At 49.7% G+C, this 60,061-nt stretch overlaps 4 protein-coding genes across 8 annotated transcripts; 3 read left to right on the forward strand and 1 right to left on the reverse strand.

The window, feature by feature from the left end:
- The first annotated feature begins 1,218 nt into the window (after positions 1-1,218).
- On the forward strand, positions 1,219-3,191 carry MIA (MIA SH3 domain containing). The gene is made up of 4 exons (XM_020979273.2): positions 1,219-1,664; positions 1,962-2,095; positions 2,415-2,525; positions 3,035-3,191. The coding sequence occupies exons 1-4, from the start codon at positions 1,535-1,537 to the stop codon at positions 3,056-3,058; spliced, it is 399 nt and encodes a 132-aa protein (XP_020834932.1). The 5' UTR covers positions 1,219-1,534; the 3' UTR covers positions 3,059-3,191.
- A 992-nt stretch (positions 3,192-4,183) lies between these two features.
- On the forward strand, positions 4,184-7,257 carry RAB4B (RAB4B, member RAS oncogene family). Of its 2 annotated transcripts, XM_020979265.2 has the most exons (7): positions 4,187-4,320; positions 4,485-4,565; positions 4,694-4,808; positions 4,912-4,974; positions 5,062-5,216; positions 6,272-6,367; positions 6,574-7,257. In XM_020979265.2, exons 1-7 carry the CDS (start codon positions 4,305-4,307, stop codon positions 6,687-6,689), a joined length of 642 nt encoding a protein of 213 aa, XP_020834924.1. In that variant the 5' UTR covers positions 4,187-4,304; the 3' UTR covers positions 6,690-7,257. The 2 variants fall into 2 exon arrangements, with proteins under 2 accessions (XP_020834927.1, XP_020834924.1); XM_020979268.2 differs by lacking the exon at positions 4,912-4,974 and having other exon boundaries at positions 4,184-4,320.
- A 1,830-nt stretch (positions 7,258-9,087) lies between these two features.
- On the forward strand, positions 9,088-20,247 carry EGLN2 (egl-9 family hypoxia inducible factor 2). Of its 4 annotated transcripts, none has more exons than XM_020979279.2 (6): positions 9,088-9,165; positions 11,069-12,079; positions 17,950-18,108; positions 18,659-18,859; positions 19,298-19,365; positions 19,639-20,247. In XM_020979279.2, the coding sequence occupies exons 2-5, from the start codon at positions 11,294-11,296 to the stop codon at positions 19,322-19,324; spliced, it is 1,173 nt and encodes a 390-aa protein (XP_020834938.1). In that variant the 5' UTR covers positions 9,088-9,165; positions 11,069-11,293; the 3' UTR covers positions 19,325-19,365; positions 19,639-20,247. The 4 variants fall into 4 exon arrangements, with proteins under 4 accessions (XP_020834938.1, XP_020834934.1, XP_020834946.1 ...); XM_020979275.2 differs by having other exon boundaries at positions 18,659-18,795; XM_020979287.2 differs by having other exon boundaries at positions 17,989-18,108; positions 18,659-18,795.
- A 67-nt stretch (positions 20,248-20,314) lies between these two features.
- LOC110202949 (cytochrome P450 2F2-like) lies at positions 20,315-29,438 on the reverse strand. The gene is given in 8 exon segments (XM_020979322.2): positions 20,315-20,574; positions 20,838-20,979; positions 24,928-25,040; positions 25,043-25,114; positions 25,435-25,576; positions 25,693-25,869; positions 27,157-27,317; positions 29,255-29,438. Coding segments are annotated over 8 exon segments (1,173 nt in total). The 3' UTR covers positions 20,315-20,392.
- Between the last annotated feature and the right edge of the window lie 30,623 nt (positions 29,439-60,061).

The raw sequence follows: 60,061 nt of genomic DNA on the forward strand, positions 1-60,061 counted from the left end.
GCAATCTGTTGAACCTTACAGCGATGGAAAGACTTTAACAGACATGAAGAAATCTCCATGCCAGTCATGCCAGACTTAGTGAACAAAGCCACGGAGATGGAAGAGGCTGGGATGAGAACCAGGGGATGCAAGTTTCTCCTAGAACCTAAGCTGTGAAGGGCCATGGTGGGATAGGTGGACAGTGGGGATCCACTGAATGTTTTTTGGGCTTCTAGTGTTGCTGAAAAGATCACAGGTATTGTGGGGCAGAAAGGATGGCTTTGTAGCAGCAGAAATGAGGGAGATTGACTGACTTCCTGTGAGACAAGCTTCATTGGAATATGAGCTCCTTAAAGGCTGAGGCTGTTTTCACTCCTCCCTCTCGCCAGCCTTTTTTTCCCCTTACAGTCCCTGGCACTTAGCGCTTAATAATTGTTAACTGCTTGGCATTGCAGTGCAGTGCAGAAAGTAGGAGTACCGAGACACGATGGAATAGGTAGATTTCAGCTCAGTGGGTCCAAAAGTGGAATCAGCTGCCCCTGAGGGGTAGAGGTAGTAAGTTCCCTGTCATTGGAGGTTATCAATTAGATGACCACTGGTCAAGGATGTTATAGGACAGCTGCCTGCTCTGGTGCAGACTGGAGGAAGGCCCTAATGAAGTCCATTTTTAATTAGAGTTCGTGACTCGACCTTGTCTTTCTCCTTCTGACTGTGTCTCTTTTCACCTCTACAAAATGGTAGACCAGGCAGCTAGGTACTTTGTGGTTTGGGAAAAACAGAACTGTATTCGGAATGCTGGAGTCAGCTGTGCTGTTTCCTCTTTAGTGGCCTTGGGGGTCCTTCGCCTTTCCAGGCTCAGCTCTGTAAAATGTGGCTTATGGGCCAGGTGCCTTCCAAGGGGCTTTCCACTTCTCTATACTTACAGCCTCTGTCCTTTAGCTATTCTTTCTGAAATGATGGGGTTGGTCTACCCGGAGCCCCTCACTACCATCTCCCCCAGGGTTGGGATGTCTGTCATTCTGTCTGCATGCACTGGGATGCTCTTTGGAGCCCTGCAGGGAGGGAGGTTGCCGGGGGATGGGGCAGGCTCAGAGGCGGCTTCTTCTCCACTCACTCTCCTCAAGAGCCTCCTTGTTTCCCTTGCCCACAGGAAATTCTCTGCAGGATTCCAGGCTCTGCCTTCCTCTCCTGTGACTTCTCTGGTTGTGGGGCCAGGAGGCAGAGCGGGAGGGCAAGATTTGAGGTTGGGATTTGAGGCTGGCTAGGTCCTGGGGCGTCTTTTGAGAATGGCAGTTTTTTTAAAGCATTTCCAGGAGGGTAGGAGATTCTAGATTGGCTCCCCAAGAAAGAGGTTTGCAGCAGTTCCTTTGACCCTGTGAGACCTGAACCGTCCTGGGTTGGTGAGAGGTTGGCAGCTTACAAGGTGAAAAGGACTCAGGGAGGGGATGGCAACTACAGAATTGACAGGCAGACCCCCAGGTGAAGTGAGAAGGGAGGTCTCATAGGCTCAGTCTATTTCTTAGACCTCACCCAGAACCAAACTCCCGCACACACCATGATCTGGACCCCCGCATCTCTGCTTCTTGCTACCATTATTCTCAGTAGCTTTCCCAAACTAGGCTTTGGGGGGCGACCAATGGCTAAACTGGCATCCAGGAAGCTGTGCGCGGATGAAGAATGCAGCTGTGAGGTTTTGGGGCATGGGCTGTGGTGGGCATTGGATGCTAGAGGGGAAAGGGTGGGTCCCTTTTGGCCAGGAAAAGAGGGACCGAGCTAGTACTTTATGCCAGGAAGGGCCTGAAGGGTGCCTTATGTTATCCTGGAAAGGGGAACCAGTGTGGTAACTGTGTTACCTCGGGGTCTTACAGGATGGTGCCAGGATTGGGTTTGGGCAGTACTTGGCTTTCCTGTGAATGCTCAGGAATGGAGGTACATTCAGGAAACAGCGCCCTAAGTATCCCCATTAATCCTTTCTGCCCCAGACCCCATCTCTCAGGCCATTGCCCTGCAAGATTATTCAGCCCCAGACTGCCGCTTTCTATCTGTGCAACAGGGCCAGGTCGTCTTTGTCTACTCTAAGCTGATGGGCCGAGGTCGCCTCTTCTGGGGAGGCAGTGTGAGTCTTGGCTGGGGCCCTGAATTGGGAAGGGATGCCAGGAATGCTGTTTTCTGGGGGTTGGGGGTGGGGAGAAAAGGGATGTGGTGGAAAGGGATCCTGAAGCCCCTATTAAAAAAAAAAGGCATCTTGGTGGCAGTCAGTAGAGCTGTGGATCTGAGTCTGGAAGGCCTGAGTTCAAGCCCAGCCTCAGATACTAGCTGTGTGGCTCTGGGCAAATCACCTCTGCTTGTGGGCTTATTTCCCAGGGCTGTTGGGATGTTCTGGGGTAGTTCTGGCTTGCCAGTCGCTTACCACCTCCCCAACACTCACACACCAGGTTCAGGGGGAGTACTACGGGTCCCAGCCTGCCCATTTGGGCTACTTCCCAAGCAGCATTCTTCGAGAGGACCATGTCCTGAAGCCAGGAAAGGTGGAGGTGAAAACGGATGTGAGTGCCCAGCAGCCCGTGTCACTGCCCTTTCCCCCCTTTCTGCCCCCTGGTTGGTCAAAATCTGCCTTCTGAGCCCTGACCCACCACCTAATAGTCAATGGTCTGAGGCAAGCAAGCCCCGCTTTCTTCTTCGAGCCTCAGTTTCCCCATCTATTGACTGAGAACCTCAGACTGAACAGATGACCTCTCTGAGATGCTCTGTATCCTCATCTGCAAATTTGGGAAGGGTTGAATTAAATAATCCTAAAACCTTTATTCAGGCTCACATTTTTATAGTTAATGTCTTCTGAGACCTGCCTGCCCTGCGATTCTCTGGTCCTAAGATTTTTGTAGAAATATTTCGGTTTCCCTGGCACAGGACTGGCATTTTGGGGACCTTCCTCCTTCTCCCCCAAACTGCTACTTTCTCCGTCTCACCGCATCTCCTCTAGCCCCCCTCCCCCCTGTCCCCGGGGTTCTCACTAGCAGGTTGTGCCCTCTCTGCCCATCCACGTTTCTCTTTACAGAAATGGGACTTTTACTGCCAGTGAGTCCAGGCTGCCGCTGCCCCTGCTGGAGAAGCAGATGCTAGCTAGCACTGAGCCCCAGGACGTCTGCTTCCCACCCTCTCCATTGTGCCCCTTGCCTAGCTTTGTGCCAATAACACCCGTGTGCAGCAGAGAACCCGTGGCGGTGATTTTGTGTGTGCGCGTAAGCATGTGTAGGTGCAGGGTTGCGGGACACCCTGAGCCAGCCTTTGTGACCGTCACTAGTTGCCAGGTAGACTTTCTCTTTCAGAGGGCTCCGGGGACCCGGCTATTCTTGACTTTTTCCGGCGGGGCATCGGAAAGAAACCAATCAGAAGGTGGGGGTGTGGCTAGGCCAATCGGGAGGGAGGAGCCAGGAAGGAAGAGATTTAGGGCTGGGAGAACTGACTCAATGGATGCCAAAGTGGGCGGGGCCCCAATGAGAACAGGCCAATCCGGTTTCGAGACAGGGTCACCATCACTCAATAGGAAGCCTCTTGGGGATCACCGAGCCAATCAGAAAAGTCCCTAGGTGAGAGGCCGCTTCTCTTGGTTGCACTCAGGGTTCAGTGATGATTCTGGATCAGTCGTCACGGGGGTGGGGCGATCGTGTTGCCCTTTTCTGTGCTCTTGTCGCCGCTCCTGGTCTCCTGCTTTTTCTGGGCTAGTCCCGGCCTTGTCCTCGCCCCCTTCGTATGCCTCTTGGCTAATCGCAGGTTCCGGCTTCCGAGTCCTTTCCTCTTCGCCGATCCCTGGCCGTCCTCTCGACCCCTTCAATTCATCCCTGGTCCATCCCGGGCCGTGGCAGGCCCCTCCTCCTGCGCTCGAAATCCCGTCCCTTTAGCGGTCCCGCCTCCTGCTCCAGAGCCCGCCTCCTTCTCCCTCCTGACCAATCGTGGGCCGAGATTCCCCCTTTTCCCCATCCAAGGCCCGCCCTACTCCGGTCGCCCACCCTCTCTTGCTGGCTCTGCCAATCCACGGCGTCCCCCCTTCCCCCTTCCTTGGCCAGGACTAATCAAGCGCCAAGATTAGGGCCCTGCCCACTTTCTCCGGCCCCTTTCCACGGGTCGTCCCCCACCCTCCCCGCCCCGCGCCGGCCTCGGAGCCAATCACTTGCCCGGGCCGCGGCTCCGCCCCCTCCAGGAGGGGGCGTGTCCTCTGAGGCCGCAGCGGGGCCGGGGCCGCGGCGCGGAGCCGGAAGGAGGAGGCGCGGGGACCGGAGCCGGAGCCGGAGCCGGATCCGCAGCCGCAGCGGCCACCGCGGCCAGACATGGCCGAGACGTACGGTGAGGAGGGGTCGGGCCCGGGCCCGGGGCGGGGCGGGGCGGGACCCCGGGCTCCCCCTACCCCCAGCGCTGCTGTGTGACGCCGGGCTGGGCGCTGCCCTCTCTGGGCCCCGCGCGTCCCGCCATCTCCATCTCCATCTCCATCTCTCCCTCTGTCTCTGCAGATTTCCTTTTCAAGTTCCTGGTCATCGGCAGCGCCGGCACCGGCAAGTCATGCCTCCTCCACCAGTTTATCGAGAACAAATGTAAGGACCCTCCACCCGCGTCCGTGGGGGCGGGGCCCGGCTCCGTGGTTGGGCTGGGGAAGTGGTGTCCTGGGGTGGGGGCGGGGCTCCGGTCCCCTCTCGGGCCCTGACGCCCCCTCCCCTCCCAGTCAAGCAGGATTCCAATCACACCATCGGCGTGGAGTTCGGCTCCAGGGTGGTCAACGTGGGGGGGAAGACGGTGAAACTGCAGATCTGGGACACGGCCGGCCAGGAGCGCTTCAGGTATGGGGGTCCGGGGGCTGCGGGGAAGAGCGGGGCAGGGGTCTGAGCTGGAGACCGCACCTTCGGGTGACCGGGCTGGGGACCCACCCGCCACTTTTTGCAGGTCAGTGACGAGAAGTTACTATCGGGGAGCGGCCGGAGCGCTGCTGGTCTATGATATTACCAGGTGGGTGACTGGGGGGCCTGGCTGGGGGCCGAGCGGGGAGGGGGGACAGCCACTGAGTCTGCTGCTGCCTCTCCTCCTGCTACCCAGTCGGGAAACCTACAATTCCCTGACCAACTGGCTCACGGATGCACGGACACTGGCCAGCCCCAACATCGTGGTCATCCTGTGTGGGAACAAGAAGGACTTGGACTCAGAGCGGGAGGTCACCTTCCTGGAGGCCTCCCGATTTGCCCAGGAGAATGGTGAGCTCCCAGTCAGACCTGGGTGGGTGGGGGCAGGAAGCAGCCACCGGGACATGGAGATGTCATGAGCTCCCAGAGAACTCCATGGCTGGGTGACATGCTGTGTGTCAAGGTTATCCCAAGAGCTCTGTCCACTTAGGACAGGCTGTGTTCTAAGGATGCCTCGAGGGTTCTACTTGTGACACTGTGTTCCAGCATACCCCAGGGCTTCCATGGACTTGTGGTACTCTCTGTTCTGGAATATCCCAAAGACTGTCCTCTTATGATAACTCTGTGTTCTAAGGATGTCCAAGGGCTCTGTGCACTTGTGACACTGTGTTCTAAGGATGCCCCAAGGGTTCTACTTGTAACATTGTGTTCTAGCATACCTCAAAGCTTCCATGGACTTGTGATGCTCTGTGTTCTAGGATATCCCAAAGACTGTCCACTTATGATAACTCTGTTCTAAGGATGCCCCAAGGGCTCTGTCCACTAGTGACATGTGTTCTAAGGATACCTCAAGGGTTCTGTCCATTTATGCTACTCTGTGTTCTAAGGATGCCCTGAGGGTTCTGCTTGTGACACTATGTTGTAGAATACCCCAAGGCTTCCACGGACTTGTGATGCTCTGTGTTCTGGGATATCCTAAAGACTGTCCACTTATAACTTTGTTATCATAACTAAGGATGCCCTAAGGGTTCCATCCACTTATGACACTCTTGTGTTCTAGGATATCCAAGGGTTCTGTCCACTTATGGTACTGTTGTGTTCTAGGATATCCCCAGAGCTCTGTCCACTTGTGATACCCCATTTATGCTGCTCCAAGGATTCTATCCACTTCTGACATTGTGTTCTGGGCCACCCTGAGGGCTCCATCTACCTTATGATACACTGTTCTAGGGTTCAACATTTGGTATTGAGAGGTTGCTCAATGGGGTCTATTCCTGGTCTAAATGCCCTGTGGACTCTGTCCCTCTCTAATACTCAATATATCAGAGTTTGAGGGAAGGGAGAGTAGATGACATCTCTCCCACTCTGACCCTCTGGAGATCAACTGGCTCCCCTGCTTCCTGCAGAGCTGATGTTCCTGGAGACCAGTGCCCTAACAGGCGAGAATGTAGAAGAAGCCTTTCTCAAGTGTGCCCGAACCATCCTGAATAAGATTGACTCGGGTGAGGTCCCATGGGCAGCCAGAGGGGGGTGCCGGGGGAGGGGGTGCACGGCTGAGGAGGCACACAGGGCCCTCATTATCTCGGTCCATGTGCCTGTCTCTGTGCATCTCTGTGTTGCTGTCAGAGTCAGCCTCCCAGTGGACCTTTCTCTCTGGGTCTGTCACATCCCATGCCTGTTTCCCTCTCCCTTGTCCCTTTTTCCCTAGGTGAACTGGACCCAGAGAGGATGGGTTCGGGCATCCAGTATGGCGACGCCTCCTTACGCCAGCTTCGCCAGCCCCGGGGTACTCAGGCCCAGAGCAGACAGCAGTGTGGCTGCTGACTTTCCTCCCTCCCTTGTGGCTTTGAGGGTTGGACATTCGCCTCCACTCCGGGACGCCAGAGAGAAGCTGTGGAATGGGGACCTGGGGACCAGCCGTATCCAACACCTTTTTCCCATTCTATTCCCTTTCTTTGCCTGGTTTGGCCCACAGCCCTCCCCCTCCCATCCTGCCCGAGTTTCTCTGAGAGGGGCATTAAGCACAGAGTGGGCTCCTTCTGTACTCCGGGGGGGGGGACTGGGAGGGACCCTTGTCTGAGCCATTGGGGGCGGAGCTAGGGGGAATGCTCCCCCCACCCCCATCTACAACCCTGAGCCTTGGGGTGGCTATACCTGGCTTGTCACCAACCTTATGACCTTTTTCATTATCCAAACTCTGGGACCAGGGGCTTGAGCCCCTGCCAGTCTCTACCCTCCCAGAACTCCCAGGGCCCTGCTGACCCTTGTAAATGGTATTTATTAGACTGGGGGGGCATTAAGGTGGGGAGGGGACCATCATTGAGTCTGTTTCCACATATACACGCACACACACTATATATATTGATATATAAAATGATGTTTTTTTTTCCAACTCTGTCTCAGTTTTCTTAGGGGGTCAGGGAAATTCTGGGAAAGGGGGTGGGAACTCTAGAATGATAACTTAGGGATTTAGGGGGTGGGCAGGCTCCAATGGCTGGCATGGGGACTACCCATAAGTGAATACACAGGGCCAAAGGTCCTGGCTGGGGTGGGGTGGCCTGGCCTGGGTGAGGTCTGAGGACTGTGGAGTGGGGGCCAAGGTCAGGGGTGAGGCTTGGAAGGGAGGAGCCTGGGCAAGGTCCCAGGCCTTGGATGGGGACTGGGAAAGGGAGGGGGTTGGATGGATGGGTGGGGTTGAGATTAGATTGGGGACTTGTGGGGGACAGGGGAGAGGTCACAGGAACCCAGAGGGTGGAAAGAAGGTTGAGCATGCAGGGTTGGAGGTCCAGAACGGAGACTGGGATAAAGGGCATATATGGGGGGGCAGAGCTCCCCACTACCTCCCTCATACACATGACAAATACCTTGCCTTGTCCTAGAAAGGGCCCATCAGCTCAGGACAGAATTCCCTGTCTGGGCCAAGGGGATGGGGAAGAGAGGGGCAAGTGGTAATCCTTATTCCCCTCCCTGGGGTTCCCCAAGGCCCGGGGTTCCCAGAACACATCTCAGCCCCAACTGTCCAAGCATCCAGGCCTGGGCAGTTCCTGGAAGGCTCCCAGCCCCCTTCCACCTGTTCTGGGGGTGGGGGTGGGGAAGGAGTGTGGAATGTATGCCTCCCTCCTGCCCCCTAGGCTGCCTGGGTCACGTACCCCACGTCCCAGTCCCTGTCCCTGTGGGATAGCCTTGCCAGGGAGGGGGGTGAGTGGAGGGCACAGGAGGGGGTATTTATAGAGTGTCCTGCAAATCCCCCTTCCAGGGATAGCAGGCTGGCATCCTGTCCCCCCTCCCTCCGAGATTGCCTCGGATTTCTCTGTAGATGCAAATCTTACAAGGGCAGAGCTGTTTGCACATGAGCTCTCTGAGGGCAGGAAGCCCGATTTTGCCTTTCTTGTGTCTGCAGTCTTAGCGCACCGGCTAAATAAATGCTTGGTGACTTCTTGACCGAGGTGACTATTCCCTCGGACCCTGGGGTCTTCCTCCCCCACCCCCACTTCTCCTGGGAAGTGTCCTCTGTGGGAAGGAGAATCAGAGCTGGGGGCCGGGAGCGGTTTAGGGAGGAACCTGGGATCCTGGGGTCTAAAAATGGGGAGAGGGGCCAGAAGGATCGAGGGAGGGAGGGAGTGAACAAGGGGGACACTGAAGGAGGGGTTCCCTGGAAGGGGGGGTCACTGGGTGAGCGCTGGACGGGGAGGGTCCAATGTGGCCACATCACTACTTTGGGCTAATCCCTTCTCTCAACCTCAGTCTCTTCATCTGTAAAATTAGGGGCTTTTGGGTGACCTGACTTCTGAGCTCCTTCCAGCTCGAAATCTGGGACCCTGTGAAGGGGACACTGGAAGAGACATGGGGGAAAAGGGGGAGGGGTGAGGGCTACTGTGGGGAGGGGTCACTGGGGGGCAGTGGGTGGAGGGGACACTAGGGAGTCACTGGGGGCAGAGGCAGCAAGAGGAAGAGGGAGACGTGGGGAGAGTTCTTGGGGGCCAGGGGTGGAGGGTGACCGAGAAACAGGGTGGAGAGGAGTCCCTGGGGGTGGAGCCTGGGGTGGGGGAGGGGTCTCCAGCTCCCTCCCCTCCCGGGCCAGGCCCTGCCTTGCCCTGCCCTCCCCCCCCCTCCCCTGCGCTCCTGCGCACGCGCACCCACTCCTCCCTCTCCTCCCCTCCCCCGCAGGCTGCTCACGGTCACGTGCAGGGGCGGGGCCCCGGGGCGGGGTCTGGGGGCGGCCGGGGGCGGGGGATGGCGCGCGGCGCTGCGCGGGGCGGCTGGCACAGGCGGCGGCGCCGGGGCCGGAGGAAAAACCCCCGTGAGTGGGGGGGGAAGGGGGGCGCTCGGGGCGGGGGCCAGCCGTGCGGAGGCGGGGGGCCGGGGGGGCCCCCGCGGGACCGGGCGGGGCAGCTGTTGGGGGAGGTGAGGGGCGCGCGCCGCTCCCCCCAGCTCCCCACCCCCAACCGCTGCTGTGTCGGCTCAGCCCGGCGGGGAGGGGGTGGGGACGGGGTTCTGGGAGCTGGGGGGAGGGGGGCGCTCACCTGGCCCGTCTCCCCAGCCCAACTCTCTCTCTGGACTGCCCTGGGTCCTCCCGCCACCCCCCACCCCTCCCCGTCCCTCTCCCCGCTCAGGGTCCCCCTTCCTCTCCCCTTCTCCCAGTTCTGGTTCCCCCTTCTCTTCTCCCCTTGACCCCCAAGGCGCCCTCCCCTCGTCCCCTCCCACCTCTGGGTCCTCCCTCTCCTCCCCCATCCACACCCCAGACCCCTTCCTCTTCCCCTCTCCCACCTCTGGGTCCTCCCTCCCCTCCCCCATCCACACCCAGACCCCTTCCTCTCCCCCTCTCCCACCTCTGGGTCCTCCCTCCCCTTCCCCATCCACACCCCAGACCCCTTCCTCTCCCCCTCTCCCACCTCTGCGTTCTCACTCCCCTTCCCCATCCGCACTCCGGGACCCTTCTCCCTCCCTACCCTTTCTGGGTTTCTCTTCTCTTTCCTCTACCCCCCAGGCTTCTCCTCCTCCTCCTCCCTGCCCACTTCTGGGTCCCCCTTCTCTTCCTTTATCTTCACCTCAGACCCCTTCTTCACCTCTCCTATTTCTGGCTCCTCCTCTCTCCATCCCCCAGACTCCCTCTTCTCCCCTCTCCATCCCCCAGTCTCCCTTCTCCCTTCCTCTTTATCCCCCTCAGGCTCCTTCTCCTCCACCGGCCCCCAGTCTTTCTCTCCTCTTCCCCTCTCTTTCCTGGACCTCCTCTCCTCTCTTCCCTTACCTCCCACAGCCCCTTTCTGCGCCTTGACCTCACAGACTCCCTGCAATCCCTCATACCCCCCTTCCCCAGTACTGGACTCTGCAAGCTTTGCCCTACCACCTCCTCCTAACTTCCCATTCTTGGATCCCCTCTCCCCTCCCCAGCCTCTTCCTCCTGGAACCCCTTCCTCCTCTCACCCGTATGCTGCACGCACTTTGTCTCCTCTTGCCCCCCAGGCTGCTTGCCCTCTCTCCTTGCCAATCCAAGAGCCCCATGTCTCTGCCCCTTGGCAGGCCTGAGTCCTCCTCTTTTCCCTTCTGCCCCTCAGGCCCCAGTTCCTTCCATCCCTCTTCTGGGGGGCTCTCTTGGTTCCCCGGTTTTCTTTCCCAGATTCCTCAGCCCCACTTCCATCCCTGGAGCCCTCCTCCCCTGTGCCTGCTGGCCCTCCTCCTCCTCCTTCTCCTCCTCCTTCCCCTGTCAGCCTCTCGGTGGGTCCTGCCCCCTCCCTTTCCACCTCTGCGTCCCCATTCTTGTGTGGCCCAGGCCTCAGTTTCTCTCCCCGTTCCTGGGCCTGGGTCCTGTTCTGCTTACTCTCTTCCTCAGGACCCTCTCCCTCTTCCCCCTTCTCTTGTGAGGATCCGCCATCACCTCCCTCCTTTACTGCCCTCCTCCAGCATTCCCTCAGCTCCCTTTCCTCTCGCTGCCAGTGGTCTTCCTTCTCTCACCCTCTCCTTCCCCTCCCCCCTGGGCCTCCCAGTGCCCCTCCCTTGCTCCCCATCCAGGGTCCCGCTTCCTCTTCCCCCCTCTGTCCCCTCACGGTCCCGGGGTCCCCTTCTCCCATCAGCCCCCACGTTCCTCTTTGGGCCTTGAGTTCCCCCCTGCCCCCTCTGCCTCACTGTCCCCGCTTTTCCCTCCCCCCAGCTGCTTCCTTCTGCCGGGCTGCTTGGATCTCACACCTCCCTGTCTCTCTCTCTAGCCCCTGTTGGTCATCTCCTTGGCCCACTGCTGCCTCACAAAGGCCCAAGGACAACGCGGGATCATGTCCCAGCTTCCCGGGCTATGAGAAGAGCTGTCTGCCCAGTCCCATTCAGTCCTGTGCCAGGTTCTGCCACTGTTGTCCCCAGCTGCAGTGAGAGGAGGAGGAGGCTGGCACCATGGGCTCGGGCAGTGTCCTCCGTGCCTGGGGGATGAAAACGCTGCCATGGACAGCCCATGCCAATCCGACCTCCTGAGCAGGAGTCTCCCTCAGCTGCCCACTGTGGACACCCCTGGGCACAGCCTTGCCAGGATGGGCTTGGAGAGCTATGTGTCCTGTCCTTCACAGCCCTCCTTCCACCTGTCTGGTCCTTGCGAGGCTTTGGCTGGCCCCAGCAGCAGTGGGGGTGGCCCTCTGCCCCCAGGAGCCGGCATTCCCTCAGCTGCAGCCAGCCCCATGCCCGAGGGGCGCAGTGGGCAGGGAGGTGGGGAGTTGCGACCCTTACAGAGTGAGGGGGCTGCTGTGCTGATCACCAAGGAGTGCCCACTGCTGGCCGCCCGGGGGGCCCAGCCTGAAGCCCCCAAGCGGAAGCAGGCCGAGAGCGGTGGCGACACCCCGCCCGGCAAGCGGCGCTGGGCAGAGGAGGGCAGTGAGACGCCGGTGCAGAGGGAGGCCGTGGTCTCTGCTGCTGAGCGGCTGGCTGTGGACTACATCGTACCCTGCATGCGATGCTATGGCATCTGTGTGAAAGACGGCTTCCTTGGGGCGGCCTTGGGCAGCCGAGTGCTGGCAGAGGTAGAGGCCTTGAACCGAGATGGGCGCTTTCGGGATGGACAGCTTGTGAGCCAGCGGGCCATCCCCTCACGTAGCATCCGAGGAGACCAGATTGCCTGGGTGGAGGGGCGTGAGCCCGGCTGCGAGAGCATCGGGGCCCTGATGGCCCATGTGGACGAGGTGATCCTACACTGTGCTGGGCGCCTGGGCAGCTACATCATCAACGGCCGGACCAAGGTGAGGCCCAGGCCCTGGGGAGCTGACTGGGCCTCAGTTTCCCCGAGTGGTCCAGGGCTCTCATCTGCTTTCCGGGGCAGCCTCAGAGGTCTTGGTGGGCACAAGGCAGGTTCTGCCCTGCCTGAGCCAGCCGGGCTTTTGGGACCCTTGTTTCTTTCTATCTTTGCACCTCAGCTTCCTCTTCTGTAAAAAGTCTGAATCTTAGGATTTGGAGGGGCGTGTGTGTGCGTGTGTGTGCGTGTGAGTGTCTGGCCCTCCCTGGCTCTCTCCCCCTCTCTCTGCCTCAGTTTCCCCTCTTTGCCTTACTGCCCATCTTTCTGCCTTCTTTCCTCTCCATTTCGTTCTCCCTCTTTCCTTTTTCTTTATCTTTCTTCTCATAAGCCTGTGTTCCTCATCCTCCCTCCTGTGTCACCATCTCTCTGTGTCTCTGTCTCTGTCTCTCCTCCCTCCCTCCGGGTCTTGTCCTTGGTATCTCTCCCTGGACTCGGTTGGGATTATGTAACTGGGAGGGCCCAGCCCTGTCTCTTGGGAGGGTCTGGCCCATGGAGTCCCTGCTGGGAAGGTGGAAGGTGCTCCCCCCACCCCCACCTGGGCCAGACGCTTGAAGGCTTCTCTCTTCCTGGTCCCTCCCGTTATTTGATAGTTATTTCATAGTGCCCAGCCGGTCCCTCCCTTGGCCTTGCCCCAGCTAGTGGGTGGGTCCTGGCTGACCCCACCCTCTGCCCCCTGGAGCCAGCCCAGAGCTGTGTGGCCTCAATCATTAGCTCCCAGTGTCTGGGCCTCCTCTGTCATGTGGGGATGACATGGCTCAGGGTGGCAGTGGCCCTTATTTGGAGTCTGTGCCAGTCTTGACTCCACAGTGTCAAGTGACCTTGGGCCAGTGCCTTTCTCTCTTGGGTCTCAGTTTCCTTATTTGTCAGATAAGCAGGTTGGACTTAGGTGCTCTTGGTGCCAAGCCTGGGAAGGATAGATGTTCATGGGGGTGTGGGGGAGCTTCTTTTGGCCATCCCTAGGGGCCTCTTCTTTGCTTAGGTGTAAGAATACGCCTGTGGGAATGGGGGAAGGGAGAGGACAGGACAGGATAGGATGGGCCACTGGCCCCTCCCAGGCCCTCTCCTGTTCCCTGGAGACAGCATCTGTGGGCTTTTCCTGGCTTAAAAGGGCAATAGCTGGGGGAGGGACTGAGGTAGGGGCTGGGGGTGTCCCTCAGAGCTCTCAAGAGGCAGAGACTGACCTGGTGTGGCAAGCAAGGGCAGATGCCGACTGGTCTGCCCTGGCTTTCTTCCTGTGAGTCTCCTGCCCCTCTCCTCCCTCTCCCCCCATTTGTGCCCCTGTGCCCTCTGCTCATTGCTGGTCCTTGGGGCTCCCAGGGAGAGGGGCTGCCAGTGGGGGATGGGGCTGGGCCAGAGGGACCTAGGTTCCTTGGGTTATTCTCTTAAGAGCTCTGAGTAGGTGGGGCCTGCCATCATTGGCCCTGGCCCTAGCCTCTGACGCATTTAGGGAATCAACCCTGGGAGGCCCTTAACTCTTTCCTTTCTGGACATTTGGCTGACCTAAGGATGGGGGTGGCCTGGGGGAGGGGCCTTTTCACCTTGTGGCCAAGACCCTGTCCAGGCTGCTGGGGTCAGGAGCAGGAAGTAGAAATTTCCCCAGAGCCAGGGGCTGTGGAGCTGGCCCTAGTGCCAGGTCTGAGATGGCAAGTGCAGGGAAGTGGTGAGCTGCCTGCCCACAGGCATCTTACACTTTATTTGGGGGAGACTGTGAGAAGAGTCTTATCCATAGCAGAGGGGAGACAGCCAAGGGTTAGCCTCCTGCCAGCGAGGTGGGACTTCCAAGTCTGTTCCAGTCACCCCCTGATGTGACCCAAGAGGAAGCCGAGGCTTTGGGGCCTTTAGAAGTAGATGATGATGATGAGGATGAGAATGAGGAGGAGGAGGAGGAGGAGGAGTGTGTGTCCATGACCGTGTGTCCACGTCCTGTCCCCACAGGTCGGGCCCTGGACCTGGTGCTGTGGGGAGGGGGCAAGGAGGCTGTCTCTCCTTGAAAGTTGTGAAGGGGAGGGCCTCGTCTGAAGAGCCCCAGACCTGAGTTTGAGCTCGGACTCTGCTGTTGATAATTAGCTGTGTGATCTTTAGCAATCCCCTTTGTCTGGGCCTCAGTCTCTCCATTTGTAAAACAAGGGGCTTGGACTTGATGGTTTCAGAGCCTTTTCCAGCTCTAGCATTCATTCTGTTAAGGCAGCTTTACCTCTGAGAAAACATGTATTGAGTGCCTACTGTGTGCCAGGCACAGTGCTAATCATTGGGGATCCAGCGAAAGGTAGAAGGCAGGCCGTGCTTCCTAGGAGGCTCACAGTCTCGTGAGGGAGACCCCAGGCGGGTGGAGCCTGCTGAGGATGATTCCCTGGCCTCCCCGGGAGGGGCGGCTCAGCACACCCTGCCCCCTTGCCCCAGCTGCTCTAACTGTTGAACCGTCAGGTGTGATCAGAGTTGCTGGTGAGGGTCTGCCTTCCCCTGGTGGGAGAGAGTGCCACGGGCCCAAGGAGGCTGTACAAGGGTGGGAACTGGGGTTGTCTGGGCCTGAGGAGGGAGGATAGGGGAAGCACCTAGTTGAGAGCCCGGTGGGAAGGACGAGCTTGACTTGTCTAGGAAAGAGCCCCGAGTTTAAGTCTTGTTCTGCCACTAAGGCTGAGGGACCTCAGGCCCCGGGTTCCAATTTGTACTGGTCTCAGTAGCTCCTGTTTGTGGGGGTGGAATGAAAGCAGAGTTCCTTTCTGGAGAGGGCTGGGAGTCAGGAAGACCTGGGTTCAAATCCCACCTTTAACCCTATGCAACTAGCTTGAGGGAGGGAGTTCCGAAGGCGGCAGACTCGAAGGTTCTTCCAAAGTGGGCAGCAGCTCTGAGCTTTCGGGTGCAGGCGTCATCCCCAGATGGCATGTGGGGAAACTGAGAGGTGGTAGGATTTGTCCATGGCCTTGGAGTTAGTGAGCACCAAGGGATGGTGGCCGCTGGCAGGTCTGCCTCTGACACTCAGCAGCTCACCTTGGGCTCGCCTTCCCTTGCCTCTTTCCTGCGCTGGGTTAGATGGCCTCCAAAGAGCTCCCTTCTAGGCTGTGACCCTGTCCCTGTCAGGGTGAGGAGGCATCATGGGCTGGACCCTTTTAGGGCAGAGAGAAGGTGTCCTCAGCGAGAGGGGAGATTCCGTGCCAGGGAGCTGAAGAGGCAGTGAACCTGGGAGCTGGGCAGCACCAAGGAGAGAGGTCAGAGCAGGGCTGGGGTGGGGGAGTGTTCTCTGGAGGGCCCAGGAGTCGCTGTGCTGAGTGACGCCGTGCAGTGGGGACAGCTGGGCCCTCTGGTGTAGTCACCCCCTGCCCCAGGGTCCTCAGTGACTTTGGCACATAGTGTAGCTGGGTGCCTAGGGCCATGAGGTGGGCACAGTCCAGATGCTGAGCCTGGCTGGAGCTGATGCCAGGGGCTGAAAGAGGGCTTTTCCCTAGTTCTTTTATTCTCTTCTGGATTCACCTTCAGCTTAATCTTCACTGTCTTATCTGTGCCCCCTCCCAAACACCCCCATTTGACCTTCAGGGAAATTAAAGTGGCCCAGTGGTTAGAGGCCTGGACCTGGAATCAGGAAGACCTGAGTTCAAATCTCACCCTAGACACTACTCCCCCCCCTTTTTGTTTTGGGCAGTTGGGGTTAAGTGACTTGCACAGGGTCACACAATGTGGCCACCTAGCTGCCCCTCTGAGACACTAGTTGTAGCACCCCTGGCAAGTCACTTAACCTTTCTCAGCCTGTTTTCCTCTCTGTAAAGTGGGAGTAATACCTACTTCCCAAGGTGGTTGTAGGAATCAGATGAGGTAATGGTTGTCAAGTTCTTTGCAGACTTCAAGCATTCTATAAATGCTGCTTATTGTTAAGGAATCCAGGAGGCAGGTAGAGTAGGAGTGGGGATGGACAGACGGGCATCTCAGAACTTGGCCTTTGATGGGGAACTGCTGTGCAACAGGGAAATGGAGATTTGGCAGACACACGGTGAACCGGGCCGTCAAGCAACAAGCATTTATTAATTACCTACTGTGTATCAGGCACTATCCTAGGCATTGGGGGTACAAATGCAAAGTGTGAAGTGAGGATCGAAGTCAGAAAAGTGTCCATAGTGGTGGGAAGAGATGACGTTCTCAATCAGACCCTCTTAGAGCAGGCATTCATGGGCCAGGAGAGGACAGCTCTAGCGTGCTGCTGGCCAGGGGGTGTTCAAGGCTTGCCTGAGCCCCATGAGTGGGTTGGTGGGAAACAGACCTGCAGCAGAGACGGTGGGGAGGTCGGTGGAGGGGGCTGGTGTTCGCAGGAGGCCTCTGAGGGGAGGGCCTTCTGTCCTGCCTTTGGCCATGCCAGTGCCTACGCCAGAATCGCCTCACGTGGAACTGCTGGGAAGCATTTGTGGAGTCGAGTGGGGGCCCTTGTTCAGCTGACAGACATCCCCCTCCGAGTCTGGGCAGCACTGTCACAGTGGTACGACAGTACAGCCGGGCCACCCCGGGGCTGAGTCCACACCTCGCCGCTGCCTTGGCGCCTGCTCGGGCACTGTTTGGTCAAGTCAGGAAGTTGTTCAGGGTGGTTGCCCTCTGTTATTGTGGTCAGCTGGGAGCTGTAGTTTGTCTTAGACCAAGTTTTCCTGGGTTAAAAATAGCCACAGTTATATAGAGCTCTACAAATATATCTCATTTGACCCTCCCAACAATCCTGTTAGCTTAATTTATTGTTAGGTTCCATTTACAGATGAAGAAACAGAGGCAGGCAGAAATCAAGTGACTTGCTTAGGATCACACAGTTCGTCAGGATTTGAGCTTAGGTCAGGCCAGGGCTCTCCACTGGGCCACCCTGCTTCCTAGGCTTCTTCAAAAAATGACCTGTTTTTACATCATTTTCAGAATACAATCTTTCTTTCTCCAGTGTGACAGTTAAGAAGTAGGGACGGCTTGGCACAGCTAACCCTCAACAACGCCATGAGCTGTGTTTCCTACCCATGATCCCTCTCTCTGGAAAGGGCTTGGGCTCATTCATCTCCAGGGCCAGGTGTGCTCTTTCCATTTCCTTCCACCAGAGGTAGAGTCCAGGAGAAAACTGCCGTGGGGGCCGGGGCTAGGGCCAGGGCCAGGCCAGGCCACCTTCTGGGCCGCTCTCTCAGCCTGACATGGAGGGAAAGGACAGGCCTGCTTTTGTGGAGGGAGCAGCCTCATCTGGGACATCACAGGCCCGACACCCATTCTGATCCCTACCCGTTTTTGTGGAGTCACTTCACCTGAGTCTTCAGGCTACTCTGAATTCTTCTGTTCATCATTTCTTCATCTTAATTTAAGAATCACATTTTCTGAAAGGAAACTATATAGTGAATAGATCCCTGGACCTGGCAGTAGGAAAACCTGAGTTCATATCCTGTCTCATAGCTGTGTGACCCGGGGGAAGGTCCCTTAACCTCAGTCTGCCTCAGTTTCCTCATCTGTAAAATGGAGTCATACCAGCACCTTTCTCCCAGAGTTGTGTGGATCCAGGGATGTTTGTGAAGCACCTGGCCAGCCTTAAAGTGCTGTATAAACAGCAGTAGCCTAGAACATTGCATTGCTTTCATACTCCCTGGGAAGCAGGCCCCGGCCTCATCCTCCCAGTTCTTTGCCTCCAGCAGGGCTAAAGATGTATGTTATGTTTGGGGCCTCCCCCTCCACCCTTGACCTCGCGGGGCTTGGATGGCTCAAAGGTGTGCCCTGTTTTCCTAGGGCTCATCAGGCCCCAGGCTCTGGCCGGCACGGCCGGGCCCCAGTTTTCTTTTTCCAGCCGCGTGTTTAACTTGTCTGATTTTCTTGGGGGAGGAGCCTCCTGACGGCCCCGCCCCTCTGTGCCTCCCGCAGGCCATGGTGGCTTGTTACCCTGGCAACGGGCTGGGCTATGTGCGGCATGTGGACAACCCCCACGGGGATGGGCGCTGCATCACCTGTATCTATTACCTGAACCAGAACTGGGACATCAAGGTAGGGCCCCCGAGGGGGAAGCGGGGTGCATGCGTGTGGGCGTGCCCTTGGAGGGGTGTGCCTGCACCTAGCTGTGCTTTAGTTCTTCACCCCTCCGTGTGAGGATGGTGTCGTCCTCCCCGTCTCTTCCCCTTCTGTATGGTCTCTTCCATGCCTCCCTTCCCCAGTGCGTGGAATGGTGCTGTCCACCGGCTCTCCTCCCTCCTGTACCTGGAATGGCGAGTTCTGGCCTGCCTTCCCCCCCTCCCTTGGCAGCTTCCATTCCTCCCCCACCCCGTGCACAGAATGGTGCAGTCCGCCTCGCCTGGTCTGTAATAAACATCCCCCCTTCCCCCCACTTCCTGTCTTTGGTGGCTTCCTGGACATCTCTATGGCAACGGGTTTGGGCTGTCATGCCTCCTCTTGTGCAGATGAGGGGGGCGGGGCTGTAAACGGCCCCCAACCTCGGGGTTCTGCGCCCCCTGGTGGGAAGCCTCCGGGGGTGCAGAGGCTGGAGGTGGGGCCGGTTTCGCGCTGACATTTGACTTGGCCGGCTTGTTCCCGGGCACAGACCCACGGTGGCTTGCTGCAGATCTTCCCCGAGGGTCGGCCTGTGGTGGCCAACATCGAGCCTCTGTTTGATCGGCTGCTGATCTTCTGGTCGGACCGCAGGAATCCCCACGAGGTGAAGCCGGCCTACGCCACCAGGTGCGCCCTTGACCACCCTCCTCCCTCACCTCCAGGGACCACTGAAGCAGCTGCTTGGGCCTGGGCAAGTCTAGCAACCCTCCTGGGCCCCTGCTTCTCCAGGGGGAGGGGGTTCTGACGTTTACATGTGGCCTCCAGTGCACAAAGGAAAACGTGCAGGGTTCCAAGGGAAGCTCATTATGTCTGAATCCGGCTGTGCAGATATTAAAAGCCCAGAAGTCCTGGAGTTCCCCACTGACTCGGAGCCCTGGGTTTGAATCCTGGCTCTGACACTTAGTACCTTGTGTGACCTCAGGCCAATCACTCCCTCCCTGGGCCTCACTTTACTCTTTTGCTAGATGACTTCTGAGTTCTTTTTTATCTCTAGATCTAGGCTTGGTCCATAACAGCTCAAGTGTGGGTTTGGGGGCTCATCCCTGCTGTGGGGATGGGAGCTTAGCACCCCCTTGGGTCCTGTTTAGACCCCAGGGGGTCATGAGGTGGGCATTCTTTGTGTGCCCAGGTACGCCATCACTGTCTGGTATTTTGATGCCAAGGAACGGGCTGCAGCCAAGGACAAGTATCTACTAGGTACCTGCTTCCTGGTCATCCCTGCCACTGCCTTCTGCCCTCCGGGGCTCCTCAGCTCCCACCATGGCCCCACCCTCTAATCCTTCTCCCCGCCTCCCCCCCCCCCAGCCTGCACACCAAGTCTCTCCTTCAGGTTGTGGCCATTCCACTTCCCTCCAGCCTCCTGGCCCCTCGCCCCTCCCCCCTCCCACATCCTTCCTCCCTTCCCTGGGATCAGTCATGTGACTCATTCTTAGCCTCCAGTTAATTCCGTGTCTTTCTGTGTCTCTGTAGCATCAGGCCAGAAGGGCATTCAGGTGCCTGTGTCCCAGCCAGGCCAGCCTACCTAGCGGAGAGCACTTGGAACCAGCCGGATGGTCGCGTCCCCCCCCCCCCCCCCGTGCTGCTCTGCTGGCGGCCGGGCTGGGCTGTCCTGGACACCATGGCCGTTCTCTCTGCTGCTGCTTCTGCCTTTGCCTGCCTGCCTTCCCCCTCCCCATGTGGGTGGAGGGGTTACTGCCAGCCCTCGAGGGGAGCAGGATCGCCTACTCCTGGCACAGCGGGAGCTGGGCAGGGACAGGCAGCATCCCGTGCACGTGGCCCTTTCCCCAGCTCCGCAAGGAGTAAGCCTCCCGTGGACTCGCCCCACAGTGGGGCCCCCTGGCACTGCCCCCTCTAACCAGGATACAAGATTGGAATTGTTGGGGGTGGGGAGGGTCATGGCCTCTTGCTGGCAGGGGGGATGGGTGGGACTCCTGCCCCCTTCCTCCAGCCTGGAATGTGAAGTGCCCCCCCACCTTGGCCCTGGCCTCCTCTGGACTGAGCCTTCTGTGGGGGTAGGGGTGCTCAGCGGAGCCTCGGCTGCAGACTTGCCGCCCGCCCCCAAATAAAGTTTACCTCAGAGCCGGGCACGTGTGCTGCCTTTTGTCCGCCCACCCACCCCAATGAGCAGTTCACACACACGTGCCGTGCCTTTGAGGGGGGGGTTTATTCGACAAAAGACACAGTGGGGGTGGGAGGGATCGCAGGTGTCCCCTCGGGCAGGAGCTCAGCGGGCCAGCACGCGGAGCTCATACGCCGGGGGCACGTTGCCCAGGCCTGTGCACTGAGGGGTCAGGTCTATGTCCTCAGGCTTCTCCACCGGGTAGAGTTTGAAGCGCTGGAGGATGGTGGTGAAGAAGAGGAAGATTTCCATTCGGGCCAGACTTGCCCCTAGGCACGTGCGCTTCCCTGCGGGTGGGCAGAGGCTGTCAGTGGCCCCAGGGCCTGGCCGCAGAGCTGGTGCCCAGGTTGCTTTAACTGCCAGGGTGGATCTCGGGTTGGGTGGTGCTAGTGTCCCTCCCATCTTCCTGGGAGCCCATGTAAAGCCTCCCGCTTGTAAGGCTATAATGGGTCTGAGGGGCTGTGGGTTGGTCCTGGGCTCCCTTTCCTTCTGACTGTACTCCCCAGAGTCTCTCCACCACCCCTGTAACGATGCCCTGGGTGGCCCTTACCTGGAGCAAAGGGCATGAAAGCTTGGTGTGGTCGGAAGGCCCCTTTGTCATCCAGAAAGTTGGTCGGGTCAAAGCATTGTGGGTCCTTGAACTGGATTGAGTCCCGGTGTGCGGACACCAAGAGTGGGATGACGTGGGTGCCCTAATGGGAGTGGGAGGACAGTTGGTGCCAGCCTAACTGGGGCCTGTTGCCAGAGGGCAGAGCTGGCAGGTGGACTGTCCTCTGTCCAGCAGCCTCAGGACCAGCTTGGGAGCCAGAGGAAGACCATGAAACCTCCCCTGGGCCCTCACTGCATCAGGGCAATCTTTGTGCACCTCTCAGGTGGTGTCACCTTCCCTTTCATCCCTCTTCCAGTCTCCCGTGGTGCCACCGTCCCTTTCATGCTGCCAAGGACCTCAGATGTCATCGCAAAAATTCTCCCCTCCTCTTCATCTCCCGTCATATGCCTTCCCCCACCATTGACTCTGCCTGCCTCTGCTTCTCATGAAAAGATAACCCTTCTTCACCATGCACCCTTGGTTTCTTTAATCTCCCATATGTCCCACATCCCCCCAGACCATCCTCACTAGCTATCATATTTTCCCTCTTTGTGGCTAAACTGCAGGAGAAAGCTGCCTGTTCTAGGTGCCAGCTGTTCTAGGGACTATCCCTTCTCCATTCTAAACCTTTTTCAGTCTGACTTTCAACCGTCGTCCTCCTGGCACTGCATTCCAGAGGCGTCATCAGCCATCTCTTAATTGTCCAATGCAGTGACCTTTGCTCTGTGGCCTTTGTCATTGCCCATCCCTCTCTTCTCTCTCTTGTAGATTCTTCTCCCCTGCTTTCCCTCGTGTGTCTGACTCCTCCCCAGTCTCCTTTGCTGGGTCCTCATCCAGAGCACGTCCACCAGGCTCCCTCCATACCACTTCCCTGGGGGATCTCATCGATTCTCATGGATTCAGCTCCCATCCTATGCTGCTGATTCCCAAATTGACTTAGCCAGCCCCTAAACTCTCAGCTAACCTTTTTACATTAGAGATTTGTATCTCTAATTGCCTTCTAGACATTTCCAACTGGATACCCCATAGACATCTCACTCAACATGTCCAAAACAGAACTAATAATACTAAAGCTGGTACAGCGCTTGGAGGTTTTCAAAGCATTGACACTAATTATCTCATTGGATTCTCACCACAATCTCACAAATGCTATTTGCCCCCATTTTACAGGTGAGAGATCCGAGGCAGACAGAATGACTTAGGGTTAACTTTCCCAAGGTCACAGATCTTATAAGTGTCCGAGGCTGGATTTGAACTCAGGCCTTGGTGACTCCAGGCCCAAAATGATCCAAATTTTACTATTATTGTTGAGGTCACCACCATCCTCTCAGTCACCCAGTGCCATCTTCAACTCTTCACCTAAACTCACTTAGTGTTATTTAACCTGGTTCCAAAGTTGTATCTCTGCCTTTGTGCCATTTCCTGTCTATCCTTCTGCGGACCATCTCCAGTTGTCCTCATCTGTATCTGGCCACTGGACCCAGATGGCTCCGGAGGAGAAAGTGAGGCTGGTGACTTTGCACAGTCCTGCCTCTCTTAAATCCAATTCACTCGCAAGTCATGGCATCACCTTCCTGGTGTCAAAGTCCTCTTCAAGAACGAAGGACGAGGGGACAGCTAAGTGGCGCAGTGGATAGAGCACCGGCCCTGGATTCAGGAGGACCCGAGTTCAAATCCGGCCTCAGACACTTAACACTTACTAGCTGTGTGACCCTGGGCAAGTCACTTAACCCCGTTGCCTAGCCAAAAACAAAACAAAAAAAAGGAACGAAGGACAAACAAACATCTGTCTGTCTGTCTTGTCTGTCAGTCTGTCTACCTACCTACCTACCTATCTATCTATCTGTTCTCTCTCTGCAAGATAGCAGTCAGCCAACAAGCAAAGTGGTGGAGAAAAGTCCACTTGCAGAAAGTGTAATTTGACTTGAATCTTGAAGACTGGGAAGTCAGGTGGAGGAGAGAGCGTCCTAGGGAAGAGGGCCAGCCAGAGAAGATGACCACCACTCTTCCTAATCTTCAGTCTCCTTTCCCACTGCCTACCAATGCTCCGTGTCTCTTAGAGAAAAGCGAGGAGGGAGATGGGAGTGTCGTGTTCGAGGGGCAGCTGGAGTTGCTGGTGAAGAAGAGTGAATTTGGGCTTTAAAAGTCAGAAAGAAAAGACTTGTTAATTGATCCTGGAGGTGATAGGGAGCCACTGTAGTTTATTAAGAGGTGGTGGTGATGTGGTCAGACCTATGCGTTAGGAAAATCACTTTGGCGAGGCAGGGGCAACCGATGAAAAGGCTGATGCAGCGGTGCAGGTGAGAGGTGATAAGGGGCTGCACCAGGGGGGTTGGCTATGTATGAGTGGAGAAATGTGAAGGTAAAAATAAGACGGTAATGGATTGAAGTGAGTTGGGTCTAACAGGGAGGTTTTGAGCCTGGGGGGTACGTGGTGTTCTTGACCATAATAGCTGAGTTCAAAAGAGGGAAGGGTTTTGGAGGAAAGAATCAGTTGGGTTTTGGACTGCCAAGAAGCAGATTAGCCCAGTAAAGAGGTTAGAGTTGGATATGGAACTGTGAAAATTATCTGCATAGAGACGATATTGGATTCATGGAAACTGGCGAGATCACTAGGTGAAGTAATATAGAGAGAAGAGAGGGGGCTCAAGACAGAGGGTCTGAGGGACAGCGAGGGTCAGAGGGTATGACCTACAGGCAGACCCAGGCAAGGAGACTGAGAAGCAGCGGTCAGGGAGGGAGGAGGAAACCAGGAGAGAAAGAAGGGCGTTCTGAAAACCTGGAGAGAACACAGTAGCCGGGAGGAGAGGGTGATCCACAGCCTCAAAGGCTGCAGAGAGGCCAAGAGAATGAGGCTTGAGAAAAGGCCATCGCGTTTGGCCGTTGGGAAACCAGTGGTGGTTTTGGAGAGAGCAGTTTTAGTGCACATTGAGGTCAGAAGCCAGATTGCAGAGGGATTCTGACTGAGCACACCAGTGTAGGCACCCCAGGTAGGTGGCCTTCTCAAGGAGATGGAGGGCTGCAGGCCTGCATCACCGCATGCCTCGACTGGAGCCTTCTGGGTGGCCCTGAGTCTCTTTCCCATTGCAATCAATCCTTGACTCAGCTGTCAAAGTGATCTTCCTCAAGTGCAAGGGTGAGCATGTCACTCTTCTGCTCAATAACCCCCACCCCCACCCCGTGGTTCCCTACTGCCTCCAGGATCAAATAGAAAATGCCCTTTTTGGCTTTGGAAATGCTTCATAACCTGGTGCCTTCCTATCTCTGCTCAGCATACTCTGTGGTCCAGTGATGCTGGCCTGTCCTGCTGGTCCTTAAACAAGGACCATCCTTCATTCCCCAAACTCCAGGCCTTTCCCCTGTTTGTCCCTGTGCCTGGAAGGCTCTCTCTCCTCAGCTCTGCCTCATGGCTTCACTGGCTTCCTTCAATATTCGCATCAAATCCAGTCTTGGGCAGGACGGGCCTTTTATGGTCCTTATCCTGTCCCCTCCCCTGCTGCTAGTGCTTCCTCCTTGGGGTGAAACCTCATTTGTGACACGTGTGTGTGTGTGTGTGTGTGTGTGTGTGTGTGTGATATATCTATATAGATCTACCAGTATTTGTCTTGCCTACCTACCTACTTATCTACTTGTCTGTCTTACCTACTTACCTCTCTGTCTATCTATGTGTGTATCTATCTGTCTGTCCCTATCCTACCTACTTGTCTATCTTTCTATCCATCTGTCCTGCCTGCCTGCCTTCCTACTTGCCTGTCTGTCTCTCTTCTTCTGTCTGTCTTTCTATCTTGTCTAACTACCTACCCACTTACCTATCTGTCTCTCTCTCTTGCGTATTGTCTCCCCAGTCAGGCTGGGAGACTTCGCTCTTCTGTTTTGTGTTTTTAAATAGCCCCTCATTTAGCACAGTGCCTGGCTTAATATTTGATCGTTGGCTGGCTGGAATCCCGGGATGCTGGGTTCCTCCTCCTCAGATCAGCTGCACTCCCCCCCTCCCCTGTCCTACTGGGGTCTCCCCAGCCCTCCATAGACAGGGTGGAACCAAAGTGGGCACCTTGGGCAGGAGGTAGCCACGAAAATGGGTATCCTGTGTGGTGGCCCGGGGCAAGCCCATGGGCAGGACGCTGATGAGTCTCTGGATCTCATGCAGGACCGCGTTGGCGTAGGCAGGTTTTCTCTGTCATCGAGGCGAGGGGCCCTGTCCCGCCCCACCACACGGTCTATCTCTTCTTGGGCTTTTTCTGGGGAAGCAGAGGGAGGGAGAAGGGAGGGCACTGAGGAGATGGTCTCTCTTATTCCTGCATCCCCCTTTCCCGTCATCAGCTCACAGGGTCCTACATCTCAAGCTGGAAGGTCCCTCAGAGGCCATTTGGTCCAATCCCATTGTTTTACATATAAGGAAACTGAGGCCTAGAGAAATGAAGTGGTGCGGACCCACTCAGGAGCCAAATGCCAGGGGTGGCATCTGGGCCTTTCCAGCATGCTTTCCCATGGTTCCATCCTCCCCAGGGAAGCCTCCCTCCTACAGACGGGGGGACTCATGGAGATGGAGGGCACTCACTTGTCACTTCGGGATATTTGAGTAAGATCAGCAGCCCGTAGCGAAGGGTGGTGCTTGTGGTCTCGGTGCCCCCGAAGAATAGATTGTGGGTCGTCATCACTAGCGTATCCATGTAGAAGTGACTCCAGGGGTCCTGCTTTTCCTGTGGCAGAGCAAGCAGGCTGGGGCTTGTGGCAGGAGGGGCTGTCTGGGGGCATGGGGAGGTGGCGCGATCAAGCACGGGGCAGGGGAGGGGCGGGTGTGGGGAAGGGACCCAACCTTGTCTATCTGATCTAGGAAACAGTCAATGAAGTCCCGAGGCTCTCTGGGCTTCCTGCTCTTCTGGTGTTTCCAAATCTGATCGTAGATGAAGGCCCGTAGTAACTCAAAGTTGTGGAAGATTCGCTGGTGGGGACCAGGAACCCAGTCCATGACAGAGGGGAACATGTTGTACATCTGGGGTGAGGGACAGGAAGAGGAGGCTCATGTGGGGAGGAAGGGAGCAGTGCACAACTCTATCTGCTGGCCGTGAGGCAGCCACACGGCGACGTGGAGTCGGGAAGAGCTGGGTTCACATTCTGCCTCAGACACTAGCTGGATGACATTGGGCAAGTCACTTAACCCCAGCCTCAGCTTTTCCTGCTCTAGAATGGGGGTGATAACAGGTTGTTGGAAGGATCAGCTGTGATGACATTGGTAAGGTGCTTTGCAAGGCTGCAGGGACTATATGGTTCAGTCTTTTTTTTTTTTTTAGTTATGTATGACTCTATATGACCCCATTTGGGGTTTTCTTGGCAGAGACACTGGAGTGGTTTGCCATTTCCTTCTCAATTTACAGATGAGGAAACTGAGGCAAACAGGGTGAAGTGACCTGCCTAGGCTCACACAGCTGGTAAGTGTCTGAGGCCGCATTTGAACTCAGAAAGAAGAGTGCTCCTGACCCCAGACCGGGTGCTCGAGGCACTATGGCGCCACCTAGTGGCCACAGCTGTTATCATTACTGCCTCATAAAATCTTAGATTTAGCAGAAGGGGACATTTTTATCATGCTTTAAAGTTTACAAAACACTTTACATAGATGATCTCATTTGGGCCTCACAAAAACCTTGTGAGGTGGGCACTACTGCTAGAATTACCTCCATTTCATAAATGAGGAAGCTCAGAGGTTAAGTGACTTGCCCAAGGTGATAACAGCTACCAAGTAAGAGAGCCAGGATTAGAGCCCAGGTCTCTAAAGCTCAGCCCTGTGCTCCACTTTTACCAGTTCAGGGTCTTTCTCTTGTTCCCTGAAGCCCACAGGATCCCCATCTTTACCTCTCGGCTTGGCATTCAATGCCTCATTGGTTCTGGCCTTGTGTGCTCCCTATGGGCTATGTGACTTTGGGCAAGTCTCTTTTCTAAGTTGGACTCCATCTCTGAGAAGCCTTCCAGGTCTTAAACTTCAGGCTGCCAGACACCTTATTCTCCAACCAAACCCGTTTTGTCCCTACCTCATTTTTTTCTCCATTCATCTTCTCCTTCTCCCAGTTACCCTTCGTGTCCTCCCCTCTCCATCTGCCTATCCTTCCAGCTGGGGTCCCCTTCCTAAGACACCCTTTAGGTTTGGATCTCCAGAAATGCTTCCTCACCATAAATGTCCAACCCCCAGCCCTGGCTTCTCCCCTGATTTAGAGGGATCTCCTAGGTTGGGACCCCTTTCGGGGCTGAGCCTGCCACGGGAGGGCCCAGGCATGGAGGGCCTCACCTGGCCCCACTGGGAACTCATTAGCTTAAAGTTGTCATTCAGCAGATCGAGCAGGGTTTTGAAATCAGGGTCCTCATAGCCATAGCGCTGTCCAAACACCACCGCACAGATGACGTTGGACACAGCATTGCATAGGAGCTGTTGGGGGTTAAATGGAGCATCTGGAGAAAAGAGAGAATTGAGCCTGAGGGTCAGATGCATCGCCACCCTGGGGAAGGGACCTTGATGCCAGTCTCTCCTCCCATGTCTCTGGCCCCTGTATCCCGGTCCACTCTCCTCTGGCCCCGTTCACCTGTGTCTCTCTACCTCTCTCCCACCACTGCCTCCCTCCCAATGTCTCTGTCTTTGTCTCTCCCTTGTATTTTTGCTCCCAGCATCTCTTCTGTCCATTTGTGGGTTCACCTGTGCCTCTGCTTGCCCACCCCCTTGTTCTTCTCTGTCCCTTCTCCCCCTCCCTCCAGTCTGTGTCTTTGCCCCTACCCTTGTCTCTTTATCTCCGGGTGTTTCTGCCCTTCCCTTGCCAATCTGTGTGTCTGCCTACCTCAATGTCTATCTCTGGGTGTCTCTGCCCCCACCTCTGTGTCTCTCCCTTTATCTCTGGGTGTCTTTGCCCTTCCCTTCTCAGCCTTATGTTTCTGCCCCCCATCCTTGTGTCTTTCTCTGGGTGTCTCTGCCCCCACCTCTGTGTCTCTCCCTTTATCTCTGGGTGTTTCTGCCTTTCCCTTCCCAGTCTGCATCTCTGCCCACCCCAGTGTCTCTTTCTTTATCTGGGTGTCTCTGTCCTTCGTCTCCCAGTCCGTGTCTCTGCCCACCCCAGTGTCTCTCTCTATCTCTGGGTGTCTTTGCCCTTCCTTTCCCAGTCTGTGTCTCTGCCCACCCCAGTGTCTCTATCTCTGGATGTCTCTGCCCTTCCTTTCCCAGACTGTCTCTGCCCCCACCCCTGTGTCTCTCCTTTTCTTTATCTCTGGGTGTCTCTGCTTTAGGATATCTCTGTCCCTACTCCAATGTCTTTCTATCTCTGGGTGTCTCTGCCCTTCCCCTCCCAATCTATGTCTCTGCCCCCACCCTTGTCTCTCTCTCTCTTTATCTGTGGATGTCTCTGTCCCCACCTCTGTGTCTCTCCCTTCATCTCTGGATGTCTTTGCCCTTGCTTTCCCAGTCTGTGTCTCTGCCCACCCCAGTGTCTCTCTCTATCTCTGGATATCTCTGCCCTTCCCCTCCCAGTCTATGTCTCTGCCCCCACCTCTGTGTCTCTCCTTTTCTTTATTTCTGGGTGTCTCTGCTTTAGGATTTCTCTGCCCCCACCCCAGTGTCTTCTTCTTTATCCCTTGATATCTCTGCTCTTCCTTTCCCAGACTGTGTCTCTGGCCCCACCTCTGTGTCTCTCCCTTTCTCTATCTCTGGATGTCTCTGCCCTTCCTTTCCCAGTCTGTGTGTCTGCCCCTACTTGCGTGTCTCCTTTTCTTTATCTCTAGGTGTCTCTGCTTTAGAGTATCTCTCCCCCCACCCCAGAGTCTTCCTCTTTATCTCTGGGTGTCTCTGTCCCACTGTTTCTCTGCTTCTCTCCATCCCCTCTTGCCTCCAGACTCTACCTTTGCCCCCAATGTCCTTCAGTGTCTGTCTCTCTGTGAATCTGTCTTTCTGCGATGCTCCCTATCTGTCTCTGCCCCCCAGGCCCGCCCCAATCTGCCTGGTGCCTTTGCACCCATCGTCTCTGTTCCTTCCCCTGCCTGGAGGGGGAGGCAGACCTCCAATCTTTGGCGTCTTTGCTCCCCAGTGCTTTCCCTTTCTCTCAGTGTCTCTGTCCCCTCCTCCAGTTTCGCCCTGTCGTTACCACCAGCGTCTCCCTGTCCTTGTTTCTGGGTGTCTTTGTCCCTCCCCCCCAACGACCCTTCGGTGTCTTCGCTGGGCGGTGTCTCTGTCCCTCTTCCTACCCCCGTGCCGGCTCTGGGCCCTGCCCCCAACGCTCGATGTCCCTCGGTGCGGCCGTTTCCCAGCCCGCTCTCAACACTCTAACTCTCCCCCCCGCCCCACCCTCCGCCCCCCGCCGGCCTCTCCAGGCTCTGGTCCCGGCCAGGGGCGGGCCGGGGGCCCGCACCGCGGTTTTGGCCGAGTTCTTCGCAGAGGGCGGCCGCTTCTTCCTGAATCCGCTCCTCTATGCTGCGCGTCCCCAGCCCCATGTCCTTCAGGGCGCCCATCGTGAACGTTCGAAGCGTATGCCATCGGGGGCCGTTGGAGAAAGCGATCCCTGCACAAGGGGACACACAGACGCGAAGAGACATGGGGGATTGGGAGACAAGGACGAGGGGACAACGACGACGGCGACGACGACGACGACTGGGGGCCAGGTGGCCCTAAGGCCCCAGACGGCGCTTAGCAGGAGGTGCAGCACGCGGGACAAAGATAGGACGAACAGGGGGAACACGGAGAACAGGGGGGAACAGACGGAGTAGGAGGAGGCGATGGAGAGGCGGGGGAAGAGGGAACAAGTCAGGCGAGGGAAGGGGCAGCGGGGCAGACAGAGAGGGGAACAGGACACCCGGGTGCACAGGGGCCGACGGCGACGGGGGAGACACAGGGAGATGGGGGCGGGGAGACACAACGGGTAAAGACACGAGGACAGAGAGTAGCGGGGGTAACAGCGGTACGAACAGGGGTACACACAATCATAGGAACACAGGGAGGAGCAGAGAGACATGAGGAAAAGACGCTGGGGGCACAGACAGGAGCAGAGACACGAGGAGTGGAGAGACAGGTACGAACGGACGGACACACGCAGGATAAAGGCCCCCCCCCTTCGCCCACCCGCTCTAGCTCGCTCGCTCACCGTTGCCCCGGGTGAAACGCTCGAACGTGGGCATGGCCCCGCGACCGCTGAAGGCATCCCCCTGCAGCAGAAGCGCCTCCCGCAGTGCTGCCGAGCCGCACAGCACCACTGCCGGCCGCGGACCCAGGTGCACGGTGAACACCGGCCCATAGCGGCAGCTCAGCTGCGGGACGGAGGGCAGGGAAAGGGAGCGAGATGAGGGGTGCCTCGGCGGACCCCCAGGAACCCCCTAGCCGATGACTTGGGGAGCCAGGCACCCCGCATCCTGAGCAGTGAGCGCTCACTCCACCTCCAGATGCAACCCAGACCCATGAACCCTGATAACTGGGACACTGGGACCCTGGACACCCCCCCCCAAATGAGGGGATTCAGCCACCCCACACCCTGACCAATGGGAGCTAAGCACCTCACTCCACCACACCCTTGCAGTCCAGACCCGAGAACCCCAAGAGCTCCAGCTACAACTCTCTGGGATCCTGGACCCCCCAACTGAGGGGATCCAGGCATCCCATATCTTGACCAATGGGAGCCAGGCATCCCACCTCTGTAATCCAGCATCTGGGGTCCCCATTCTTTGCAGCCCAGCTGAGATCTGTCTCTGAGTCGTGAGACCACAACCCCCCTACCTCGTGGGATGCTGAAGTCCTGGGCCTCCCACTTTGAACCTGGAGACTCAAGCATCTTGGTGTGTGAGTGTACCCCTTTCCCCCCCCATTACCCTCTGCCATTTAGCCTCTGAGTCCTGAGATCCCATTATCTGGGACCCCAGACCCCAGCTCTCAGCCCCTGGGACACTAACAGGAGTCTCCTAGCCCAGTCCTTGCTCTTCCCTTCCTCCCGCCTCCCTCCGGGACACTGGAATCTGGATATGCTAGCCCCTACTCTCCCCCTCTCCTAGTCCTTGCCCCATTACCCATTTAGATGCACACTCTTCCCTCTAGGAAGCCAGCCCCTAACCCCTGAAGCCTTAGTGTCTGGTGCTCCCAGTTTCCTTCTACTCTGGCCTCTGGGACCCTGCCCCCTTAAACCCTTCCTTTCCCCACTCTACTCTGTAAGGACACGGATGTCCTGACTTCCTAGTCAACATGAATTTATTACATCCCTACTGTGGACCAGGCATTATACTAGAAGTCAGGGAGACAGAAAAAGATTACATTTCATTGGAATCCCAGTCCCAGTCCATAGGTACCCCAGCATCCCAGTCTCCCAGACCCTCACCCTTTGACCCATGTCCAGGACCCAGAATTACAGTCTGGCAGAGCAGACAGGAGCTTCTCCAATAACCTTATTTTACAGTTGAGGAAACTGAGACACAAAGAATGAAAGGGAGGTGAGGTGTCAAGGTGAGGAAAATAATGAGCAAAACCAGGTCTTAAATCCAATGATATAATGGAAAAAATGTTCAAAGACTTGGATTTGCCTCTGCTGCCTTTGTATAGGACTCTGGACAAGTCTTTTCACCTACCCAGGCTTCAATTTCTCCAGCTGTCAAAAGGGGGGAGATTGGACACTAGATAACTCAAAGGTCCCTTCTAGCTCTAAGGTCTTAGGATTCGGCCTCCAAGGCCATTTCTTTGCCCCCACAGCACAGCCCTCCCAGTCCCTGACCTCTGGGGCTCTGGGATGGCTTGGCCTTGTCCCCCACCATGTGTCTTTGTCTCTGTTTCTCCAACCTTTAGGGTGGCTCTGTTCCAGTGAGCTTTGCCATCAGGACCCCAGCATGTTGGCATCCCGCCCCCCAGCCCCAGGATGGTGCACCCACTTTGCCTCCACCTCCTCCCACCTCCATGAGGCACTGGTCCATCTTGGAAGAGCCGAGCTGTAGCAGGTTCCCAAGCAGTGGTAGTGGTGTGGGGCCAGGGGGCAGCTTGCCCCGAGACCCCTGAGCGCTCCTGGCCCAGAGGGCCAGAGTCAATAGCAAGAGACAGAGCAGGAGAATTAGCCACATTTCGAGACTTGAATCCCAAAGTGTGTGTTGGATGCAGCCTGTTCGTGTCTTATAAGGCCTCTGCTGTGGTGGAGCCCACCCTTTGGAGGCTGGGCCCTGCTCTGGGGGAGCCAGGCCCTTCTGTACTCTGTCCCCGGTCTCTCTGTCAGCCACTTCTAGCTACCCTTGACTGTCCTGGGAGTCCTGCCCTGAGTCTCTCCTTCTGGGCTTGATCTCTGGCAGAGACAAGGAGTTAGGTTAGGTGTTGGGTATGGGGGTCTGGAATGCTTCCATCCACCTTTCTGGTGGAGGCCCTGGCCTGTGGGAGGACAGCTGGAATGAGGAGCAGCTACTCCTGCTCATTCTTCCTCCACCGGATCTTCGGGGTCCTGGCCCCACTCGCTCTGCCTGAACTGGGGGAGTCTGGGAAGGCCGGGGAGAAGTCAAATGTCAGCTTTTCTCTGTGATCTCTTCTAGATCTATCAAGCGTATCTGGGAAACTGAGGTAGAGAGGGGCAAGGCCTCAAGGTGATGCAGGGAGTCAGGGCAGGGCCCAGGCTGCAGCCTGCTGTTTCCTAGCTCCTGGCCAAGAGGGTTCTTATTATATACTTAAAAAAAATTTTTTTTTGGGGGGAGGGAAGGCAATTGGGGTTAAGTGACTTGCCCAGATTCACACAGCTGTTAAGTGTCTCAGGCTGGATTTGAACTCAGGTTCTCCTGACTCTAGGGCCAGTGCTCTATTTACTGTACCACCTACCTGCCCCAGCCTCTGTCTCTGTAGCTCTGTCACTCTCTATCTGATTCTTCAAAGAAATGTCTCCCCCAATATTTCTATCTGCTTCTCATGTTTTTGTTTCTGCTTTTCCCTTCTGTCTCTTTGCCTCTCTCTCTGCCCAGCTTTGAGTCTCCTTCTTTACCAGTGTCTGCCTCTCTAGGCTTTTGCCTTTCCACATCTTTCTTGGTTTCTCTGGGCATAACAGCCCACCCTTGCCTGGAGGCAGCTTCTCTACTCACGGTGTTGCTGGAGATGTCTTTCCTGGTTCAGGAGGCAGGATCCAGCCTGTCTTTCCATGGTCCCTGAGCAATGTCAGCACTGGGGTGTCTTTTAGCACGTCCTTCTTGACCTTGTTCTTCTTCCATGCTCACAATACCCTATGCCTGCTGGTTATCTTCCTACAGCTCTCCCTTTCTCAGCCAGAATCCTCGAGAAAGCTGTTGATGAGGCTGTCTCCATCCCCTTTCCTCTCATTCCCCCTCCCTCTGCAAGCTGGCTTCCACTCTCGTCATTTGACTGAAATTGCTCTTCAAAATTACTGATTATCTTTTTGCTACCAAATGGCGTGGTCTTTTCCCTCTCTTCATCCTTCGTAACCTCCTTGTAGCATCTGGTACTTTTGGCCATCTTCTCTCTGGGTTGTCATAACCTCTCTCTGTGTCTCTGTCTCTGTGTCTCTGTCTCTCTCTCCTTTTCTCTTCTTTCTCTCCTGCCTTCTTCTTCTTCTTCTTCTTCTTCTTCTTCTTCTTCTTCTTCTTCTTCTTCCTCCTCTTCTTCTTCCTTCTCCTCCTCTTCTTTTTCCTCCTCCTCCTCCTCTTCTTCCTCTTCTTCCTCCTCTTCCTCCTCCTCCTCCTCCTCCTTCTTCTTCTTCTTCTTCTTCTTCTTCTTCTTCTTCTTCTTCTTCTTCTTCTTCTTCTCACTCTCTTCATTCTTTTCCTACTCCTCCGTCTGCTTCTTTTCAGTATTATTTGCTGGACCTTTGTTGTTGTTGCCTAATCTTTTAAAAATTATTCATTCCTTCATTTACTTGTTTTTACAGGCATTTATTATCTCTCCCTCACATTGCCCCTTTCCAGTTGAACAATTAACCAAAAAATAAAACCCTTGTGACAAAGATACATAGTCTGGCAAAAAAGAAAAACTCCTCACACTGGCCACATCCAGAAACATATGTCTCTTTTTGCATTTCAACTTTCCCTCCTGGCAGGAGGTAGTGTCTTGTTTCATCTTCAGTCCTTTGGCCTCATGTTTTGACATTGATTTATCAGAGTTCCAAAGTCTTTCCACGTTGTTTTTCTCTATAATGTGGTTATCACTGTATAAATTGTTCTCCTAATTCTGATCACTTTGCTCTGCATCATTTCATAGAGATCTTCCCAGTTTCCTCTGACACTGTCCATGTTGCCATCTTAAAAATAATGAATTAATTTATTGTGAGTTTTCAGCATTCACTTCCATAAGATTTTGAGTTTTAGATTTTCTCCTCCTCACTCTCCTCTCCCCTCCTCCAGACGGCGTGCAATCTGGTTTAGGCTCAACTTATATGTTCATGTTAAGCATATTTTCACATTAGTCATGATGTAAAGAAGAATTAGAATTAATAGGAGGAACCACAAGAAAGAAGAAACAAAACGACAAAAGAAAAGGAGAGCAAATAGTCTACTTCCATCTGCATTCAAACTCCATAGTTCTTTCTCTGGATGTGGATAGCATTTTCCATGATGAGTCTTTTGGAATCGTCCTAGCAATTGCATTGCTGAGAAGAGCCAAGTCTATCAAAGTCAATCATCCCACAATGTGGCTGTTACTGTGTACAGTGTTCTGCTGGTTCTACTGATTTCACTCAGCATCAGTTCATATGAGTCTTTCCAGGTTTTTCCGAAGTCAGCCTGCTCATCATTTCTTATAGCACAACAGTATTCCATTACATGCATATACCACAACTTGTTCAGTAATTTCCCAATTGATGGGCATCCCCTCAATTGTCAATTATTTGCCACCACAAAAAGAACTACTATAAGTATTTTTGTACATGTGGGTCCTTTTCCCATATTTATGATCTCTTTGGGATATAGCCCTAGAAGTGTTATTGCTGGGTCAAAGGGTATGCACAATTTTATAGCTGTTTGGGCATAGTTCCAAATTGCTGTCCAGAATGGTTGGATCATTTCACAACTCCACCAACAATGCATTAGTGTTCCAATTTTCTTTTATCTTCTTCAACATTTATTATTTTCCTGTTTTGTCATGTTAACCAATCTGATAGGTGTGATGTGATACCTCAGAATTGTTTTAGTGTGTATTTTTAGAGCGTTTTTTCATATGACTATAGATAGCTTTAATTTCTTCCTCTGAAAACTGTCTGTTCATATCCTTTGACCATTTATCAATTGGGGAATGGCTTGTATTCTTATAAATTCAACTTAGTTCTCTATACATTTTAGAAATGAGGCCTTTATCAGAGACACTGGCTGTAAAAAATTGTTTCCTAGCTTTTTGCTTCCTTTCTAATCTTAATTGCATTGGCTTTGTTTGTGCAAAACCTTTTCAATTTAATGTAATCAAAGTAATCCATTTTGCATTTCACAATGTTCTTTATCTCTTGTTTGGACAGAAGTTTTTCCCTTCTCTGTGGAACTAGTAGGTAAACTATTCCTTGCTTTTCTAGTTTGCTTATAGTATCAGTCTTTATATCTAAATCATGTACCCATTTTAACTTTATTTTGGTATAGGATGTAAGATGTTGGTCTATGCCTAGTTTCTGCCATCTTCTTTTCCAGGTTTCCCAGCAGTTTTTGTTAAATAGTGATTTCTTATCCCAGAAGTTGGAGTCTTTGGATTTATCAAATAGTAGATTACTATAGTCATTGACTGTTGTGTCTTGCACACCTAACCTGTTCCACTGATCCACCACTTGTATTTCTTAGACAGTACCAAGTAGTTTTGATGATGGCTGCTTTATAATACAACTTAAGATCTGGTACAGCTAGGCCCTCCCTAGTGTTTCTTTTCATTAGTTCTTTTGATATTTTGGACCTTTTGTTCTTCCAGATGAATTTTGTTATTGTTTTTTTCTGGCTCCATAAAATAATTCTTGGCAGTGTGATTAGTATGGCACTAAATAAGTAGATTAATTTAGGTAGAATTGTCATTTTTATCATATTAGCTTTGCAGCAACTGATATTTTTCCAATTATTTAGATCTGACTTTATTTGTGTGAAAAGTGTTTTGTAGTTATGTTCATATAGTTCCTGATTGTGTTTTGGCAGGTAGACTCCTAAATATTTTATAATGTCTACACTAACTTTAAGTGGAATTTTTCTTTCTATCTGTTGCTGTTGGGCTTTATTAGTAATATATAGAAATATTGATGATTTGTGTGGATTTATTTTATATCTTGCAACTTTGCTAAATTTGTTTGTTATTTCAAGTAATTTTTTACTTGATTCTCTAGGATTCTCTAAGTACACCATCATATTATCTACAAAGAGTGTTAGGTTTGTTTTTTCTTTGCCTATTCTAATTCCTTCAATTTCTTTTTTTCTTCTTTTATTGCTAAAGCTAACATTTCTAGTACAATATTGAATAACAGTGGTGATAATGGACATCCTTGTTTCACCCCAGTTCTTATTGGAAATCCTTCTAGGGGCAGCTAGGTGGTGCAGTGGCTAGCGCACCGGCCCTGGATTCAGGAGGACCTGAGTTCAAATCCGGCTCAGACACATGACATTTATCAGCTGTGTGACCCTGGGCAAGTCACTTAACCCCATTGTCTAGCCCCACCCCCCAAAAAAGAAATGCTTCTAACTTATCCCCATTATATATAATGCTTGCTGATGGTTTTAAATAGATGTTACCTATCATTTTAAGGAAGACTCCATTTATTCCTATGCTCTCTAGTGTTTTTAATAGGAATGGTTGTTGTATTTTGTCAAATGCTTTTTCTGCATCCATTGAGATAATCATATGATTTCTGTTAGTTTTGTTGTTGATATGGTCAATTATCCTGATAGTTTTCCTAATATTGAACCAGCCCTGCATTCCTGAAATAAATCCTTCCTGGTCGTAGTGTACTATCCTCGAGATGAGTTGCTATAATCTCTTTGCTAATATTTTATTTAAAATTTTTTTGCATCTATATTCATTAGGGAAATTGGTCTACAATTTTCTTTCTCTCTTTTGGCTCTTCCTGGTTTAAGTATCAGCAACATTTTTGTGTCAGAAAAAGAATTTGGTAGGACTCCTTCTTCACCTATTTTCCCAAATAGTTTATATAGTATTGTAATTAATTTTTCTTTAAATATTTGGTGGAATTCTCTTGTAAATCCATCTGGCCCTGAAGATTTTTTTTTTTAGGGAGTTCATTGATGGCTTGTTCAATTTCTTTTTCTGAAATGCAGTTAAGTATTTTATTTCCTTCTCTGTTAATCTGGGTAATTTATATTTTTGTAGATATTTACACATTTCATTAAGATTGCCGAATTTATTGGCATCCAGTTTATAACATTCACAGTTATGATTACTATCTGTGTCTTTCTCTCCATCCTATTTATGCTTTTCTCTCTCCTTTCTCCCTTTCCCTCCTCAGTAGAGTTTTGCTTTCGACCACCGCCTCCCTCAATCTGCCCTTTCTTCTATTGGCCCCCTGTCTTTTCTTCCCCTTTACTTACCACTTCTTCCCTCCCTTCTGTTCGCCCCTTCCCTTTTCTTTTTCCTTTCCCCTCCTACTTCCTATAGGGTTAGATTTCTATACTTAGCTGATTGTTATTCCCTCTTTGAACAAATCTGATTAGAGTAAGGTTCAAATGCTCATCTCCCTCCCTTCTTTCCCTCTACTGTAATAGGTGTTTGTGCCTTTTCATGTGATATAATTTATCCTTGTCTGCCTCCTCCTTTCCTCTTCTCCCACTACACTCCCTTTTCACCGCTTAGATTTCTTATCATTGCACAAAAATCAATGTATACCCACGCCTTCTGTCTGTGTACACCCTTTTAAAATGTCATAACAACAATATAGTTCTCAAGAATTACAAGTGTCATCTTCTCTTGAGGAATGTAAACAGTTTGCCCTCATTAATAATATGTTTTGTTGTTGTTTTCTGTCCTGTTTACCTTTTTATGTCTCTCTTGAGTCTTGTATTTGAAGGTCAAATTTTCTGTTGAACTCTGGTCTTTTCATCAGGAAGGTTTGGAAGTCTTCCATTTCATTGACTGTACATCTTCTCCCCTGAAAGATTATGCTCAGTTTCGCTGGGTAGTTGATCTTTGATTGTAATCCAAGCTCCTTTGCCTTATGGAATATTGTATTCCACACCTCTAATCTTTTAATGTAGAAGCTGCAAGCTCCTGCATAATCCTGACTATGGTTCCATGATATTTAAATTGTTTCTTTCTGGCTGCTCGCAGTATTTTATCTTTGACCTTGTAATTTTGGAATTTGGCTACAATATTTCTTGGTGTTTTCAATTTGGGATAGCTTTCAGGAGATGATTGGTGGATTCTTTCCATGACTATTTTGTTCTCTGGTTCTAGGACCTCAGGGCAGTTTTCCTTGATGATTTCCTGAAAGATGCTATTCAGGCTCTTTTTTTCATCATAGTTTTCAGGTAGACTAGCAATTTTAAAATTATCTCTCTTGGATCTGTTTTCCAAGTCAGCTGTTTTACCAATGAGGTATTTTATGTTTTCTTCAATTTTTTTTCATTCTTTTGTTTCTATTTAACTGATTCTTGATCTCTCGTAGAGTCATTAGCTTCCACTTGCCCAATTCTAATTTTTAAGGAATTGTTTTCTTCTGTCAGATTTTGTATCTCCATTTCCATTTGGCCTATTTTACTTTTCAAGGAGTTCTTCTCATGTGAGTTTTTGTGCTTCCTTTTCCATCTGGCCAATTCTACTTTTTAGTTGCTTTCTACAGGTAGTTTTTGTCCTTCCTTTTCCAAGCTATTGACTCTCTCTTGCATACCTCTCATTTCTTTTCCCAATTTTTCTTCTGCCTCTCTTATTTGACTTCTAAAATCCCTCTTGAGCTCCTCCAGGAAGGCTTTTTGGGTTTCAGGTCACTTCATATTCCCCTTTGAAGGTTTTGGATGTGGGTGTACTGAAATGTCCCCTTCCATCTTCCCTATCCCCATAATAAGAATCTAGTCTGCTTTTTGCTTATGGTGTTTGCCTAAGTCCTGGCTTTTAGAGTTGAGCTCTCCTGCTGTAGTGCTGGGGGTGCTGACCCAAGCTTCTTGGGCTGGGAGCCCGGGGCCTGGTTACTGGCTTTGTGTACTGGGCCCCACGTGCTGGCATCTGGAGGCTGTAGGGTTCTGGCAGCTTCTCTGCTGTTGGGCTGGAATCAGCAACACTGGAGCTCTCAGGGTGGAGGGGGGAGGCTGGCCCCCAGGGGACACCTGGTCACTCAAAGGCTTGGCTCTTGCTCACCCAGGCTTTGCACCGGCATGTTTGGCTGCTGGAGGATGTCAGTCAGCCTGGAGCTTCGCCTCTTGGGGCTGTGCTGAGGCACTGGGGGATTTGGCTGCTGGTAAACACTGTTGCCGGTGGTAGTTTTCCAAGCTGTTGTCTGCTAGTTCCCTTGCCTATACTGAGGCACTCTGGGGGTCCTGGTGTTGGCACTTGCCTGCTTCACTACTCTGGGGCTCAGGATCTCCCCCTGGTTTGCTGAGATGGGGCTTGCTTCTGGCCTGGTGGGACGCCTTCCATCCTGCACTGCTCCCCCTCACCTAGAGCGAGAGGGGCCTTTCCCATGAACCCCCCAAGGTTCCTGGGCTGCAAGACTGCTGCACCCTCTTTTTCTGTTGGCCCAGCTGTTCCAGGGTTTTTCCTGGGGTGATATTTTCTGGGCTTTCAGAGGTCAACAGGACATTTCAAATCAGTCCGGTATCTTTGCCAAGAAAACCCCAAATGGGGTCATAAAGAATTGGACATGACTGAAAACCAACATGGCACTGTAGTATTCTGATATATTTGTATACCATAACTTGTGTAGCCACTCCCCAATAGAAGGGCTCCTCCCTAATTCCCAGGTTTGGGCTAGTATGAAAAGAACTACTATAAATAATTTAGTGTGTACAGGTCTTTTCCCTTTTTTCTTTGATCTCTTTGGGGCATAGACCTAGTAGTGGCATAACTGAGGCAAAGAACACGCCGTTTTTAGTAACTTTGGGGGGATAGTTCCAAAGTGCTTTCCAGAATGGCTGGACCAATTTACAATCTTTTCAGCAGTGTACTGGTTTTTCCAAAACCCCTTTCATTTGCCACATCTTCATCCACATCACTTCCACTAACTTTGGGTGTTTCCCAAGACACTGACCTTTCTTGGTCTTTTCACTCTTCTTTCTATCCATGAGCTCATGGAGGAAGAAGTTACTGGGGAAGTCAGTCCAGGAGGATGGGAGATGGTCAAGGATACAATTCTGAAGCCACAAAAGAAAATGATTCCATTGAGGAGGTAAAATGGGGTGGTCCCTTTAGAATAGGGAACTGGCCAACCCACATAGATCCCCAAACCCCCAAAATACAGGAAATGAAAGCAAGGTCAGGTAATAGAAGATGAATATGAGATTATGATACTGTAAAAAGAGAGTTAGGAATGTCAATGCTCAGAATGGACTGAGCCTTCCCAAAGAAGGGAAGCAAGGGCAAACCCAAAGAGGGTGGTTTGTTTGTTGTTAGCTATAGAAAGGAGGCTCATTGGAGAGAGGGAGAGAGGGGATTTGCTTGGGGTGGTTGATGGGATGGTGATAACTGTCGATACAGAGTAGGCAAAACTATTTAAACCTTATGTTCTATTTTCTGCAAAGGAGAATGACCTTTACCCAGGAAACAATGGAACAAAAATCACTAACAGGGAGCTGATATCCGAGATAATCAAGGCCTTAGGAAGAGAGCTCTTCACTGCCTTAATGAATTCAAGTTACCTGGTCTGGATGAACTAGACATCTTTAAGTCCTCAGAGAGCTGGCAGCTGTGATGGCCGAACCACGGTAAATGAAATTTGAAAGATCATGGAAAAGGAGGGAGAGGTGCTACAAGTTAGGAAAAGGACAAATTCCCTTATTTTTTAAAAGGACAGAACAGAGCCAGCAAAATATAGGCCAGGGAGTTTGACTTTCACTCTTGGCGAAATTCTAGGACACATCACTAAAGAGATGGCTGATGAACGTCTAGAAAGGGAAGCAGCAATCACAAAGAGCCAGCCTGGCTTCAGCAAGCACAGGTTGTGCCAGACCAACTTTATTTCCTTTTTTGATTGGATCACTAACTTAGTAGATGAGGAGAATGCTGAGGAGATAGTTTACTCAGATTTTGGCAAAGCTTTTACTGAAGGACCTCATGCTATTCTTGTGGAAAAGATGGAGAGAAATGGATTAGATGATAAGTTAATTAGATGGATTCAGAACTCGTTGGATGACCCGAGTGAAAAAGTAGAGTTGTTAAGGTTTCCATGCCAGTGTATCAGGAGGTGTCCCGTGGAGGATCTCAGGTATCTGTGCTTGACCTTGTGCTGTTTAATATGTGTTTTTAAATAATCAGAGTCATGAACAAACGAGTAAATGGCATGCCCATCAGATTTGCCGAGGACACCAAGCTGGGGTGAGGGGTGAGGGAGTGACAACCGATACACCGGATGATAGAGTCAGGATCCGAAGGATAGGCTGGATAGAATCCATCAAGATGAAATTCATCAGGGAACAATGCAAAGTTTTACATTAGGCTACAAAAAAAATCAACCTTACGAGTATAAGGTAGGGAAGGGGTGACTAGACAGTAAGTGTTCTGAAAAAGATCTGGTGGTTCCAGTGGACTACCAGGTCAATATGAGTCAGCAGTGGTATGCAGCAGCAAAAAAGCTGGTGTAGTCTTGGGTCACATTCAGGGATGCAACTGCCAGCCATAGGGAGGTGATGGGGTCAAATGAGATCATATGTGTAAAGTGCTTAGCACGGTGCCTGGCCCATAGTAAATGCTATATAATCGCTAACTGTTACTATTCTTGTTAGGCTCCCTTGTACTCAGGTTTTGTCAGACCTTGTCTTCTGAAATGTTGTGTTCAGTTATGAAGACAGTTTAAGGACACTGATAAGTTGGCAGAGGATGGCCATCAGCCTGGTGAAGGTTCTTGAGTCCCTGAGGCATGAAGACTCATTGAAGGAAGCGGGCTTGTTTGACCTGGAGACCAGCAGAGTTGGGGTGTGTGTGTGTGAGCACGTCTGAAGGTGTCTTGTTCTGCTATGGTCAAGGCTTGAGCCATTTACACTTGATGTTGAGAGCGCTTCCTAACAGTGATAGCTGTTCATAAGTAGAATGGTATGCCTCAAGAAGTGGTGTCCTTCCTCTCCTTGGAGGTCTTCAAGCAGAGACTGGATGACCACTGTGGGGCATGATCTGGCAGACATGAGTTTCTTCTAACTGACCACACGATCACATGACGTGGTCTGCTATAAACGTAGGTTATCCTGTCTCAGCTGGGCCTTTGACAGCCCACTTATGCTCCCATGATCAATTCTTTATTGTATTTTGCACGGGGGCTGCTAGAAACCTTCTCGTCTCTTAAGCCACCTATACCTGCCCCTGCCCTGTCCCTCTCAGCAGAAGAAATAGCTTCCTCTTTCTATGAAAAAATGGAGGACACATTTGTCACAAGCTCCCCTTCCTCCCCAGTCCCATATTTTAAGTCATGTCAGCTACAACTCATCTTTTTTTTTTAAATTAATTTATTTTGAATTATCAACAATCACTTCCATAAGCTTTTGAGTTTAAAATTTTTCTCCCCCTCCCTCCCCACCTCCCTCCCCAAGATGGCACACAATCTGATATAGGCTCTACATATACATTCCTATTAAATATATTTTCATATTAGTGATGTTGTAAGTAAGAATTAGAACCAATAGGAGGAACCACAAGAAAGAGGAAACAAAATACAACAGAAGAAAAAAAAATAGCACATAGTATGCTTTGATCTGCATTCAAACTCCATAGTTCTTTCTTCTTTGTGGATAGCATGTTCTATCATGAGGCCTTTGGAGATGTCTTAGATCCTTGTATTGCTGAGAAGGGTTAAGTTTATCAATATTAGTTTATCAATAATCAATATTATCAATATAGTCATCACACAACATGGCTTTTATTGTGTACAACGTTCTCCTGCTTCTGCTCACTTTACTCAGCATCAGACCATACAAGTCTTTCCAGGTTTTTCTGAAGTCAGCTGTTCATCATGTCTTATAGCACAATAGTATTCCATTACATTCATATACCGTAACTTGTTCAGCCATTCCTCAATTGATGGGCATCCTCTCAATTTCCAATTCTTTGCCATCACAAAAAGAGCTGCTATAAATATTTTTGTGCATGTGGGTCCTTTTCTCATTTGTATGATCTCTCTGGGATATAGCCCTAGGAGTGCTGTTGCTGGGTCAAAGGGTATGCTGTTTTATAGCCCTTTGGGCATAGTTCCAAACTGTTCTCCAAAATGGTTGGATCATTTCACAACTCCACCAACAATGTATTAGTGTTCCAATTTTCCCACATCTTCTCCAACATTTATCATTTTTCTGTTTTGTCATGTTGGCCAATCTGATAGGTGTGATGTGGTACCTCAGAGTTGTTTTGATTTGCATTTCTCTAATCAGTAGTGTTTTAGAGCATTTTTTCATATGACTTATAGATGGCTTTAATTTCTTCATCTGAGAACTGCCTGTTCATATCTTTTGACCATTTATCAATTGAGGAATGACTTGTATTCTTATAAATTTGACTTAATTCTCTAGATATTTTAGAAATGAGGCTCTTATCAGAGAGACTGGTTGTAAACATTCTTTCTCCATTTTCTACCTTCTTTCTAATCTTGGTTTCATTGGCTTTGTTTGTGCAAAATCTTTTCAATTTAATGTAATCAAAGTTATCTATTTTGCTTTTCGTAATGTTCTCTATCTCCTGTTTGGTCATGAATTCTTCTGTTCTCCATAAATCTGAGAGGTAAACTATTCCTTGCTCTCCCAGTTTTCTTATAGTATCAGCCTTTATATCTAAATCATGAACTCATTTTGACTTTATTTTGGTGTATGGTGTGAGATTTTGGTCTATGCCTAGTTCCTGCCATACTCTTTTCCAGTTTTCCCAGCAGTTTTTGTCAAAGAGTGAGTTCTTATCCCAGAAGCTGGGGTCTTTGAGTTTATCAAATAATAGATTACTAGAGTCATTGACTACTGTATCTTGCATACTTAACCTATTCCACTGATCCACCATTCTATTTCTTAGCCAGTAGCAAGCAGTTTTGAGGATTGCTGCTTTATAATGCAATTCAAGATCTGGAATGGCTCGGCCACCTTCGCCTGCATTTCTTTTCATTAGTTCCCTTGATATTCTGGACCTCTTGTTCTTCCAAATGAATCTTGTTATTATTTTTCTAACTGTATAAAATAATTTTTTGGTCATTTGATTGGTGTGGCACAGAATAGGTAAATTAGCCTCGGTGGAATTAACAACCTTCTTTTTGATGCCATCTCGGAGGATGAGGGGACCCTTTTCCTTGCCAGCCACAACCCCTTTATCCGGGCCCTTGGATCCACCCCCTCCTTGTGTCCTCCAAACGCCTGCCCCTTCAACCATCCCCTCTGTCTTGCCCTTATTTTCAACCTTTCCTTATCTACTGGCTCCTTCCCTGCTGCCTATAAACATGCTTAGATTTCTTCAATTCTTTTTCTTTTTTAAAAAAGCTCACTTGACCCTACAACTCCCTCAGGTTATGATCCTAAATCTCTCCTCCCCGTCTCAGCCCAACTCCTGCGTCAACAGAAGTACAGCTTCCAGGAATAGGAAGGCAGGGGGCCCACTGCAGTCTATCCTCATTAAACCTCAACAGGAGTATGGTGTTCAGGCCAGTACAGGAGGGAAATTGGTAAGCTGGAGAAGGTCCAGAAGATGACAACCGAGCAGTGGAGGTCCTTGAGTTCATAACAACTGAAGATCAGTCGGAAGCCTTTCAGCCTGAAGAGGGGACCTGAGCGTGTGAAGTATTTCAGAAAAAGATCTTGTTCTCTTATGAAAAGTTGAGAATTGTTCTTATTGCTTTATTTTAACATTTTATCATTGTTTTATTTATTTTTTTAAATAGTCTTTTCTCCTAATAGTTTTTGATAGGACATGACCTATTCCAGATCTTCCTCTTTTCTCTCTCACCCAGTGAGCCCTCTCTTGGACAAGGGTTAAAAAGTTTGGCAAAGCTATCCAGCACATGGACTGTGCCTGACTAGTGCATAAGCTTTCCCACACCTGACATTCCCCACTCAGGGAATGAAGGGAGGCAGGTACATGTTCTTTTTGCCAAACAACACTCCTAGGTTACTCCCACAAGCTACCTCCTCTACTCTGACTTTGAACAGAGCTGTAGGAAGTCACACCATCCTGTTGACTGGATCCACCACGAATTTATGTTATGGAGAGGCCTATAACATAAGAAAGGAGGAATCCCTTGAAGTTCTCCCTGTTTGAAGTTAGAATCACGTGAAGTATGGTAACTGATTCCAGCTCAATGGCACTATGCTGTATGGATTTAAATCATGTGACCACTGCATGGGATTCATGATTTGTACTCATAGAGGCTAGCTGTATTTAATCTTAATGAGACCCTACCTGCAGCAAGGAAATCCTTCTGCTCCTCCCTGATCCTTTCTCTGTCCCTCTCATCACAATGGCTTTTACAAGCCTTCTTTTCTCCCTCAAGTCTCCCAGAGATCCCCTCTCCCCTCTCTCTCTCTCTCTCTCTTCCTGAATCCATCACCTGTCCATCAGGAGGTGGGTAGCATGCTTCATCATGCCTAAAGGTAGCTAGGTGGCCTAGTGGATACAGTCCTGAATTTGGAGTCAAGAAGATCTGAGTTCAAATCCAGTCATAATCACTTACTAGCTGTAGGACCTCATGCAAATTATTTCATCTCTGTCAGTCTTAGTTTCCTCAGTTGTTAAATGGAGATAGTAACAGCACATACATTCCAAAGGTTATTGTAAGGATAAAATGCAATAATGTATGTAAAGTGCTTTGCAAACCTTAAGAAGCTATATGGATACTAGCTTATTATCATGTGTATTTTGAAATTGGTGGGTAATCATGTTGATTGGAGCTCTGATGTCTTTCAGGGCATCGTCACCTCTTGGCTCGATTATTTCAATGACCACCTAAGTGGTCTTCTTCCCCTACTCTACTCCAACCCATGCTCCCACACCTTTTTTTTTTTTGCTTTTTGGGTGAGGCAATTGAGGTTAAGTGAGTTGACCAGGGTCACATAGCTAGTAAGTGTCAAGTGTCTGAGGCCAGATTTGAACTCAGGTCCTCCTGACTCCAAGGCCGGAGCTCTATCCACTGTGCCACCTAGCTGCTCCTCCACACAGTTTTTAAAGGAATTTACCTGAAGTGTATATCTGACCATGTCACTCCCCTACTCAATTAACTCCTCTGGCTCCCTATTACCTACAGAATCAAACACAAAGTCCAGTTTTTGGCATTTCAACCTCTTTGTGCCCTTGGCCCCTTCCTACCTTTCCAGCTTTGTCACACATTACTTGCTTTTGCGTACCTTAGAGTCTAGTCAAACCGGCCTTCTCTCTCCTTTCTTACCCCAGACATCCTATTTATCCTTTCTGTGTCTTTGCACTGGTTGTCCCCATGCCTGGAATGTTTATCCTCTCTATCCAGCCTCTTGGACTCTTTCCCGATGACAGTTCAGCGTCAAATGCCAAGGCTCACACAGAACCGGAGCGCTCCTTTTAATGAAAACCTCCCCAAACTCTCAGGCCCACAGGCAACCCATAAGGCATCCGCTTGACTTACCTGTTCACAAAGTTCCATATTTTGGTGTAACGTGGCTTCTTTGTCTTTGACAGCACTGCCTAGCAGCGATGGGATCTCTCTGGAAGAGTCTGAACATTTTAGCTAATTTTTTAGTGGCGTAATTTGAAGCTGCTTTCCAGAATGGCTAGACCAGTTCTCATCTCCATTAACAGTGTGTTAGCGTGCCTGTCCTCCACACCTGCATGTTGACTATTCCCATGTTTTTTCATCTTTGCCAATTTTCTGGATGGGAGATAAGACCTTCCAGATTTGTTTTGTCTGATAAGTGACTAAGAGCAATCTTGCACATGGTCATTCATAGTTTTCAGTTCTTCGCTTGAGCGCTGTTTGTGCAGAGCCTTTGATCGCACTCCCTGGGGAATGACCTTTGGTCTTATGTATTTGTGTTCATTCTCCATATAACTAACCATCTCTTTTTTTTTTTTGCTAAGAATCCAACGACATTTCCTAAGTCCTTGTACTTCTCGATGTTCCTGTAGAGCTCCATGCTGCTGATTCCCCTCCCAACGTACTGTCTCCTCCCTAGCTTTCTCTGCTGTGGTGTGAGAAATGATTCCTGTGGACCCCTACTCTGTCCCAATCAGCATTAACCAGTCTGATATGATTCTATCGGGGTAGCGATTATAAGTTCTGCATATTAGGCCCCAGAGCTATGGTTGTAAGTTCACTTGCTTAATCAGGAAGCTAACGGGAGGACCTCCGCCCTTGGTTTTTCCTTGTTGTGGTGACTAAGCCTGACATGGCAAGGTGGCTCAGTTTTGTGGAAAGTCTCCTGACTTATTTTTGAACTTCTGGACCATTCTCTCTCATCCAACCTGAGCAGGTGACCATCCTATGACCACTTAGTTAGTGGAGACGCCTGATGTTTGTCCAACCCAAGACCACTTTTTGTCTGATACATCATTTTTGGCCCTTAAAACAAGGTCTATCAACCAATGGGATTCTGTATTTTGTGTAGCCCCTCTAAAGTGTTCAGGTATCAAACGTCACGAAAACAAGGCTCTGCAGGAAGGAGGCATCTCAGATCATGAGGAAGATCTGAGGTCCACTTCATTAGAAGAGACCACGGACCCTGTAATAAAGTGCCGTTGGCTCAGAGCTGTGCCCCAGTGGTTCTTCTTGCAGACTGGGCCATTATAAGTGTCTGGCCATCGTGGTCCAGGCCCTCTCTCTACATGTGGGTATAACCAAGGCTCTGTCCTGAGCCCTGACCTCACCTCCGTCTCTCATTACTTCTCATGAAATCAAGTATGGTGTCTGTGCAGATGTCTCCCATACCCCATCTTCCTCTTGAGCTCCAGCACCACATCTTCAGCCCCTTAAGGACACCTCCCTTTGGATGTCCCAAAATAATAGTATTTCACATTGATGTGGGTTTGCAAAGTACTTTACAGAAATCCTCTCACATGACCCACACAACAACCCTGGGAGTTAAATGCTGTTATTGTCTTCATTATACAGCTGAGGAAACAGAGGCAGACAGAGGGTAAAAATGAGTTGCCCAGAATCACATCGTTTGTGAGTGTCTGAGGCTGGATTTGAACTCAGGTCTTCTGGATTCCAGGCCCAGAGCTCTATTTACTGGGCTGTCTAGCTGTCTCCTAAGGTATCTTGAATCAATCAACAATGTTTATTAATACCTATGATGTGCCAGGCACTGAGAAGATGAGAATAAGAAAAATGAAAATGTTTATTCTCAAGGAGTTTGCATTCTATTACGGGGACACATGCAGATGTGTAAACAGAATAAACATATGCAGAATAAATATAAGTATACACGAGGTTGTTAAATACAAGTAGTTTGAGGAGGGCGCCAGCACTTGGGATGGTCAGTCAGTCGGTCAGTCAGTTAGTCACTGAGCATTAATTGATGTGCTGGGTGGGGGCGGCTAGGTGGCACAGTGGATAGAGCTCTGGCCTTAGAGTCAGGAGGACCTGAGTTTAAATCCGGCCTCAGACACATAACACTTACTAGCTGTGTGACCCTGGGCAAGTCACTTAACCCCATTGCCTAGCAAAAAAAAGAAGTAAAATTAAAAAAAAATTAATGTGCTGGACCTACATATCAAGCACTTTGCTGGGGATACAGAGAAAGGCAAAAAATGGTCTTTGCTCTCAAGGAGCTCACGCCTAATGGGAGCACAACATGCAAACAGATGTTCAGTCGTTTCAGGCATGTCTGGCTCTTCAGGACCCCATTTGGGGTTTTCTTGGCAGAGATACTGGAGTGGTTTGCCATTTCCTTTTCCAGCTCGCTTTACAGATGAGGAAACTGAGGCAAAAGATGACGTGACTTGCCCAGGGTCACACAGCTTGTGAGTATCTGAGGTGGATTTGAACTCAGGTCTTCCTGACTTTTGGCCCTGAGGTCTATCCAATGTGCCGCCTAGTGGCCCCATTTATTTAAGAAGAAGGCCAGTTTGACTGGACTATAGAATATGTATACGATTGCCCAGTAATGTACACTAAGCTGGATATATAGATTGGGGGTGGAGGGGGCTTTAAAAGTTAAATAAAAATAGTCAGTACTTTGAGAGGCAAAGGGAGCCACTGGAGTTGAGGGAGGAGGGAGGTGGCGTGTTCGGTTCTGTACTCAAGGAAAATCACTTTGGAAGCTGTGGGAAGGGATGGATGTCAGGAGAGAGGGAGGAAGACCAGTTAGGAGGCTGTTGCAATGATCCAGGCAAGAGGTGTTGAGGCCAGGAGTCAGACGTGACAGATGCTGTGATGGCAGAAATGGCAGGATTTGGGAAATATCTGGATATATGAGACGGATGGAGAACGAGGAATCTGCGATAAAGCCAAGGTTACAAACATGGGTGACTGGAAGTATGGTCCTGCCTTTCACGGAAGGGAGGACATTTGGAAGAAGGGAGGGTTGGTGTCGGGGAAGATGATGAGTTCTGTCTTGACATGTTGAGTTTGACAGATCCATGGGGCATCCAGTTTTAAATGTCCAGAAGGCAGCTGGTGATGTGGACCAAAGAACAGGCAGAGACAGGCTGGATGGAGATCTGTGAATCATTTGTGCAGAGATGATAATTAAACCCACAGAGGTTGGTGAGGTTGTTGAAAGGAGAGAGAGAGAGAGAGAGAGAGAGAGAGAGAGAGAGAGAGAGAGAGAGAGAGAGAGAGAGAGAGAGAGAGATGGAGGGTGGAAAGAGAGGAAAGAAGAAAGATGGAGAGAGAGGAGAGAGAAAGGAGAGAGTGAGGGAGAAAAAGGATAGACAGACAAACAGAAACTGAAAAACAAAGATAAAGACAGAGAAACAGATATAGAGTCAGACAGAGACAGAGACAAAGAGAGATGGAAACAGAGACAGAAGCAGAGGTGGGGGAGCCAAAAGTGGGAGAGAGAAGGAGAGAAAAAGGGAGAGAGAGAGAGAGAGAGAGAGAGAGAGAGAGAGAGAGAGAAGAGAGAGAGAGAGAGAGAGAGAGAGAGAGAGAGAGAGAGAGAGAGAGAGAGAGAGAGAAGGGGAGAGACAAGGAGGGGGAAGGCCAGGGTGAGGGACAAACAGATACATAAAAACAGAGAGAGAGATGGACAGAGATATTATAAGAGAGGTAGAGATGAGATGGAGGAGACAAAAAACCAGAGAGAACAGGAACAGAAATAGAGACATAGAATGCAGCAGTTTCTTTTTGGAGGCTAGGCAATGGGGTTAAGTGACTTGCCCAAGGTCACACAGCTAGTAAGTGTTATGTGTCTGAGGCCGAGATTTGAACTCAGGGCCTTCTGACTCCAAGGCCAAAGCTCTATCCACTGTTCCACCTAGCTGCCCATGACAGAGAATGCAGAGCCTAGGTATCTGTTCCTTAACTTGGTCAACTCCAAGTCAAATCAGATTCAGGAGAGTTTGGAAGCAAAGTATCTTGGTCTGAAATTCATAGATAATTGAAATGAAGTCATCCTGGCCAAATCACTTAACCTGGACTGCTTCCAAAAAATAAAAACAAAAAACATGAAATTAAGTGATGCATGAGTCTTAGTTAAAATTAAATTACCATCAGCATTTAAAAATTGCTAGTTACTGATCAAAGCCAAATAGCTCACATGAAAATGCTTGTAAGATATCACAAGATAGGATTCACATTTTTATATAACTGGACAAAATTTAGTCTGCCTTCCTAAGACCACAATTGTTTGAATCTTTGAGATTTGCAGCAGCTCAACCTCATCCCAGGAGTTCTTGAAACTGCAATAGACTGCTTTCCATTTCTATTTGATTAACATTCTGTCTTCAGGTTATAACTTAAACGTAGATCCTGCAGTATAAGGTAACTTCTAAAACTTTCTGGAAAGACTTCAGCAAGCATATATACATCTGTACGAGCCTAGATGTTTTGTGTTGGACTAGGACACTTGACAGAGAGGGATCTCTATGGGGCAACTGTCTTCCAAGCAGCTGTTTTGTTTTAACTAATAAAAATGTGAATACTCTGAGTCACTCTGTCTATTTGTTTTGATAACGGCAAGTGAGCCTAGGCTTGGTTGCTGGCCTCTGGTGCAGTGTGTCCGACTGTGGCTGATCAGGCCGATACTAGCTCAGGATGCTCTGCTGCCGGTCGGGCACAAATAGTCCATGCGAACCTTTGGGGTGGATTCTCTAAGTCTGCATATCTTGTGCTTCTCTTGAGCTACTTCAGTTCTGCTTCGCTCATTGAGCACAGAGTCTTTTCTTTTTTTCTTTTCTTTTCCTTTTTTTTTTTTAAATCCCCAAGATTTTTATTTGCAGACCATCTGGATAGAGCAAAAGACTCTTCACACATTTCCACTTGATATATTTACAAAACCTTGTTCAACTAAGGATGGCGATAAGATATAAATATCAAAAGTAAGTTATTCATGCCGGTAAAACAAATGGTACATTAAAAACCTTAATACTTAAGAGATTACAAATGGACTTAACCTTATAGGACCCTAAACATTTTGGTAAACAATATTCCAAAAGAACTGAAACAATTCATGGAACTCTAAAAATTACTAAGTCTGAGAATAATAGTAAATTCAAAATCAAATGCATCAAAATGAAAAAAAAAGTGCCAAACTTTGTGAAGCAATTCAAAACTGGGAGAGAAAAATTTGTTCTTGTAGAAGACTATATAACTTATTTTTATGATTAATGTTTAAAGTGAATTTAGAAAAGTCATATAGCTTGGTCAAGGAAAATGAAAATTTAGTAGTCTTTTACATATTAAAAACTAACCGAGCACATTAGAATCCTCTGCTCAAACATTTCAATATTCGTTAACTCCTTATTTATGTGTACAACATACTAAAAAACAATCTATCAATTACTCATTTTAATACATTTATACATCAATGCTGTGGTGGGATCAATCTTTTACATTGTCTTGATGTCTGTTTTTCAATTTGTGACACAAGGCACAATTGAAAAATATATAATATTATAATTATGAAAGTAGAAAACAAAACTTTTTGACACAGAAAAAGAAAATTTTGCTTTAAAATACTAATAACATTAATTAAAACATAGTCCAATTTCTTGAAAAATTAAACACTATTTCCAGCATGGGAAAAAATAACGCTCTGATAAAATAGTAGTCCCAGGAGCCTGACAGTTAATTTTCTTGATTTCCACTGAGTATCTATCTAGGAAAGCTCAAAAAGGGCATTTTTAAGTTTACAAATTATCATTCACATTAGCACTAATACATAAAGTACTCGAGATGTTTATTTATAATCACAATATTAAAAGATATGTAGATAAACACTCTCCCCTGAACTTTTCCATCCCAAACCTCATTTCAGTCTCAATGGAAAGAAAATAAAACCTCCTCTTTCATTCATTAGTCTATGCACAGGAAGATAACTTAGTACGATTCACATATGAATGTAGGAATTAAAACAGGTATTACAGTTAGGCAGTTTGTGGAAATTGTACAACGTAAGTTATCAACTACTTTGCTTGAAGGTTTTTTTTTTTTAAGGTTAGGAGTGAGTGGGGGGATAGCGCCTTTTCTGATGTGGGCACGCCATGCTGAGAGGTCCTGTGCCAGTGCCTCCCATGTCACACAATCAATTACAAAGTTCTTTTTTAAAAATTAATTTATTTTGAATTATCAACAATCACATCCATAAGCTTTTGAGTTTAAAATTTTTCTCCCCCTCCCTCCCTACTTCCCTTCCCAAGATGGCACACAATCTGATATAGGCTATACATATACATTCCTATTAAACATATTTTCAAATTAATGATGTTGTAAGTAAGAATTAGAACCAATAGGAGGAACCACCAGAAAGAGGAAACAAAACACAACAGAAGAAAAAAAAATAGCCAATAGTATGTTTTGATCTGCATTCAAACTCCATAGTTATTTCTTCTTTGTGGATAGCATTTTCCATTATGAGGCCTTTGGAGATGTCTTAGATCCTTATATTGCTGAGCAGGATTAAGTCTATCAATATTAGTCATCGCACAACATGGCTGTTATTGTGTGCAACATTCTCTTGGTTCTGCTCACTTCATTCAGCATCAGATCATACAAGTCTTTCCAGGTTTTTCTGAAGTCAGCCTGTTCATCCTTTCTTTCTTTCTTTCTTTCTTTCTTTCTTTCTTTCTTTCTTTCTTTCTTTCTTTCTTTCTTTCTTTCTTTCTTTCTTTCTTTCTTTCTTTCTTTCTTTCTTTCTTTCTTTCTTTCGTGGGGTTAAGTGAGTTGCCCAGGGTCACACAGCTAGTAAGTGTTATGTGTCTGAGGCCGGATTTGAACTCAGGTCCTCCTGAATCCAGGGCCAGTACTCTATCCACTGCACCACCTAGCTGCCCCTTTTTCAGCATTTCTTATAGCACAATAGTATTCCATTACATTTGTATACCACAACTTGTTCAGCCATTCCCCAATTGATGGGCATCCTCTCAATTTCCAATTCTTTGCCACCACAAAAAGAGCTGCTACACATATTTTTGTACACGTGGGTCCTTTTCTCATTTGTATGATCTCTCTGGGATATAGCCCTAGGAGTGCTATTGCTGGGTCAAAGGGTATGCACATTTTTATAGCCCTTTGGGCATAGTTCCAAATTGCTCTCCAAAATGTTGGATCATTTCACAACTCCATCAACAATGTATTAGTGTTCCAATTCTCCCCTATCTTCTCCAACATTTATCATTTTTCCTATTTTATCATGTTGGCCAATCTGATAGGTGTAATGTGGTACCTCAGAGTTGTTTTGATTTGCATTTCTTTAATCAATAGTGTTTTAGAACATTTTTTCATATGACTTATAGATGGCTTTAATTTCTTCATCTGAGAACTGCCTGTTCATATCCTTTGACCATTTATCAATTGGGGAATGACTTGTATTCTTATAAATTTGACTTAATTCTCTAGATATTTTAGAAATGAGGCTCTTATCAGAGACACTGGTTGTAAAAACTCTCCATTTTCTACCTTCTTTCTAATCTTGGTTTCATTGGCTTTGTTTGTGCAAAACCTTTTCAATTTAATGTAATCAAAGTTATCTGTTTTGCTTTTCGTAATGTTCTTTATCTCCTGCTTGGTCATGAATCCTTCTGTTTGCCATAAACCTAATAGGTAATCTATTTCTTGCTCTCCAAGTTTGCTTACAGTATCAGCCTTTATATCTAAATCATGAACCCATTTTTTACTTTATTTTGGTGTATGGCGTGAGATTTTGATCTATGCCTAGTTCCTGCCATACTCTTTTCCAGTTTTCCCAGCAGTTTTTGTCAAAGAGTGAGTTCTTATCCCAGAAGCTGGGGTCTTTGGGTTTATCAAACAGTAGGTTACTCTAGTCATTGACTATTGTGTCTTGCATTCTTAACCTATTCCACTGATCCACCACTCTATTTCTTAGCCAGTATGAAGTAGTTTTGATGATTACTGCTTTATAATACAACTTAAGCAATTACAAAGTTCTTAAGAGAGACCTTAGGAGTATCCTTGTATCGCTTCTTCTGACCACCATATGAACGCTTGCCCTGTGTGAGTTCTCCATAAAAGTCATTTTGGCAAGCATACATTTGGCATTCAAACAGCGTGGCCAGCCCATTGGAGTTGTGCTCTCTGAAGTAGAGTTTGAATACTTGGCAGTCTAGTTCAAGAAAGGACCTCAGTGTCTGGTGTCTTATCCTGCCAGGTGATCTTCAGAATCTTCCCAAGACAATTCAAGTGGAAGTGATTCAGTTTCCTGGCATGGTGCTGGTACACTGTCCAGGTTTCACAGGTATACAACGATGAGGTCAGCGCAATGGCTCTATACACCTTCAGTTTGGTAGTCAGTCTAATACCTCTTTTCTCTCATACTTTCCTTTGGAGCCTCCCAAACACTGAGCTAGCTCTGGCAATGTGTGCATCAACTTTATTTTCAGTGTGTACATATCTAGAAAGTATACTGCCAAGGTAAGTGACCTTATCCACAGCATTCAAAATCTCTCCATTTGCTGAAACCAATGGTTCCATGTATGGGTGGTGTGGTGCTGGCTGATGGAGCACCTGTGTTTTCTTGGTGTTAATTCTTAGGCCAAGATTAGCATGAGCAGCGGGACATTGATCCGTACTTTGTTGCGTCTCAGCTTCAGAGGCTGCATGGAGTGCACAGTCATCTGCAAACAGAAAACCATGCACCGACACTCCCTCCACTTTGGTCTTGGCTTATGGCCTTTTCAAGTTGAAGAAGTTACCATCAGTGTAGTAGCTGACCTTGATGCTGTGTTCATTCTCATTGAAAGTGAATGACAACACGGCTGAAAACATCCTGCTAAAAAGTGGGGAGCAAGCACACAGCCTTGTTTCACTCCATTGGTGACTGGGAAAGCAGGAGAGCATTGTCCATCATCCAGAACCCAGGCAAGCATGCCGTCATGAGATTGACATACAATGCTGATGAACTTCTCAGGGCAACCGAATTTTGACATAATTTTCCATAAGCCTTTGTGACTGACAGTATCAAAGGTCTTGGTCAGATCTAGAAACATTGTGTACAGACCTTCTTTCTGCTCCTGGCATTTCTCCTAGAGTTGTCAGGCAGCACACACCATATCGACCGTTCCTTGTCCTTTTCTGAAGCCACACTGGCTCTCAGGTAGATGACCATCCTCCAGGTGAAGGATCATCCTATTAAGGAGGACTCTGGCAAGAATCTTGCCTGCAATGGCTAAGAGAGAGACCCCTCTGTGATTGTCACAGGACAATCTATTTCCTTTGGCTTTATAGAGATGGACCATGGAGGCATCCTTGAACTCCCAGGGGATAGCCTCCTCTTGCCATATAACCTGGAAAATCTCAGTCAGCTTTTTTATGAGCAATGGACCCCTTACCTTGTGAATCTCAGCTGGAATAGAGTCAGCCCCAGGTGCTTTGCCACATGAAAAGAGTCTAATGGCATTCAGAACCTCTTCTTCAGGTGGAACTTCAGCTGGGGAGGGACTGACTTCAGCCTAAGGTAAACAGTCAATGGCTTCAGCATTGATTGCTGATCTGTTGAGAATACTATGGTTGTGTTTAGCCCATCTCTCTAGGATCTATCCTTATCACTAATCAATGTGGCTGCATTAGCACTGAGTAATTGAGGTCTTTGGCCCATAAGTAACCTTCAGGGCATCATAAAAACATATTGGATTGTTATTATCAGCATCAAGCTGAATTTTATCTGTCTTCTTTTTTTTTTCTTTTTCTTTTTGATGAGGCAATTGGGGTTAAGTGACTTGCCCAGGGTCACAAAGCTAGTCAGTGTCCAGGGTCTCATCTGTCTTCTTACTGAGCCAAGAATCCTGCATCTCTCTAAGCTTCATTTGTACTTTACTTTTGTAAAATTAAATGCTGCTTTCTTAGAGCTGGTAAACCCTATGGAGTTCTCATTTTTCAATTAGCAGCTTCTGAATTCCCCATCATTTTTGTCAAACCAGTCTTGATGTTCGCGAGTGTTCTGACCCAGATGAGCAAATGCAGTGCTGTACACCCAATCTCTGAAAGCTGCCCACTCCTTTTCTGCTCCACGGTTGCCAACTGTGTGCTGGCTCAGCTTTCCCTCCAAGGTAGCAACAGACTGTTCCTGCTCAGAGAAGAGCTCTAGTCTATTGACATTAATTCTTCTGCCAGCCATTTTGCCTGGGGGACACCACTTTCGTTGAATGTGAATATTTGGCCATTCCAGCATTCTGCACCACATATTGCCTTCATCGCTCTCACATCCTGTCTGCCTCTTCACCTTACAATGATACAGTCTATTAAATGCCAATGTTTGATGCGAGGGTGCATCCATGAAGTTTTATTGCATTTAGGTAAATGGAAGACAGTCCTGGTGATGAGGTCATAAGATGCGCAAATCTTCAGTAGTAAGTGACCATTGCTGCTGCTGTTTCCAACTCCGTTCCTCCCTAGGACTCCCTGCAGCGTCTGGTAGTCTGAGCCTACTCTAGCATTAAAGTCTCCCAGAACTTACAAGCTTGTCCTCTTTCGGCACATTGGTGATAAGGATCTCTGGGCTCTTTACTAGGGTCTTTATAAAATTTTTCTTTGACCTCGTCAGGGCTCATCATGGTGGAGCATAGGCACTGGTGATGGTGGTGTGGCATTTTCCTGCAAGTGGCAATTGCATCATCATAAGTCTCTCATTCACTCCTTTTGGTAGGCATACAAGCTTGTCGACTAGATTAGCTTTGACTGCAAAACCTACACCGGCTTCATGGTGGTCCCTTCACTGCGGCCACTCCCGAAAAACACATATCCACCTCTGACTTTGGTGAGCTGGCCTTCATTTGCCAGCCTCATGTCACTCAGGGCTGCTATTTGGATGCGATATTTCTTGCAACAAGAGCTGCTGTTCTTTTCAGGTCTACCGGATTTTGTGTTGTCTATAAGTGTGCACACCCATCTACTGATGGTGAGTGTAATCATCTTTGCAGAAGTTTTTGTACATTTTTTTTGTGTTTTGACTACAGGGTGGGATTACAACCTACTATGGTAAGCAGGCCAGCCAGGAGGTAAACAGATAATTTTTAGGGCATCTTTTCTTTTCTTTTCTTTTCTTTTCTTTTCTTTTCTTTTCTTTTCTTTTCTTTTCTTTTCTTTTCTTTTCTTTTCTTTTCTTTCGTTTCGTTTCGTTTCTTTCTTTTCTTTTCTTTTCTTTTCTTTTCTTTTCTTTTCTTAATTTATTTTTAGTTTTCAACAATCACTTCCATGCACTTTTGAGTTTTAAACTTTTCTTCCCCTCCTTTTCTGCCTCCCTCCCCAAGATGATGTGTAATCTGATATAGGCTGTACATATACATTCCTATTAAACATATTTTCACATTAGTTATGTTGTAAGGAAGAATTAGAATCAATAGGAGGAACCACAAGAAAGAGGAAATAAAACAAAACAGAAGGAAAAAAAGAGCAAATAGTATGCTTGATCTACATTCAAACTCCATAGTTCTTTCTCTGGATATGGATAGCATTTTCCATCATGAGACTTTTGGAATAGTCTTAGATTGTTGCATTGCTGAGAAGGGCTATGTCTATCAAAGTTAGTAATCATACAATGTGGCTGTTACTGTGTACAGCATTCTCCTAGTTCTGCTCACTTCACTCAGCATCAGTCCATACAAATCTTTCCAGATTTTTCTGAAGTCTGCCTGCTCATCATTCCTTTCCTTTCCTTTCCTTTCCTTTCCTTTCCTTTCCTTTCCTTTCCTTTCCTTTCCTTTCCTTTCCTTTCCTTTCCTTTCCTTTCCTTTCCTTTCCTTTCCTTTCCTTTCCTTTCCTTTCCTTTCCTTTCCTTTCCTTTCCTTTCCTTTCCTTTCCTTTCCTTTCCTTTCCTTTCCTTTCCTTTCCTTTCCTTTTTTTTTTTTTTGCTTTTTGGTGAGGCAATCCGGATTAGGTAACTTGCCCAGGGTCACACAGCTAGCAAGCATTATGTGTGTGAGATCAGATTTGAACTCAGGTCCTCCTGACTCCAAGGCCATTGCTCTATCCACTACACCACCTAGCTGCCCCCTCATCATTTCTTATAGTACAATAGTATTCCATTACATTCATATACCACAACTTGTTCAGCCATTCCCCAACTGATGGGCATCGCTTCAATCTCCAATTCTTGGCCACCACAAAAAGAGCTGCTATAAATATTTTTGTACATATGGATCCTTTTCCCTTTTTTATGATCTCTTTGGGAGACAGCCCTAGAAGTGCTATTGCTGTGTCAAAGGGTATGCACAATTCTATAGCCCTCTGGGCATAGTTCCAAATTGCTCCCCAGAATGGTTGGATCAGTTCACAACAATGCATTAGTGTTAGGGCATCTTTTCTAGTCCCTTCCTCACACCAGGAGGTGAGCAATGCGATCCTTAAAAGGCTGCTCAGACATTCAGGGGATTGCTGAATTCCACTGCTGCTTCCAGTCAGAAGACGACCATGTGGCTTAGGCCACTGTGTACAGGGTTGTGACTACAGTTGTGTATCTGCACCTGCTGCTTCATCAGGATCTCCTGACCTTTCAGACTCACAATGTTGCCTCCAAAGTTAGACAACATTCATTAGCAGGGGCTGCAATAGAGCCTCCCTGTGTTATACTGAGCCTCTGCACTGGCCACTTCTAGGAAAAAGCTCAGTGCTGAAGCACTGGAGGCTTTTGAAATGATGGAACAGCCCTATTACTGGATGCTGAGCCGGACAGACTTGGTAACTCTTAAAAACAAAGAGTGTTGTAGCGCCTCCTATCCCTCCTCTTCCCATCTCAAATTCTGCCAGGACTCTTCTAAACTCTCCTTTGGGGGAGGGTAGGGGTCAACCTTCTCAGCAAGAGCAGAGACCTGGCCAGGCCAGGGGAGCTAAGGCCATGGAGCACCTGGCTGCTTCTGTTGCTGCTTTGGGATTCCTTCCCAAAGCAAAAATGACTAAACAGTGATTCTGAGATGAATGTTGTCTAACTTTGGAGGCAACACTGTGAGTCTGAGAGGTTGGGAGATTCTGGGTCCTTTAGTCAAAGCTGCTTAGCAGAAGACACAGACCTGGAGAGAATTATTTAAATAGTGCAGAGCTGAGATGAAATGTAAAATGCTTGTTCAGCGGTTCCACATCATGTCTTGATGATGGCTATCACCCCCAGGAGAGTATAACAGTGGTTATACAAAAGTAGTTGCTGTGTGCCATTTAAGTCTTTGTTAATGTGTGTTTATGAGAGTCTTTTGTGTTTAACATTTCTTTTGTGTGAAGGAAATAAATAGCTGTCCTATGCCTGATTTATATTGTAGTTTGAGTACCTTTCCACTCCTCTTTTGTCGTTTCCCTTGAGGCACTGGAATGATGCATGGGGTGAAGAGTATGAGACAAAAGAGCCTGAACCCCTCCCTGACTTTTTTTTTTTTGGTGAGGCAATCAGGATTGAGTGACTTGCCCAGGGTCACATGGCTAGTGAGTGTTATGTGTCTGAGGCCGAATCTGAACTCAGGTCCTCCTGATTCCAGGGCCGGTGCTCTGTGCACTGTGCCACCTAGCTGCCCTTTGTGACCCCCTTTTCTTTAGGTGGTCAGGGTCTCCCAGGACAGCTAGGTG

This window comes from Phascolarctos cinereus, unplaced genomic scaffold (genome assembly GCF_003287225.1).
Source record: "Phascolarctos cinereus isolate Bilbo 61053 unplaced genomic scaffold, phaCin_HiC Scaffold_726;HRSCAF=1367, whole genome shotgun sequence".
In the NCBI taxonomy this organism is placed as follows: domain Eukaryota; kingdom Metazoa; phylum Chordata; class Mammalia; order Diprotodontia; family Phascolarctidae; genus Phascolarctos; species Phascolarctos cinereus.

Excerpts from the sequence above, each read along its gene's own strand:
- EGLN2 (XM_020979275.2), top strand. The coding sequence starts at position 11,294 with ATGGACAGCCCATGCCAATCCGACCTCCTGAGCAGGAGTCTCCCTCAG. Across the intron at positions 18,109-18,658 it reads ACCAGAACTGGGACATCAAG|ACCCACGGTGGCTTGCTGCA; the intron begins GTAGGGCCCCCG and ends TCCCGGGCACAG. Across the intron at positions 19,366-19,638 it reads CAAGGACAAGTATCTACTAG|CATCAGGCCAGAAGGGCATT; the intron begins GTACCTGCTTCC and ends GTGTCTCTGTAG.
- RAB4B (XM_020979265.2), top strand. Across the intron at positions 4,809-4,911 it reads GCCGGCCAGGAGCGCTTCAG|GTCAGTGACGAGAAGTTACT; the intron begins GTATGGGGGTCC and ends CACTTTTTGCAG. Across the intron at positions 5,217-6,271 it reads CCGATTTGCCCAGGAGAATG|AGCTGATGTTCCTGGAGACC; the intron begins GTGAGCTCCCAG and ends TGCTTCCTGCAG.
- MIA (XM_020979273.2), top strand. The coding sequence starts at position 1,535 with ATGATCTGGACCCCCGCATCTCTGCTTCTTGCTACCATTATTCTCAGT. Across the intron at positions 2,096-2,414 it reads GCCTCTTCTGGGGAGGCAGT|GTTCAGGGGGAGTACTACGG; the intron begins GTGAGTCTTGGC and ends CTCACACACCAG. Across the intron at positions 2,526-3,034 it reads AGGTGGAGGTGAAAACGGAT|AAATGGGACTTTTACTGCCA; the intron begins GTGAGTGCCCAG and ends TTCTCTTTACAG.